Source organism: Pinus tabuliformis, chromosome 3_1, assembly GCF_031772625.1.
Source record: "Pinus tabuliformis cultivar Carrire ecotype Pingquan chromosome 3_1, CPIR1, whole genome shotgun sequence".
In the NCBI taxonomy this organism is placed as follows: domain Eukaryota; kingdom Viridiplantae; phylum Streptophyta; class Pinopsida; order Pinales; family Pinaceae; genus Pinus; species Pinus tabuliformis.
In genome coordinates, this window is record NC_142301.1 from 803,835,055 (window position 1) to 803,907,143 (window position 72,089).

Below are 72,089 nucleotides of genomic sequence, written 5' to 3' on the forward strand. Positions count from 1 at the left end.
GGTGGATAGGTTGATGTTTCTGAGTCTTGAGCACAGAACTGATATGGATCATGGTAGTCATCGCTTGTATATTTTTTATTCTGGAATTCTTATCCTCTCCAGTGTGCTTTAGATGTAATCTTGTCTTTATGGGTCATAAATTTTGAATTGATCATTGTGGCTATTACTATCGCTTTTTTGGTCACGACTTGAAGTTTTATGTAGAAAACATTCCTAGTTGTGGTCAATGTTTTTGGATGTAAAAACAATGTTTTTCTTATCTAATTAATAGAATTTTGTAGTAGTAGCTTCTAAAAAACATTAATTAAGAAAGTTATAAATATCAGGTCTACCTTAAAATAAGGTTTGTGATTATCATGTAACACATCTTTTTTAATTAACGTAAAATAATTTAACTACAAGAAAACTTATGAATTCCAAGGCTATCTTAAATTAAGATTTATGATTACTATGTAGCATACTTTATAAGTAGATGGTTTTGGAGTTTTTTACCTCTATAACAATTTAAATTAATATAAAGTCTTAGTTAATGAATCCCAAGGGGTCTCTACGCCACCCTCCACATACACAAAGCACATGGAGGGGTGTAAGATTGCATGCTAGCATTCAATGTAAGGTTGGAAGGTGTTGATAACAGGAAAACGCGAGAAGCTCCTGGCCTTCGCGTAAGTGAAATTGATAATTATTCCGTCTACGTTGTGTTTTGGCATTGTAGTGGAGTTGAGCAGTTTGGTAAGTCATTGAGGAACTCTTTGGTGGTCATTCGAAGGGCTCGGGTCCTCCTGCAATGGTTTCAGGTCACTGGTTTCAGATATGTCCTCCACCTTGTCATATATCTCTTCATCATGGCTCGTCTTTATTGTCTGCGGGTTTCATGGAAGAAGGGGCATATCGTGAATGGGATGGTATGGATGGTTATGTTATTGCTGATTTGTTTGAGGGTTGTATAGTTTTCTATATCCCTGTGTCGGTATTCTTTGGAGTTTGCTTGCTCGCATGGGCATGTTGATGGTAAAGCCCATGGGCCACCCTTGGTCTCTCTGGTTATGTCAATGAAGCATCCTTTTATGTTTTTCTTTGGTTTTATGTTGTTGTGTCCCTGAATTCTTAAGGTCTTGGCCCGGTAACAACGAGGTTTTCCATGATATCCTCCATTGGTTTGTGTTATGGTGGACTTATGTTCATGAGCCTTGGGACTATTCCTATTTCATGGACCTGGGTTGCACTAAGAGATACCGACATTTTTTATATGGGTCATGGTTCTTACACTTGTTCACCCTGACAAGTTCCCCAACTAGGTGTGAACCTTAAAAGCTCTTGGTTCTTGGGTTTTGGCTCACTCGGGGTTGGTTTTCTGTTCTCACTTTGGTTGGTTTTTGTCTGTTGTGTCGGTCCCCTGTCACAAGCACTATGGCTCACACTGCTTCTGAGAGATGAAAGACCACCAGGGGCTCCCGTGGTCATGGGAAGCAACCCAAAACGGACAATTCTCCCAATACTTCTACTGGAAAATCCTATTGGCACAAGTCCAGCTCCAAGATCATAGACTAAGCATCAATTGCATATCATGTAGGCTCAGCCCCAGTTCATCGAATCATAGCCCAGTGGGAAGAGGAATTAAATAGGAATACTAAATTTCAAGATATTGATACGGAGGAATGGCAAACCCGGTGCCTGTTCCTGGGTACTCTCAGGGTTGTACCTCTCAGTAAAAGAAGACAATCCACTTATATTGGTTGATGACGAGCCTTTTGGGCAAAGCCCTAGAGCACATTCCCTCAAGCTCGACCATGACAACTCAGACTTTCTCGGATTATAGCCAAGCTTTCAGCAAATAAAATTCCAACTTCAGAAGAAAAATGGTCATCTAAGTTGCATAGAACTACACATCCCTTACATTCCTCAATCTGAACTTCCCGGGTCAACTGCAAACTACCCGACCCGAGTTGACTCAGATGATGACAAGTAATCTTGTGTTTGCCTTGTTTTGACTTTTAGTATATGCAACAATTTTTGTCTTTTTAGTACTTTCAATATGTTTATAGATATCTAGATGTTAGGAAGTATAAAGACAATCAAACCTTTCTAGTATGGCTGGATAGACTTATTCTATTTTGTTTTTAGATAGCTTATCATGTTGTTAGGTGGTCAACAAACCTGGTTTCCCTCAAGGTAGGTTGAGGCCACCTAACCATTGAAAATTTTGATGTAAGTTGCTTGCTATTGAAAGATAATGAAAAAGAAAGGTCCTACCAAGGTTACAGAAAATAAAATGATTTTAATTAAAAAAAATATTTCCATCTTATTGCTTTTACTTTAATTTAGCTATCAATTATTTTTCGCATAAGAGACAGTTAATATTACACTTGTTAATATGTTACTACTAATACACTTTTTAATATAGTAATACTAATAATAATATAATTTTAAGATTACAGTGAAGTCAAATATCAAATTTATGTATAAGACTCTTTTGTTTGTAGGATAAAGAAACTCCCTAGTGATTTAATTGTTAAAGTCTACAGAGGTGTACATAGTATACCCCTCTAAATTTGAACCTATAATCTTCTAGGAGGAAAAACATGTTTTTCATCATTAAACTAACTATTAATATAAGCTAAACTTAACTTGATTGCAAATTCCAAAAATATTATAAAATCTAATAAACAAAAGAGAAGTCAATTATTTAATTTCACTCATATTCATCTTATTTCAATATATTCCTAAAATAAGTAATCAAGATAAAACTCGATATATATATAGATATAACATGATCTCACTAATATATTAATGTAACGAACATCATGCGATCCCATTACATTTTTTTATTAACATATTTTAATTTGACATTTATATACATAGATATTTTTAATGACTTATTATACTGGCACCCGAGAGTATAATGCAATGGGTATTGCTTTGAATCTTAATTAGTTAAGTCAAACATATTAAATTTGTTTTGATTTAACAAAGTTCAACTATTTAAATAATTTTAAATTTTTTACAAATTTTTTATTAGTATTTATCTCAGTTATTATTGACTGAGAGTTTGAAAATCTTATTACACAATCATAGTAAAATGTGTTATTGCAATCGTTACCCTTTATTAATGCAATGTACTCATTCTTTTCATGTCAATACTTTTTATAAACTAATAATTATATTAAAAGAAAAATGTATTGAATATTTTAATTTTAATCAATGGAAAAAACCTGTGAGCAAATTTTGAAACCGACGTTTCGGATTAGCTAGGTGAGTCCATCATCAGGGAAATGAGATCTGTATTTTGAGAAGAGAGAGTCAAGCAATTGTGAACCTATTAATAGAAGGATAGAGAGATAACTTTGGGCATGTGAGGTCGGCTAGATTTTCATATATTTATAGATAAATTAATTAAATTAATATTTTAATTTTGTTTTAAATTTTTATTTTACTTTAATTGATCAACTTAAACCTAAATTAAAAATAAAATTAATCTGACCTAAATTAAAAATAAAATTAAAAATTAATTTAACCTAAATTAACTTGAATTAAATTAATTTTAACCTAAATTGATTTAACCTAAATTAATTTAACCTAACATACTTTACTTTAACCTAAATTAAATTAATATGACCTAAATTAAATTAAATTACTTTAATTTTAACTTAAATAAAATTAATTTAACCTAAATTAATTTCATTTAGGTTAAATTAATTTAACCTAATAAAATTTTTATTTTAATCTAAGTTAAATTAGTTAACCTATATTAAAAATAAATTTCAAAATAATTTAACTTAAATTAAATTAAATTACTATGACCTAAATTAAATTGAATTAAATTAACCTAAGATAAAGCTAAATTAAAATTAAAATTAATTTAAACTAAATTTAAAATAAAATCAATTTAAATTAATTAATTGATTAATTAATTAAATTAATTTTAAATTTAGTTTAAATTTTGTTTTAATTAGTTAATTAATTATATATATATATATATATATATATATATATAATTTTTATTTTAATTAAATTGGATTTTTTTTTTTTTTTTTTTAATGAGTTCTAAATGCTATTTCAAGGAAGAATTTGAATAAATTAAAGTTACTTTACTTTATTTAGTAAGGGTTTCCAGGTACTACTAAGTTTCAGACCATCATCCCTATTCATATTATTAGAGGATTTTTCAATTTCAATTGCTTCCTTAATTCTTCTTTTTAATAAGTGGTCTTCTTTATGGATTAATTTAGCTTGTTCCATACATATATAGTGAGAGGAGGAACAAGCGTGCTCTGCTAGACCTGATTTATCAGACCTATTTCTAGTAATATCACTAATGTGTTCTTTTAATCTTACTCCAAAGGATCTTCCTGTTTTAATTTTAATTTTAATAAATAAAAAATTCAAATTTTATATAGATATATGTAAATCATTTTTTTGGATTAAAATTAAAATTAAAATTTTAATAAAATAACACATACATTTTTTTATAAACTAAATAATAAATCAATATAATTATTATTTTTCTCAAATATAAATTCAAATTTTAAAAATAAAATATACGTATTTTTGTAAACATATACATATATATGAGAATATTTTAGTTCAAATTTTAAGAAACAAAATATAGAATTCTTGATTTGGATAGACAACTTTAATTTGGACAACTAATGTAGTTCAAATGTAAATGCAAGTATAACATATAATAGTTTTTTTAAAGCTATGTTTGTATAGCCATTGAAATCGGGGCCTTGCTCTTTAATTGCATAGATGAGGACTTTACCAATTAGTAAAACTCAAATCGATGGAATTATAAACCTTAACACTAATTTTGATTCAATATTTTTACTATTATTTAACTATATTTAAATTTAAGGACAAGATTAGGTACTATGTAGCACTTGTTTTTAATAAGTTATATATGATTGATTATATATAAATGACTCTCTTTATGTTGAAGACTTTTATAAACGAGGTGTTTCATGTGGAACATCATAAATAAAAAAACATGGACAAAAGTGATGTCCTTGTACGACATGGTGACTTAATGGGAACTATGTTCTATTTGAGTGTTTAAATGGGGCATATACCATGGAAGCACAATTTAATATTTGTGAGTCAAACTAAAGGTTTTGGTATTACAGATTTTTTTTATTATAATTTTTTTCAAATAACTTCGACATTTTATTAAGTGTACCATGAGTCTATTCATTTTATGTTGTTAAATATTAGATTTTGGATTGTATTTATTCACTTAATTAGCTATAATTAAACAAACGAGGTGTTTCATGTGGAACATCATAAATAAAAAAACATGGACAAAAGTGATGTCCTTGTACGACATGGTGGCTTAGTAGGATTTATGTTCTATTTTAGTGCTTAAATGGGGCATATACCATGGAAGCACAATTTAATATTTGTGAGTCAAACTAAAGGTTTTGGTATTACTATTTTTTTTATTATAAAATTTTTCAAATAGCTTTGACATTTTGTTAAGTGTACCATGAGTCTATTTAGTGTATGTTGTTAAATATTAAATTTTGGATTGTATTTATTCACCTAATTAGTTATAATTAAATAAACGATGTGTTTCATGTGGAACATCATAAATAAAACAACATGGACAAAAGTGATGTCCTTGTATGGCATGGTGGCTTAATAGGATTTATGTTCTATTTGAGTGCTTAGATGGGGCATATACCATGGAAGCACAATTTAATATTTGTGACTCAAATTAAGGGTTTTGGTATTACTAATTTTATTTTATAAAATTTGGGAAATAACTTTGACATTTTGCTAAGTGTACCACGAGTCTCTAAGTGTACCATGAGTCTATTCCGTGTATGTTGTTAAATATTAGATTTTGGATTGTATTTATGCACCTAATTAGTTATAATTAAATTGAAGATAGTGTAAAATCAAGTCTAGAATGTGTTTTAAGGGTAGTTTAATTTTTCTATGTTTTAGTTTTTTTTTTTTTTTTGACAAAAACGGTTATGGAGTTTTATATTCATCTTGGCCTGGATGCCGAAAAACTATTTACAATGAGGATGTCTAAATCCTGGTGCATCTCACTGTTGAGAGTGAGAATGCTGCTGAAGCTTGAGGACTTCTTCCTTGATAGGGATTCTAAAAATTCAATTTCTGAAATTTTCCCCCACTTGGAAATACAAACAAATTTATTTAAGATCAAACAGTAAAACATGATGATAGTCAGCTTATGGGATGGGTTCCCATGATTCTTCTCTGTCTTTCATCTTGACCCCGATAGAGAGGAGGGCAGCTTTGTTGGCTTCAGTGTCCGCGTCTTTATTATGAGTTCTCAGCACATGGTAGTAGTTCAATTTTTGAAAGGCATTTTCCAAGCCCTTAATTCTGAGTATCAGCTTGGCTAGCTTAAGATCCAAAGCTGGGAAATTGGAGACCATTGCGTTTATAATGATCTGGGAGTCACCTATAACAGTGGCTTCCTTAATGTTTAGCTCCTTAAGGATCTTGAGGCCTTGCAAGAGTGCATACGCCTCAGCTTGAATGTGTTGGGTTGTGTTATATTCTTTCCATGTAGTTAATAGGGGGTTTGAAGGGCACCCGTAACCCCACTTTATGGGGTCCGGGGCAGCGCCCCGGAAAATTTTGGTTTTGGACCATATGTTAGGTTGGGCGGACCCACCTATGGTTTTGTGCATGATTTTCGCACATGTTTTTTGGACGCGATGGTTTTCGGTCCATGGTATTGGATGCTTCGGCATGTATAAATATGTATTATAACATTGAAAGGAATATAATGAAAAATCAAGCTGGTAGTCCCGGTTTTGGGATCCAGGGAAAAATCTCTGTGCATATGTGTTTTATGGGTTATGCTCTCGCATTGTTTATTTTCTTTGTTTAAGAATTCGTATGCAGGTAATTTTTGTACAGGGTTAAAACCTACATTTGGTATCAAAGCTGTTTTGACTTCAAGGGGACGCCTTTGTTGCTGAGGGGTTTCGCTCGGGCCTGTGGTAGACCCTGTTCAGTGGGAGATCTGCGAGATCGATTCTGGTGGTGAAAGAAGATGGCGAGTAGTGGAAAGATAGAGATTGAGAAGTTCAATGGTCAGAATTTTGAGTTGTGGAAACTCAAGATGGAGGATCTGTTGGTGGATAAAGATCAGTGGATCGCGGTAGATCCGGGTACTAAACCATCGGGAGTGACCGATGAAGAATGGAAGAAGTTGGATCGGAAGGCAAAGAGCACAATATGATTGTGTGTCTCGGATTCAGTATTGCTGAATGTATCAGGGGAAGCTACGGCAAAGGCTTTGTGGGTCAAGTTAGGGACTTTGTACCAATCTAAGTCTCTGGTAAATAAAATGTTCCTGCGGAAAAAGCTGTATAACCTAAGGATGAAAGATGGAGGCTCGGTGACAGAGCATCTGAATGCATTTAATACTATGGTAAGTCAGTTATTATTTGTTGATATTAAAATTTCAGATGAAGATAAGTGCATCAGTCTGTTGTGTTCTCTACCAGATTCGTGGGATAGTCTGGTTATTGCAATAGGTAGCAATGCAACTGCTTTGCAGTTTGATGAAATAGTCTCAGCCTTGCTGACAGAGGAGATGAGACGGAAAAATATGGACAACCAAAATGGTGATGCCTTGTCTGTACGAGGACGGTCCCAGAACAGAAACAAAAATAAGTCATCGAGTGGGAGATCTAAATCTAGAGGGAGATCTAAATCTCCAAGAAAACCTACAAAGGTGGTGTGCTGGAAATGCGGAAAGGAAGGGCACTTTAGAAGGGATTGTAAATCTAAAGCTCCTGATAAAGGAAAGGGATCTGATGATGCTCCTTCTGCAGAGGCGAAAACCACCTCAGATGAAGGTGGGGATATGTACTTGGCTTCTTCAAGTACACATGTAGATCATGAGGCATGGTTGATTGACTCAGGTGCATCCTTTCACTTCACTCCCCATAGAGAGTGGTTCTGCGAGTATGAGAAATACGATGGTGGTGATGTCTTCTTAGGAGATGATAGGAAGGCTAGAATCATTGGTCGGGGAAAATTAAAGTTGAAGTTGCAAGGTGGAAGGGTTAGAACACTTCCGGGTGTTCTACATATTCCTGCATTGGCCAGAAATCTGATTTTTGTAAGCAAGTTGGATGATGCAGGTGTAAAGACGGTGTTCGAGAAAGATACCTGCAAGATGGTTCGAGGAGCACTGATATTAATGCGGGGAGTTCGGATTGGAACTCTATACAAGCGGCAAGGTAGCACTGTTGTTGATGGGTGCAATAGTTCTATGGTTCCTGAAAATGGAGTAGAGAATCTAGTGGTCTCTGGAGAGAAGACCATGTTGTGGCATCAAAGGCTTGGACATATTGGAGAGAAGGGCCTTCGAATACTTCATGGTAAAGGTATGGTAGAAGGTATGAATAATGGCTCTCTAGATTTTGATTTCTATAAAAATTGTGTATATGGGAAGCAGAATCGGGTGAATTTCCCCTCTGGTGGTAAGAGGACGAAACAGATATTAGAGCTTGTGCACAGTGATGTGTTTGGACCTGTGAAGGTTCCATCACTGGGTAAGTCTGTGTACTATGTATCATTCATAGATGACTTCTCAAGGAATACATGGATATATTTTCTTAAGAAGAAATCTGAAGTCTTTGACAGGTTTAAAGAATTTAAGGCTCTGGTGGAAAATCAGACAGAGAAGAAGATAAAGGTGCTGAGGACAAATAATGGTGGAGAATTTTGCAGCAAGGAATTTGAAGAATTTTGTAAGAAGTGTGGTATAGCACGGCAGAAGACTACTCCATATACACCTCAGCAAAATGGAGTCGCAGAAAGAATGAACAAGACGTTGATGGAAAGGGCAAGAAGCATGCTCAGCGGTGCCGGGTTAGGACAGGAATTCTAGGCAGAGGCGGTGGATACTGCATGTTACCTGATCAACAGATCACCTTCATCAGTGTTGGAGGATAAGAATCCACAAGAAGTATGGACTGGTAAGAAACCCTCTCTTTCACATCTAAGGGTATTTGGATGTGATGCATATGTACATGTTCCAAAGGAGAAACGAACCAAGTTGGATAGTAAATCTGAAAAGTGCATCTTTATTGGGTATAAGGATGGTTTAAAGGGTTATAAGCTTTGGAACCCAGTCACACGGAAGGTTGTGTACAACCGAGATGTGTTGTTCAGAGAGGTAAAAGATGTTATTCAACATGAAGTCCAACCAAAGGAACCTGAGAAGATAGAGTTTGAGCCAAAGGAGGAAGAATCAGACTCTGCAGCAGAGGAGGAATCAGAAGATGAAGAGACACAAACTCCGGCTGTGAGAAGATCAGTTCGAGAAAGAAGGCAACCATAAAGGTATAGTCCATCTGCTTTCAGTTCAAATTTTGCTTTGTCTGTTACTGATAATGATCCCAGAACTGTGAAGGAAGCAGTGGATTCAGAGGATGGAAAACTCTGGAAAGAGGCCATGGTTGATGAAATGGCATCTTTGCACAAAAATGAGGCTTGGGATCTGGTGGAGTTGCCGGCTGGAAGGAAACCCATTGGCAGCAAATGGGTGTTCAAGAAGAAGACAAATGCAGAAGGAAAGGTGGAGAAATACAAAGCTCGGTTGGTAGCAAAAGGTTATTCCCAGGTGCCGGGAATTGATTTTGGTGATATTTTTTCTCCTGTTGCCAAGGTAACTTCTATTAGATTACTTTTATCTGTTGCTGCTGCTTTTGATTTTGAGGTAGAACAGATGGATGTGAAGACAACATTTCTTCACGGGGATTTGGAAGAGGAAATCTACATGAAGCAACCTGAAGGCTTTGCGGTGAAGGGTAAGAAAGAACTGGTATGCAAGTTAAAGAAGTCTCTGTATGGGTTAAAATAGTCACCAAGGATGTGGTATCAGAAATTTGATACATTTATACGGGGACTTGGCTTCACCAGAAGCAAATCAGATCATTGTGTGTATTTTAAATTAATTGGTGACCGTATTATTTATCTGGTGTTGTATGTGGATGATATGTTGCTGGTTGGAAATGACAAAGAAATTATCCAGGATTTGAAGACCCAATTGTCCTCCAAATTCGACATGAAAGATCTTGGTGCTGCAAACTATATTTTGGGCATGGAAATTAAAAGAGATCGGTCAAAGAGGAAGCTCTGGTTAAACCAGAGGAAGTATGTCGAGACAATACTCCAGAGGTTTAATATGCAGGATAGTAAACCGGTGAAGGTTCCTATTCCTGTAAGTGTGAGGTTATCTGCTGAACAATGTCCCAAGACACAAGAAGAGGAAGAGGACATGTCCCGTGTTCCATATGCAAGTGCAGTGGGTAGCCTGATGTATGCAATGGTCTGTACTAGACCAGACATTGCACATGCAGTGGGAGTATTGAGCAGGTTTGTCAAAACCTGGGAAGGAGCACTGGACAGCAGTGAAGTGGGTTTTCAGGTATTTGCGTGGCACTAGTGATTATAGTTTGTGCTACCAAGGAAGACCAGGATTGGACAGAGTGTTGGATATTCATGGCTTTGTTGATGCAGACTGGGCTGGAGATCTGGATCAGAGAAGATCTACAAGTGGGTATGTGTTTAACCTATTTGGAGGTGTAGTCAGTTGGATGAGTAAGAAACAATCTGTAGTGGCACTATCAACTACAGAGGCAGAATACATGGCAGCCACTCATGCAAGCAAGGAAGCAGTTTGGTTGCAGAGATTGCGTTCAAGTATGGGGTTAGTACAGGGAGCTATAAGAATAGACTGTGACAGCCAAAGTGCAATTTTCTTGGCAAAGAACCCTGCTTATCATTCAAAGACAAAGCACATTGATGTTCAATATCACTTTGTGAGGGATATGATAGAAGACAGAAAGGTGTTGTTGGTAAAGGTGGACACTTTGAAGAATACTATAGATGCATTGACAAAATCTATGAGCTCTGAGAAGTTCTCTTGGTGTAGAGAAGCAATGGGAATCTTAAGGCTGAAAAAATGACTAAGCTCTCCTATGGCCCCCTGTGGAAAGAAAACAACAAGTGGGAGATTGTTGGGTTGTGTTATATTCTTTCCATGTAGTTAATAGGGGGTTTGAAGGGCACCCGTAACCCCACTTTATGGGGTCCGGGGCAGCGCCCCGGAAAATTTTGGTTTTGGACCATATGTTAGGTTGGGCGGACCCACCTATGGTTTTGTGCATGATTTTCGCACATGTTTTTTGGACGCGATGGTTTTCGGTCCATGGTATTGGACGCGATGGTTTTCGGTCCATGGTATTGGATGCTTCGGCATGTATAAATATGTATTGTAACATTGAAAGAAATATAATGAAAAATCAAGCTGGTAGTCCCGGTTTTGGGATCCAGGGAAAAATCTTGTGCATATGTGTTTTATGGGTTATGCTCTCGCATTGTTTATTTTCTTTGTTTAAGAATTCGTATGCAGGTAATTTTTGTACAGGGTTAAAACCTACAGAATGTTGGTTGAGTGTCCAAGTCCCCAGGCATAGGAATGAATTTTTTCCCCAATTGAATTACAACAACACCTCCTGCACCAGCTCTGCCCATATTTCCCTTAGCTGCCCCATCGAAAAAGAGAGAGTGCCTTGAGTGCAGTTTGAGCCAATCTTGAAAGTCTGCTTCCGATTTCCTTATTTGCCAGTCTTTAAGAGGAGGGATGATTCTGACTGCTGGTTGAAATTGTAAGTCAAGGAATGAACCCCAAGCAATATCCTGTTGGCTGAGGTTAGAATCATCTTTTATATCAGTCAAGAATTCCTTTAAATGACATTTGATCTTGACTTCTAAGGCCTTGTGATTCTGATTAGAATTTCTGAAGATTCTTCTGTTTCGTTCTAGCCAAATCTGCCAGCAAATAACCTTTGGAAGGATAGCCCATGTTGTTCTGATTATCTAGTTTTTAGGAGGGGGACCAGGATATTTGATTGCCCAATTTGAAAAAAGATCAGCAGTGGAGTAAGGGAGCAGAAAGTTGGGATTCAAGGTGTGAATAAGGGAGAACCAGATCTGCTTGGAGAAGCTGCATTCCAGAGTTATATGAGTTGTTGTCTCAACATTTTACTTGCATAACGAGCAAATGGAGGGACGGTGAAATCCTTTTTTCTGCAAAATGTCAAAGGTTAGGATTCTGCCATGACAAAGGAGCCAAGCAAAAAAATCAACTTTGGGCCATGACTGGAAACGCCAAACCCCCTTCCAAGGTGTTGGATTGGGGGGGACGTGTGGTCTCTCAATCAGCTTGGCATATCCCGTGGAGACGGTATATCCTCTGGTATTTAGCCCCCAACCTTTTGCATCTCTTTTCCTCCTGTGCGTGGGCGCCAATCCATGAAGAAGGTTGAGTAGCGTGGACCATTCGTTAGTCAGATGGATCGGAACCTCAATTCTTTTCCACCCTAACCAATCATAATCACTCCAAAGAGAGATGTCCCACAACGAACACAACCCCTCTCTGTCCATCCAGCATCGCAGCGCTCTAATGGGGGCTCTATCTTCGATCAGATCCATCTGCATGATTTTATCAGTCCAGATATTGATATTTTTGCCATTTCTAGGGATCTAGTAGGTGTGATCTTTAATTAGAGGAGCAGCTTTAGCATACATCTTGAGAAAAGACGAGTTAGGCAAATGGATCATGTTGTCTAGGCATCTAGAACTAGGACCTCGGAAGTATTTTTTCTAGAGGGCCAATTGGGCCCAGCCAAGTTTGGGCGCGATGATTCTCCATATAATCTTAGCTGCCATAGCCACATTCTGTTGAAAAAAACTTTTGAAATTTAATCCGCCCTCCCACAGTGGCTTGGAGATGGTTTCCCAACTGATAAGGGGAATCTTGTTTTCGTTTTGTTTTCCTCCCTTCCAAAAGAACCTCTGAATGAACTCTTCCATTTTTTATAATATGGATGCTGGAGCGAGCAACCCAACAAATTGAAACAGAGCGAGGCTGGAAAGCACAGATTTGATTAGGACAGATTTGCCAGTAGAGTTGAGCTAGGAGTAACCCTAGGCTTGAATCCTTGTCTTAAATTTTTCTAGCTGAGGGAGCCAGTCTTTGCTTGCAAGTATTTTATGAACAACAGGAAGGCCCAGGTAATTGAAAGAAGTCCAAGAAGAGGAGGCTGCAAATCCCAAACATCTAGAAATAGCAGTGAGTAATCTAGATGAAGTATTCCAGCTGAAGATATGGCACTTATTCTTGTTTACAACACTGCCTAAGGCCTCACTGAATTCTTCCAGAACTGCTTTAAATTTAGTGGCAGAGGAAAGAGAGGCATCACCCAAGAGCAAGGTGTCATCTGCAAATAAGGTGTGATTTATGTTTTTGACCCCTCTTGCAATACACAGTCCATTAATATCTTGAGCTTGCGTCTTTTTGTCTAGCAGGAAGCTGAGAACAGAGGCTTGAATGACAAATAGCAGAGGGGAAAGGGGACACCCCTGCCTAAGCCCTCTCGAAGCTTTGAAAAATCTGTGGCTCTTCCATTTACAAGAGGAGCAATCCATGGCTCTGATATGCATGCTCGGATCCAGTTAATGAAATTTGTTCCAAAACCAAACATGCTCATGACTTTTAAAAGAAAACTATGATTTACTTAATTAAAAGCATTTGCTAAATCAATTTTTATCAACATACCTTGTTCTTTTCAAAGAAGGCTTGAATGAATTGCCTCTTGTACAAGGGTGAAGTTGTCCACAATTTGCCTTCCTTGGATGAATCCTCCTTGATTCTCCAGTATTATTTTGGGAAGGATGTGCTTCAGTATATTTGCAATTACTTTGGTGATTAGTTTGTACCCAGTATTGCATAGGGAAATCAGACGGAATCTGCTGAAGTTGCTGGCGCCTTTTTCCTTAGGTATGAGGACTAAGAAAGCAGAGTTTGTGCTGCCACCTATTTTCTGTGTATTTTGTGACTTTTGGACCATTTTGAGCAAGTCCTTTTCAACAATCGGCCAACATACTTGGAGAAATCTGGCAGAGAAGCCATCCGGCCCAGGGGCCTTATCTGGATGCATGTCAAAAAGGGCCTTTTTGACTTCATTTTTAGTGACTTTGGCCTCCAAGATCTCGTTCATGCATGGAGAAATTGTAGAGGGAATAGTGTCTAACAGATCTGGGGATTGATGCTGATCCTTTTCTTCACTATACAACTTTAGAAAATGAGAGTAGGTTGCTTTCTTGATGTCTGCAAACCCCTTGTAAGTGTCGTTGTCCTCCTTAATCTCAGAGATAGTGTTGAAGCATTTTCTAGCCTGGGCTTGTTTATGGAAAAAAGCAGTATTCCTGTCCCCTGCTTTGAGCCAGAGATTTCGAGATTTTAATCTCCAGTATTCTTCTTCAGCTAGGCAGGCCTTATGATAGCACTGTTGCAGATGGACTTCTTGATCCAACAGTTCCTCTATGACTGTAGCATTCTCCATATGCATTTGATGAGTGGCAAGAGAGACTTTAATAGTTTTCCTTTCTATATCAAGTTTGGACATAGTTTTAGCCCATTGTTTTAGTGCTCCTTTTATCCTTCTGAGCTTTTCTTCCCAGATATAGAAAGGGGATCCTTTGATAGGTTGACTCCAACATTCCTTGACTATTTGCATGAAGTCTGGCTCCTTGACCCAGAGGGGGCTGAATCTAAAGGGAATAGGGCCCAGATCAAGATGGGCTAGAAGATCTAGCTTTATGGGCTTATGGTCCGAGATACTGCTAGCAAGGATATGCATTCTGGGCTCTAGACCAAGTAGCAAATAGGAGCTTTGAATGAAAAATTTGTCTAATCTGGCAGCAATATGACCTGGGCCTATTCTTTTGTTAGTCCAAGAGTACTTACCTGAAGAAGGCTTGATATCCAGCAAATCCCAATCCTGCATAAGATCCTCCGCCCATTCCCTTGCCGGATCTCGGACTGCACTACCTCCCCTTTTTTCAGACGAGTGAAGGGTGAGATTGAGGTCCCCAACAATAATAATATTTTCCAGGTTCATTAAGTTTGCTTGATGTCTTATCAAATCCCAACAAACTTTTTTTCCCCTGCATTGACTGGAGAGTACACGTTGAAGAGACAAAGAGTTTCTTTAGTATCCAAATTCTGCATTTTCAGCAGCAACCAATGAGTATTGCTAGCCTCACTGATGACTGCAAATTTATTTGCATTCCATAGAGTGCCAATCCCTCCCGAGGCGCCCCTGGCAGAGACTTCTCTTGCTTCACTTTTAAACCAAAGTTTCTTGCTTGCTTGCAGGAAGACTATGTCTTCCAGCTTAGTCTCCTGGATGAGAAGTATATCTGGAGTTTCTGTTCTTATTAGGCTTCTCATGGCTTCTTCCTTGACTTTACTTCCCATACCTCTGCAATTCCAGGAGATGACCTTCATTATTTATGTTTTTGGTGGGCTCCCTTGGAGCCTTGGGGCTGGTTTTTCAATATCCTAGGCTTTGAGGTTAACCGTTTTTCTAGAGTTGGCTGGCTACTTTGTAGTTTATCATTGTACATCTCCTGCTCTCTTTTTTCCTTGTCAGTTTTACGGCCTCTTGTAGATCTTCTTATCGGGATTTGAGACTCTCTATTTCTCCTTCCTCCTCTGACTCGTCTGTGTACTGCTCTTCTTCATTATCTTCTAAATTCTTACCTTTGGGGTTTTCAACTCTTATGCCTTTAACGGAGGCTGAAGATGTACCTTTTCTTGGAGAGATTGGTTTTTGGTTCTTGATCCCCTGAATAGCTTCTGTCTCCTTTTAGATCTCTGCCTCCTGGGTTTCCTCTGGTTGCGAGTTGAGAGGATCGAACTTATTTTCTGAAGCTGGATTAGGCTGGATCTGTTGAGCAGTAGACTGATGAGATCCTTTGCCATTAGGGCCTCCCGGCTTCTATGACTTGGGAGGTTTGGGGCACTTGACTTGATTCCATCCATCCTCCTTCCCCTGCACAGCCTCATTGTTGGTTGGGCAGCCTCTGGCGAAGTGGCCATAAACATGGCATTTCCGACATTTAAAGGGTGAATGTTCATAATCCAGTTTCTGTAAGTGCGTCCAGCTTCCTACATTTATTTTGATGGCCTCAGGAAGCCCTACCTCCAGATCTACTTCTACACAGATCCTGGCACAATCATATTGGTCCTTATTGTTCGCTTGATCTATAAATTTCCCCAAGGCATTTCCGATGTGCATCAGTGAGTCCCAATTCCAACAATGGACTGGGATATTTGGGAGTCTAACCCACACCGGTACTTCTTTGGGCACATCTACTGCCGGGTCGAAATCCGGGGTCCATTTATTCAAATACAAACCCTGAGGACCCATGAAGTAGGGACCGTTTTGGAAGATCGAATCTTTGTCGTCTTTTGAAGTGAATTCGAAGAGGAAGTATCCTCTCCCCAGAAAGTAAGAAGTAACACTTTCTTTGATCAACGACGCCCAATTTCTGCTGACCCAGCTCTTAGTGGTTTTTGGAGACGGCCATAGCCCAGTGAACTGTCCAATGAGAGCCCGTTCGGCTAGAGACAAAGCAACTTGGATCGGGGTTTCAGGTGGGAGAGAGATCACAGGGATATCATCCAGATTTTTAACAAATTTCGAGACTTCAGGGTTCTTCTTCTTTGGGAGCCCTGCCAGAAGCGATTGAAGGCCTCAGAAGGCGAGAGGGGTGGAGGAGAAGGAGGGGACACCTATGGAGTGCCCAGTACCTCCATCGACGCAAGCCCTAGGGGATGGGCCTGTCAAGAAACACAACAGTCCTCCATTAACCAGCTCGCCCGCAAGATGAAAAGAGAGCCCCAGGCGGATCCCCGCAGGAAGCCGAGCAGCCGAGAGCGGGCACGCTCGCTGTCAATCGAAGACGCAGGATGCCGGCTCAAGGGTTTGCAGTGGGAGCCGAGTTGCAGAGCTTGAGCTATCAGCTATCGGTCAACTCTTCATATGTTTTAGTTTTTTTTGTTAGAATTTAACAATAATTTTTTTTTAATGAAAATGTATATTTTTAATTATTTAAAATGTATTTTGAATATAAAACTAAATTTAAAATCCTAAAAAAATCTTAAAATAGTTTTATTATATAGATAGTTTTTAGTATGCCTCCAATTTCCAACATTGTCTTTCTTTGCCCTCTTGTTCGATCAACAAATAGTTCTCGACTCATTGCTTCCCGATATAACCCCAATGTGCTTCTGATTCCAATCAGATATGCTCATGAACAAGAAACCTAGATTTTATATTTTGACCTTCCCTTCTCACACCCTTGGGAAATATGGTTACCCCCCTCTCTGTGGAGTTACTCACTCTCCAAGTTCATGGATCCCTTTCTCTGATTCTCAGTCCCTCAAGCGATCCATCCCTTGGTAAGGCTTCCTTGCAGTGGTGGGATCTAAAACCAAGGAAGCCCCACCTTATCTCAATTATAAGGATCATAGCATGCTTCATGGAATTCAATTTACATCATTGGTGTTAGTGTATCAAAATGGTCTCATTCTTGAAATATTTAACCTACATGCCACTGCACATTTGATATCTTAAAACTGCAACTATTTGTTTTGTAGCCAAGTCCATCCACCCAACTGGGCAATTTCATGCTTTCTTGCATCATATCACATATGCCTCCATAAGTTCCATCATTAAGGAAATGAAATAATTTTAAACCATACCTCACCAAAAGTTTGTTCATGAAGTGAACTTGGAATTCTCCTTTAATTCCTATCATGACAAGCCATGTTAGCTCATAACCCAAACCATCATAGACCATATGATTGAATTTAGATTCTCAAAAAAAAATCTCAAAAGTCATGAAATATTCATACTTATCTTAGTTTTATTCTTGTTGCTTACTTTACATACACTAAATCAATAGCCGATTGGGAAAGCACCCAGTGACTTCTCTTCACTTTAAACACATGCACACACCATATTGGTTGCCCATTGGTAAGCATCCAGTGCCTTCTCTTCACATTGACCACGTACACACACCGGATTGTTTGCATGTCAGCAAGAATCCAGTGCCTTCTCTTCACTTTGACCAAGTACACACATTGGATTGGTTTCCCATTGGCAAGCATCAAGTTCCTTCACTTCACTTTGACCACGTACACACACCACATTGGTATCCCATCGACAAGCATCCAGTGTCATATCTTCTCTTCTCTTTGATTTAAAATTTACTAAGTGACTCATTGGCCTCAAAATGAGCACCTAAGCCAAATCACAATCCAACGATTATGGGCACTACCAAACTAGTTAATCTTCTATCAACATGAATATAAGTGTGTTTCACACTTGTGTATGCCCATGCAGTCCCATACCTACCTATGTGTGGCACTACACAATACAAGGCCCCAGAAATTTCCATGCATGTCTAAACACTTTTGCACCTGCACAACACATAGACTCATATAGTGCCATACCTTCCTTTCTTGAACACATAAGCACAACACATAGGTCTAAATAGTCCCATACATGCCTGACTTGAACACATTGAACAATGCACACTTATATACATGGTACGACACAACAATCGTGTAGCACAATAAGGTTTCTCCCATTCCCCTATGCAACAGATGCACATGTACAACAATAACACATATACACATAACATATCACAGTAAACAATATCACAATAATCCAAAAGCCAGCTTGTCTCTCATGCTATATCACCATGTTTCCATTAATCCATAGGCCACCTTGTGTCTCATGGAATATCACCATGTTTCCATTAATCCAGAGACCACCTTGTCTCTAATGGCATATCACCATGTTGCCATTAATCCAGGGACCCCTTTGTCTCTCATGGCATATCACCATGTTTCCATTAATCCACAGACCATCTTTTGTCCATGCATGTGAACTGGGTCATATTGCCTCATTTGTTTTTCCCATGTTCTTAATATTGACATGGGAATGATGTAGGAGATATTTTCACATGATTATAATTTAACATAATTATCCTTTGTGCCCAATAAATTCCTCATCACAATGGGAATTTTTTTCATTCCATCCATATCCTTGAATAATTTTTTTTTCTTAGCAGTCACCCTTTCATTCGAGTCACCTCTGATAGTCCTGTCAAAAGAAATGGAATTTTCATAGGTATAAACATCTACATCAATCAACATGAGCATGTATTCCACGTACCACCATCCACCAACATAATCATGGATGTGTCACATAAGTATCCATCAACATAATCACATATGCAATATATAAGTATCCATCAACATAATGATGTATGTAGTAAATAAGTAAATGTGTAGGTATAGTTAGGGGTTAAGAGAACTCCCTTTTTTTCAATTTCCTGGTTGCACATGTCTTTGTCCATTATTCTCATGGACCAAACCAACCCATTAGGTTATTACATTGCTTAATCATGAGAATAGAAACCATTGATTGTGCCCAAATAGATACAGGGTTTACATGGCTCCCTGATTGAGGCCAAGCATGTGTTACACAGTCTCTTCACACTGTTATTTTTTTCATTCTTGCTTGTTTTTATGTTCATATCCATTGCCTAATAGTGTTCCATATCACCTGGAACATTAGTTGGCATGTTACCATTCATGCCTATCGAGCACTTTCTCTCCTTCAGGGTTCTGTGGCCTTCCCTCTACTCCAACCTCCTTAGTCCAAGATCCCCATGCATGCAATTTTGAAATTTAAAAAACAAAAATCAATGCAAGAGGAGGCAATGTTTTCAAAAGGACATGAAATTCACAACAACATTTGTTCACAAAACAACAAGTAAAGCAACACCATAAACAAGACGAAAACCAACATGATAACCAAGACCAAAACCAACATGATAACGAAGACCAAAAATAGCATGGTAAGCAAAACCAAAAGCCAACATCACCATGCACAAGTCTAAAAAAAAATGATATCAAATCAAGAAGTCAGTAAATTAAGCCATAGGACATAAGCATAAATAAACAGCCCCCAAAATAAACTCAATCTCCATGAGTCCAACATTCATGGCACTCTCAACCCTCATGTAATGCACATAGGTACGTATGTACATATGCAAATTCACATACCAAAATTAGTTCAAGACTTCTTCACAAGTCTCACAACGACCTTGAAATCTCATATTTCCCAAAATTTCATGTGGGACCCTTTTCAACGCACACACACACACACACACACACACACACACGTGTGTGTGTGTGTGTGTGTGTGTGTGTGTGAACGTGTGTGTGTGTGTGTGTCAAGGAGCTTGAGGGAATGCCCCCTTCTCCTTCTTGGCATCTTGCATCATTGATGCATGTCCCCATGACTCATAGGGGTTGTTTCCTTTCTTCTCATGCCTATCGGGACAGTCCCTTTTCGGATGTCCTTCCCCACAGCTCCAATAGGATATTATCTTCTCCTCCTTCTTAGCCTCACAAGTCATATTCCTACTTTTACCATCCTTTCTTTTGGAGGATTCAACCTAGTATGTCATTTCTCACAACTGTCTTTACAACTCAATATTCCACTCAACCAGTTCTTGTTGCTTCCTAGTGAGTTTTATAAGTTCTACCCAAATCTTTAACTCATATTCCAAGTCCTTGAGATTAATCTCCATATTTCTAAAGTTTCTCTTCTCTTGGAGGAATATCTCTTTTCGTTTTCGATGGGCTTGGTCGATATCTTGTTGCACAATTCCATGATACTTATTTCCTTCCTCTGCCATTAAGTCTTGCTATGTGTTTTCATATACACTTAGCTATTAGTTCATAAAGTAAATTAATGACACATATGTCAATTGACATCCTTTACCATATTAGGCCAAGTACGTAATCCTGCAATTGGGATACATCCTTAAGATCATCATCAATCCACATATCATAAACCAGGACACCAGTTTCACATACATAAGCTTGTTTTCAAAAATGAGCAAAACATGTATTAATATTATTCATGATCATTATTTTTCTAGATCAATAATTAGAATTCAATCTTTGACCATCCTAACAACATTATTTAAAATCATCTTGTCTACTGAGGCCACACTACTATTTTTAATCAACTTTTAAACACAAGAAGAATTCAACCTTCTTATTAAAGTCAACAATAGTCATGTCATCTACAACTTCAAAAGGATCAGTTAGAAAAATCTTAGATTATATTAATATTTATCATACTTATAATTATCATGTTCACACATATGCACTATAGGGCCTGCATGCAGTCAAGTTGGCACATTTCATAACATTGTCCCAGTGAGCATATGCTCTGCTCATGCAACCATTCCATAACTAACCATGATCCTTGTTGCTATAACAAATACCTGCAACCTAGTTATCATCCAATTGTCTTTCTAAAAGATGCACAACATCATACCTTTAATCTCTTGATGCACTATATCATATACAGGACATTGGATGTTCCCACCCAATTATCATATCTGTATATATATAAATATATATATGAAATCAATAGTAGCAACCATGTTATGCAACACAAACAATCATACAATCATGCGAGCATTCACGTGCACACGCACCTTGATTAGCTAGCATACACATAAATACAAAATTTCATAAATATACATAATGCAAGAAACTCAGGGAGTTTTCCTAAGGTTCCTTGCATCTTATTAATAGTCTGTACATATTCTACCAAGCATGAAAAGGCTCCTCATATGAACAACAGTGATGATACACTAAAACAATCATATGCTCAACCATGTTACATAACTAGAGCATAATATAATGCATCAATCATGCATGTCATAATAATTTACAACCGACTTTTAACACCTAAACATTTGTTTTACTAATTTTATAAAAATCATGTGAGGCCCTCTCCCTTGGGGAGTCTCTACTATTTCTTGATCATGATAGAGTCCAATGATGGCTCTGATTTCCTACTTGTCATAAGCCCATCCAAGAACAATTTTAAACTTGGATGCTTTGATACTACTCTATAACATACCCGACCCCTCAGGGTACCATTAGAGGAATGGGGTAATTGCTTTGTTGTCCAATCTATGAACATATATGAACTACTCCTCTTATCATCCTTCTAAAAATTTGTAGATGACTGAACTATGGTTACAAATCAACCACTAACATTCCATTAACTAATTGTTTATAGGTTGCTTTAGATCTCTGCCGAAAACTCTATGGGCAACCCACCAAAATCAACTCCTCTTCATGTCAATCCATTCTTTATATGGCACATTTCTTCTACTTAGGTTCCACCCTCCTTTGGATATTCTATCTCCATATATACTTCTACAAAATATCTTCCATATTTGAGGTCTATATTGTAGAGATAAACCTCGCTCTAAGGGTCACAACCCATCTTCTTCTACGCATATTTGTCACCATTTTAAGGGCATACCTTATGGACTAAACATGCTAGGAAACTTCCCTAACTAGGAAATTATACTTCTATTCTAATTGCTTTAGAGAAAATTGATGGGCCTCTAAATTAGACATAAATTAAGGCTCATGCATCTAAATTAAACAATAATTTAAGGCCTATGACCTCCTTCAGCACATTAAACCTTTCTTTCTAAATTAGATAATTTATTTTTAACTTTAATATATTCATTAGGAAGGTTTATGAATAATTGGATATTTGTGCCTAATATTATTTATTTTCGTGAAATATTATGAGAATATTGGGTAGATTATGAAGATTTGGAGGAGGAGATAATTTAGGGACTTTTTCCCTACTACAGGAGGATCAATAATAAATAATAAATCAACAAGATATTATGGAATTATGGCACAAAATGGCGAACTCCAATGATTGAGAAAATCTAGGAATGTGTTCCACTAATCAAGGGATTTTAGTGGGGAAAGCTTCATCCATTCATGGGGAATGATTCCTAATTATTTTGTATAAGTACCAAGTCGAATTTTCCTCTAGAGGGAGATTTTCATTAGTGTTATTGTGGAGAGAGCTTGTATTTTTGCAGCTCCATTGTATTTTCTTGCAGGGATGTAATTCTATAGATGAAAATAATGAGGATTGGTGTCATGTTCAGCTTCGAAATCTTGTTATCCTCCATAGGTATCTGAGTTTCCTTGGGCTTGCCCATCAAAGGAGCTTCAGAGCCCTTTTGTATCATTTTCTTTCCTTCTTTTCACTGCTTATTCACATGCATCTCTAGTTTTTATTTCTTTCTATTTCTGCATTTAGTATTAATGATTTCTTATTGAAAAATTGAGCTAAATGGTTGATGTAAGTTATTTTGCAGGATCACAAGGATTATTTCATCCTTGGAAAAGCTTTGGAAGTTCATAGTAATCACTGACTGATTGGATTATTCTTCTTATTCCCAAATCTAGAATTTGTTGGACCTCCTTTTTAGCAAAGAAGAGTAAATTTCTGCTACTTTTTAGAGCATGCTCACGATCTTCAATCGAGTTGGTTTCACTTGAATTAGATTAAAAAAAAAAAACATTATAGTTCATAACAAAAATTACCCCATTGCATTTGCACTTGATTTGGTTAGGAATTTTTTAGATTTACTAGCTCACTAGTTCTCGAATTTCTAGATTTTCGACTAGTAATATTTTTCTATTTTTTAGCATGGGTTAACTGAGGTGTTTTTGAGTGATTCCACTTGGAATGGGGACCTAAGACATCCTAGTTAATAAAAAAACATTTCCCATCCAATTTGGATTTGATTTACTTGGTCATTCGATGAATTATAGTAAATATATAACATCCTGTAAGAAATCCTGTTTTGAGCCCGAATTTAGAAAAATCATCATTGAAGTTGGGATTAGGCCTCTACTTGACCACCATTCTATCAAGACAATTTTAACCCTCTTGCTCCACACTTAGGTTAGCATTTTGCTAGTTTTCAAGGGTAGGATTTGATTTCCATTTCTTCTATCTTCAACTTCCATTAGATCTCATCAATGTTTTATATCATTCCACAAAGTTTTCCTCATGCATGAAGTAGACAACTAGCTCATGAAATTCTGTTTCCTTTAGATAATTGAAATTCTTCTCATTTGCATGATTTTTGGGTAAATGTCAATGTTTGATGCAGTGAAGGTGTTTCAGGAGTACAAAGATATTTCATAGTCAGCAACCTCATCCGAACTTCATCCACCCATTGTCCTCACTTTCTTTCACTAAACCCTCACCAATTTCTTCATTTCACAAGGAAACTTCTCCAAGGTTTTTGAGCAAATCCGACCATCTCCCAACTTTGGTTTTGAGTTCTGAAGTGGTCCTAGGCATTCCATTGCCCCATTCCATCCACCGACCACCTTCCCTAAGCTTTCCATCACCTTCAACATCCATCCTTTTTCTCTTGGTTATATCTTGTAGGTTTTCAGGGGATCTTGTAGTTTTCCTGTAGTGGCCTGTTTTGAGGCCGAATTGAGGAAAAATCCTCAAGGAAGCTAGCAAAAGGTCCCTACTTGTCTCCCAAGCCTTCTGACCATTCGCGATCATCTCCAAGCCACCTGACACATCAGCAAAAGAGATTAGCTTTCACACTCTCACATGAAAAAAAAAAGAAAAAAAAAAAACAGATTTATTTTATTCATTTTCATGCACAGTAGTAGAATGTTTGATGGTTTGAATATGCATGCTTAGGACAGTAGGATTGCATACGTGTTCACTTATAATTCTTTTGAAGCAAAGCCTCTTAGCATTTAGTTAGAAAATGGTGTATTTTAGCTTTTGATTTCAATCTCTTTCCTTGTACTTTCTTTCTTACAATAGGTTAAGGTTCCATTTCGAACATTTCATTTTCTGCAATTAGTTTAGGATTTGACTTCAGTACATGCACTCCATTACATCATCACAGAAAAGGAAGGACACATTGTATGTCGCACATATAGTGATGATACCTCTTAAGTTTGTACGAAACCCGGGTTGATAATTAAAGTCAGTAGCCTTGGGAGTTGTAGCATTCTTGTTGTAATACCAAGGCTCATCACAAATCCTATCCACCCATAGAAAAAACAATAACTCTTGCTTCCATAAGAGACTCGACCTAGATCATATGGATCCATAGATTCTGTGAATTTCTTTGAATGAATCTTGACATGAACTTCAGATCTCTACAACCCTCAAACTAGGGTTACCTTAGTCAATATTATGCCTGCGACGAATTATGTTCTGGCTCTAAATTCCAGTGCAGACCATCCTCCATTTGTGTTGGTCTTTATACAGACCTTGTGACCTACTAACCACCACAAGACATGGTCTCAACTGTCTCTCCTATTTTAGAATTCGATGCGGCCTTCACAAAGAGACACCACTGAAATCACATGCCCAAATTCTCATGATCAACCTCTCTTGAGTTCAATCTTCCAAAATAGAACCAACAATATGCCATCATACTTCCTAGATTGAACCCATTAAGGTATGTGGCATTCTTGTGAACCCTCACATGATGATCTTGCTCTTGGTGGATGATCATGGCCTCCCTTTAGCAACCCTTACTCGGCCCTCTAACTCAGCATACTTTAGGAATACATCTCTCCTAGACTCCTTGGTCAAATGAGCTCCTTCTCACTTTATGTTCTAGCCTTCATCCTAAGCTTCCTTAAATAGATTTTCCTAGGCCTATTAGGAACCCTCTAGAACTTACAGGTTTTATTCACTTATACCTTAGGAAATATTAATTTTCCTTTTAATTTTCTTTTAAATTTTAAACCCCATCATGGGTCCAAAACCCATTCGCTTGGGTTCTTTGCTCACAAAGCCTTTTGTGACCAAACTCACACAAACCCATCTCACTAGGCTTGTGGAGTACCTCCCAAGCTACAAAATTCAACAACATAGTCTAGTTGTAGTAACTGTAACTTGGTCAAGCTCTTGTAGTCAAGTGAGGACTTGGTTGGGTTCCCAAGTTGCAAATTAAGGGTAGTTGTGAGGGCATGATAGCTAGGGAGGGTCAAGGCATGCCAAGGAATGAAAATGTGTGCTAACACATGCCAGAAAATGTCAATGCATGCTGAGCAGTGTTATGGAGTGTCAAGGTAGCACAAGGGAGAACTAGGTCAAAATGCATGGAAAGGAACGAATAAGAGTGTGTGCTAGGGAGTGTCAGTGAATTAAAGTGTGCCAAGGATGAAGTATGTTAGGAGAAATTTAGAATAGGATTTGTAGTAGGCAAGTCTACGGTTTTGATAAGGGGCTTGACATAGCATTTTGAGACAAAGGAAGACTTGTGCTGGGAACAACACTGCTTTTCTTTTAGATATTATTTTTATATGAGATACACTTTGGTTGCATGCTCATGTTTTAAACTATTTTAGATAATTGCATATTGTACATTGTTGTGTATAATTTTTGAGGCACTCAGCTTGTGTCAGCTTATATCTTGTGTGTCTTGTGCATCATGTGGTTCTTGCAAACTCTCAGTTAATTCTCTATTGTTTATATCAATTGAACATACATGTCAAATATTGCCTGTGTAAGCTATGTTGCTTAGTTGTTTTATGACCATGGCTAGATGTGATCCTTGCCTTGGTAACTAGTTAAGTGGGACAGGTTGAGCTTGGACATGAGTGGCCTAAGATGATTCTTAGGAAGTTATTAGGTGAACAAGGCACAATCTACTTGTAGTAGGTGTAATTGGTGAATTTTTTGTGGTTGAAGCATGCTAGTGTCACATGAACTACAATAGCAAAGGACTTGATTGGGTTTCCAAGTCGTGGAAAAATGTAAGGCTAGTTGTGAGGGCATGAGTGCTAAGGCGTGTTAGTGAATGATAGGGAATTCTAACATGTACCAAATAGTGCGAAGACATGTCAAACATGCTAAGATGTTCCGAGTGCTAAGGCATGTCAAGATGTGCAATGGTGTGACAATGCGTGCCAAGGATTGTCAAGGAAAAGAAAAAGGGAGAAACAAGTTAAAGTACAAGGAAATAAACACATAAGAGGGTTAATAAGTCATCAATTTACCTTTTCCAAGAGGGGCATGCTAGGCACACCAATACTAGGTGCTAATAGGTGCAAAGTGTCAAGTCTTAGTGCATTTTAAGTACCAAATATTCCTATGTTGTGTCTCATCTACTTTCTAATAATTGATCTCAAATAAATTTAATATTAAAGCATGCCAAAGCATACAAAGGCATCTCAACGCATGTCAGACATGTTAAGACTTGCCAAGCGGCAACACATGGCAAGTTCCAATGTATGTTAGGGAGTGTTATGCATGCTATGAAGTGGAAGGTCATGTTAAAGAGTGCTAAGGTGTGCTCGAGAGTGCTAATGCATGATAAGGAGTGTTAAGGAGTAATAGATAAACACAAGGGAGAACTAGGTCAAAATGCATCGAAGTGAATGAATATGAGGGTGTTCCATTGAGTGTCAATATGTTCTAGCTATCATGCTAATGAGGGAGTGACAAAGTATGATAAGCACTGGTAAGGCATGCTAGGGAATATCAGGACATTTCAAGAAATGCCAGAGTGTGCTAGGGAGTTCCAGGGGGTGCTAACATGTTCCAAATAGTGCCAAGACAGGCCAGGTGCTAAGGCATGCTAGGATGTGCAGGGTGTCAGTGTATTCCAATATGTGTCAAGGAGTGTCAAGGAAACAAAAGCAAGAACCAAGCTAAAATGAAAGGAAATGAAAACATAAGAGGTTTAATAAGTCGAGATTTTATCTTTTTCAAAATGGGCATGCTAGGCACACTAATTATAGGTTCCAATACATGCCAAGTGCCAATGTGTGTCAAGTGTTAATATTGCAAGGGTTGTTTGAAGAATCAATGAATTGGAACAACTTGATAAGCTCTTATATTAATAATTATAATATTTATGAATTAAAATTTTCATATTGTTATTTTATTCAACACTAATTAGGAAAGCTATGAAAAAATGTATAAAAAATATTAAATGAAAAACACATGTACGTAATGTGAATGGGGATTAAGTCATTGGATGGGGGTGTTAGTGCTAGTGATCAATGGAGCTCATAGCCTCCTTGGTAAGCGAGTCCCTCTACAATGGTCTTAAGGTTGTTATGGAGAGGAAATATTTTGGAGAAATGCGTTGGAATGTGTACAATGGTATTAATGGTTATAAATGCCCGCAGATGGCTTCGAGGTTGTCGAAGTATGTCTTTTACGAGAAGGGTGGTGAGGTGCCCTCCCTTACCTTCATTCTCTTCAAGTGTGGTGGGTTTGACATCTGTGTTGATTGAGGGTATACATGGGGGTTTTTAGAAGTTGGAGTCCTCTTTTGGAAGGCACATAGAGGTATTATACAACCAATTATTCCAACTACATATAGTTATTTTGGTTTCTTGACATTGGCTTCCTATAATGTTGTATTATGGGTACTGTAGTTCGGTGCTTTGGGGTTGGGGATGATGCCTTGTCTAATTGTGTTTGAGTCTGGTAAATGATGGCCTTTTATGTCACAAGAGTGTTGTTCTGAATGTTTAATGGTTTGTCTTGTTGAGTTTTCAAAGGCTTCATTTTTATGACCTCTCCTTTTTGTGTCACTTTGAGTTGTCTCTCCTATTTTGTTGGAGTCATATGGTAAGAAAAAATCCTTGTGTTGAGATAGTGGTCTCCATTTTACTTCAGATATTTTCTCATGGATGTATTTATAATTTGGTTTGGTTCTGGTGGTTTTTTCCTATGTCCTTATGTTGTCCTTAATTACGCTATGTTCTCGATTTGGGTCCTTTGTTATGGTGTTTGGGGGGTGATATACTAGTTCTATGATCGAGAGAAAGTAGTTATATTATGCACTCGTCTTCTTATTTCGATGGGCGTGGTCTATGCAATTGTTTAGTTTTCTCTCTCGCTTCATTCATCATGCCTCCACATCATCGAATGATGGGTAGGAGGGGAGGTATGGGGACTGTTGGTCTTAAACACAATCGGTTGTTTGCATTTGACTTAAAGGGTTCTTTCTGTAATGCAGTTCCTTTGGAGGTGAGGAGAGAAATTATCCTATTGGAAGCGAAAGAAATTGAGGAACACTCATATCACTCTGACTCTGAGCTTCAGAAGATGGCCTTGGACCTGCGAAGGGTTCTAGTTCTAGAAATGTTTCCTAAAAATGCTTACATTTTCCGTATTCTCTTTCTTTACATAAATAATTGGATACTTTGCTCCATTTTATTTTAAGGATAAACATGTAGAGACCTATAATTTGTTTTCTAGCCTGAAGATATGTTGAGGAGTCAGAGGTTGTGTCTTGATAGTGTTGAATCTCATATGGCCTGGGTAGAAAACTTCATTCTATCATATTTTTCCTATGGGGATCTCACCAACCCTCCCTAAGACTTGGGGATCATTTTGACCATCTTATTGATAGCATATATGATTTTACTGTTATCTTTTCTAATCAAGATTAGGTATTGGCTAAGATGTTTTTTGTCACTCATCTATTGTAGTGTCGTTGTCAGGCATGTTCGACCTTCACTTTAGCAATTGGGGGGATAACATGTTTTCTCTGTTTATTTTTTGACTTGGTATTTTGATGCAATTTGGTTGTGGTGTTTGGTTTTGGCAGATGGACTTACCCATTTAAATGTCAAATCACATGTCTTAATCTTCTCGGTGGGTTTAGCTTGTGACTATTTTGGCATGGATGTAAGTGGGTTCCATTAGTGGAATGTTCTATTCTCCAGTGGCTTGTCCTTCTGGTGGCTTCCACCTCTCGATGCACATTTGGTGGATAGGTTGATGTTTATGAGTCTTGAGCACATACTTGATATGGATCATGGTAGTCATCGCCTGTAGATTTTTTATTCTGGAATTCTTATCCTCTCCAGTGTGCTTTAGATATAATCTTGTCTTTATGGGTCATAAATTTTGAATTAATCATTGTGGTTATTACTATCGCCTTTTTGGTCACGACATGAAGTTTTATGTAGAAAACATTCCTAGTTGTGGTCGATGATTTTGGATGTAAAAACAATGTTTTTCTTATCTAATTAATAGAATTTTGTAGTAGTAGCTTATAAAAAAAACATTAATTAAGAAAGTTATAAATCTCAAGTCTACCTTAAAATAAGGTTTATGATTATCATGTAACACATCTTTTACAATTAATGTAAAATAATTTAACTACAAGAAAACTTATGAATCCCAAGGCTACCTTAAATTAAGATTTATGATTACTATGTAGCATACTTTATAAGTAGATGGTTTTGGAGTTTTTTACCTCTATAACAATTTAAATTAATATAAAGTCTTAGTCAATGAATCAAAAACTTCATATTTTTATCTTATTCAACATTAACTAAAAGGAAACTTATGAATTCCATTGCAAGTCTTTGCCCCTTAGTAGGAAAATAATTTTTTATTTTAATTAATATATTTGATAAATAAAACACAATCCTTTAAAACTAAATATATTGACAAAATTTAATATTTCAATCAATATTTTTGAAATCATAAATAAAACTATTTCACTCTACTTCAATATAAATACAATAAAATTAAAATCAATAACTCAAATAACAAAAGTTGAAAACTTAAATAAAATATAAATTAATCACTATATTACTCCCTCCAAAAATGGAGAGGTTAAAACTTATCATGATTCAAATCCAACTTGAATTCTCTCTCATAGTCTCAATTATTGGAATTATGATATTTGAATAATGATTTTAATAAAAAAGCCCTCGGTCGGGATGTGAGCGGGCAATTGTCCATCAAATCAATTTGTAATGGGAGGTATGCGGATCCCAAGGGGTCTCTACGCCACCTTCCACATACACGAAGCACATGGAGGGGTTTCATATTACATGCTAGCATTCAATGCAAGTTTAGAAGGTGTTGATAACAGGAAAACCCGTCAAGCTCCTAGCCTTTGTGAAAATGAAATTGATAATTATTCCATCTGCATTGTGTTTTGGCATTGTAGTGGAGTTGAGTAGTTCGGTAAGTCATTGAGGAACTCTGTGGTGGTCATTCGAAGGGCTCGGGTCCTCCTGTAGTGGTTTCAGGTCATTGGTTTCAGGTATGTCCTCTACCTTGTCATATATCTCTTTATCATGGCTCGTCTTTATTGTTTGCGGGTTTCATGGAAGAAGGGATGTGCCATGAATGGGATGGTATGGAAGAAGTCTTCACAAGAGGGTTATGTTGTTGCTGATTTGTTTGAGGGTTGTATAGTTTTTTATATCCTTGTGTCGGTATTCTTTGGAGTTTGCTTGCTGGCATGGGCATGTTGATGGTAAATCCCATGGGCCACCCTTAGTCTCTCTGGTTATGTCAGTGGAGCATCCTCTTATGTTTTTCTTTGGTTTTATGTTGTTGTGTCCCTGAATTCTTAAGGTCTTGGCCCGGTAACAACGAGGTTTGCCATGATACCCTCCATTGGTTTGTGTTATGGTGGACTTATGTTCATGAGCCTTGGGACTATTCCTATTTCATGGATCTGGGTTGCACTAAGAGATACTGACAGTTTTTGTATGGGTCATGGTTCTTACACTTGTTCACCCTAACAAGTTCCAGCTAGGTGTGAACCTTAGAAGCTCTCGATTCCTGGTTTTTGGCTCACTCAGGGTTGGTTTTTTGTTCTCACTTTGGTTGGTTTTTGTCTGTTGTGTCAGTTCCCTATCACAAGCACTATGGCTCGCACTACTTCTGGGAGAAGAAAGACCACCAAGGGCTCCCGTGGTCATGGGAAGCAACCCAAAACAGACAGTTCTCCCAGTACTTCTACTGGAAAATTCTATGGGCACAAGTCCACGTCCAAGATCATAGACTAAGCATCAATTGCATATCATGTGGGCTCAGCCCCGGTTCATCAGCTCATAGCCCAGTTGGAAGAGGAATTAAATAGGAATACTGAGTTTCAAGATATTGACACGGAGGAATGGCAAACCCTGGTGCCTGATCCTGGGTACTCTTGGGGTCGTACCTCTCAGTAAAAGAAGACAATCCACTTATATTGGTTAATGACGAGCCTTTTTGGAAAAGCCCTAGAGCACATTCCCTCAAGCTCAACCACGACAACTCAGACTTTCTCGGATTATAGCCAAGATTTCAGCAAATAAAATTCCAATATCAAAAGAAAAATGGTCATCTAAGTTGCATAGAACAACACATCCCTTACATTCCTCAATCTGAACTTCCCGGGTCAACTGCAAACTACCCGACCCCAATTGACTCAGATGATGACAAGTAATCTTCTGTTTCGCCTTGTTTTGACTTTTATTACAGGCAACATTTTTTTTCTTTTTAGTACTTTCAGTATGTTTATAAATATCTAAATGTTAGGAAGTATAAAGACAATCAAACCTTTCTAGTATGGCTAGATAGACTTACTCTATTTTGTTTTTAGATAGCTTATCATGTTGTTAGGTGGTCAACAAACCTAGTTTCCTTCAGGGTAGGTTGAGGCCACCTAACCATCGAAAATTTTGGTGTAACCTGGTTGCTATTGAAAGATAATGAAAAAGAAACGTCCTACCAAGATTACAGAAAATAAAATGATTTTAATTAAAAAAAATATTTCCATCTTATTGTTTTTACTTTAATTTTGCTATCAATTATTTTTTGCATAAGAGACAGCTAATATTACACTTGTTAATATGTTACTACTAATACACTTGTTAATATAGTAATACTAATAATAATTTAATTTTAAGATTATAGTGAAGTCAAATATCAAATTTATGTATAAGACTCTTTTGTTGTAGGATAAAGAAACTCCATAGTGATTTAATTGTTAAAGTCTATAGAGTTGTACATAATATACCCTCTAAATTTGAACCTATAATCTTCTAGGAGGAAATACATGTTTTTCATCATTAAACTAACTATTAATATAAGCTAAACTTAACTTAATTGCAAATTCCAAAAATATTATAAATCTAATAAATAAAAGAAAATTCAATTATTTAATTTCACTCATATTCATCTTATTTCAATATATTCCTAAAATAAGCATTCAAGATAAAATTCGCTATATATATATACGTTATGATGTACGTTACATTAATATATTAGTGAGATCATGTATATATATATATATATAACATGATCTCACTAATATATTAATGTAACGTACATCATGCGATCCCATTACGTTTTTTTATTAACATATTTTAATTTGGCATCTATATACATAGATATTTTTAATGACTTATTATATTGCCACTCGACACTATAATGCAATGGGTATTGCTTTGACTCTTAATTAGTTAAGTCAAACATATTAAATTTGTTTTGATTTAAAAAAGTTCAACTATATAAATAATTTTTAATTTTTTACAAATTTTTTATTAGTATTTATCTCAGTTATTAGTCCCTGCCTGGGACTAATAGCGATCGATTCGGCGTTGACCGGGTATTAATCCTGTGTTTGACCAAGAATATTGATGTGCATCACGATTTTAACCAAAGTTTTCATATTAAAAAATAATATAAATGTTATTATCTAATTTTTGATTGGGCAACAAAGTTGAGGGTCTTATTGCCAGCTTCGCAGGTTTCAAGACATTCTGCATAAGTTAGTTTGTCCTAAGTTTTTGGTCGTTCACTGCCCATTCTTTTGCGCAACATTTTTTCTTCTTACCAAAATTTAACGAAAGTTTCCGCTGGCAATTTGGCTTTACAAAAAAATTAACCAAAGTTTAGCATTTGACCTCTTATTGGAGACCTCACATGTCTCGAGGCAATGTTAGAGATCCAAAAATTTTTTATCCAAAGTCTGAAAGGAAAACAAAAGTAAAGGGAGGACTTAACTTTTGTTAAAGTTTGATGTCTGTGTATTAATAAATAGAAACTTTAACCAAACTTTGATCTCATGTGTATTACACAAATTTCATGTTAAATCGTGCCCCACAGCAAAGAAAAACTCTTGCATGTTAGCCTTCTGCCATGTGCATGATAGCTCTTTGACACGCCATGGAGCCTAACACAACACTTGTCTCTAATCAACTTCACCACTGGTCTCTAACATACCTGCTTCACCACCCATTTGCTTCTAATCTACTGGTTTGATTTACAGTTTGATAGGAGTGTAGCGAAGCAAAGAACCTATCCATTCCACTGCTTTACGTTATGGTTTGACATACGTTATGGTTTGACAGTTCAATATGGTTCGCTACACTGATCTGTGTCTTTAGTTAACACGACGATGGCGCAGTCCGTTCTCCCATGTAGAGGTGTTACGGCCAGTTATGTAGGAGGAATAGCAGGGTTCAGCCAACGGCCCGCATTGCCCGTTGCGGGGGCCCTCAAGATTCGGCTGCCAAATGCCGCTGAGTTATCATGGGCACCGTTAGGAGAGCTTCTGGAATGCTAACGATAAGAGTCCGTGTGGAGGCGTGGGTACCCTGGGTATCGCCTGGTCCTTCGGCGGAATGATCTTTGTTCTCGTGTATTGCACCGCTGGAATTTCAGGTGGTAATCTTATTATAGTAATTAATGATTTTTTTCTTCCCTGAATTCGTTGATATTTGATTTGACAAAACCATATAATGTTGTTGCAGGTGGGCATCTAAACCCCGCGGTCACGTTCGGGCTGTTTGTTGCTCGGAAAGTGACTCTGAATCGAGCAGTCTTGTACATGGTGGCACAGTGTTTGGGCGCAATCTGCGGGGCAGGGATGGTGAAAGCGTTGCAGAAAACTTACTATTCTAGTGGCGGGGGAGGAGCGAATTCAGTGTCGAAGGGATACGGCAATGAAACAGCTCTCACCGCAGAGATAGTTGGCACTTTCGTCTTGGTGTATACCGTCTTCTATGCGACCGACATCAAGAGCAACGCCCGCGACTCTCACGTTCCTGTACGTTTTATTATAGATACTTCAGATCTGAAACATCGTATTTCTGTATCTCTATATAGAAATATCTCGTAGCATCAGATCGAAAAGCGGTCGACTAACTAACTAAATGTGTAGTTAGGGCTTGAAATTAATTTGATTTTAGATTCGAAAAATATTTTGAAATTTTATCGATAAAAGTAATTTTATGGTTTCACTTCGCTTTTATCTGTAACATTCCAAATATTAACATTTTCGAAATCTATAATCAAAAGAGTAAACAACCCCTTCCATTGATTGAATGCTACCATGAAAAGTTAAAATTTGAATAATAACAATAGGTTGTGTATGATTTTTTAGATTACATCTGCATCTGAGTAACTCGATTACGCATTTTGAATCATGCCAATTTGATTTATTTTAACTGGAGTTTGAAGAAAATATTGAGAAGAAAATCAGTTTTCTTTAACTTTAAGTTTAGTTTCACTCACAGTTGGGTACTATGAAAAGATATAAAAACCTTCCTTGCAGCAATTTGAATCATCATTTCGACATGTTTTGCTGGATGTGGACAAAATGTTGAGAAAATAAATCTGTTTGTAAAAGTTAACTTGTTTTATTCAAATAGGGCAAGTTGAAAAATATAAAAGCTTATTTTATTTAAAAGTAGGTAATCAAAAAGTGGTTATTCTTATTTTGATTGTAAATTTGGAGAATATTTCTAAATCTCATAGGAATCAGCAGGAATTTGTATGCTGAATAAGTTCAATACTTTTAAATATTGAATAGTATTGTAAATTCCTGAAAATATTCCAAAGATATAAAAACCTAAGGCAATCTAAAAGTGGGAATTTCATATTTCTGAAACTTGCATTCAAAATAAGATATAAAAACCTAACAAGCCTGTGTGATAACCAGCTTGGTATCTCAGTTTCTACTCTTTACACAATCACCAGTGTATTGACCACAGTATGAGCTAACAGGTTCCGTGCTCTGCCCTTCCTAAGATTCCGTCTTATAAATGAGAGAGATCGTAATGTTCTCCTTGGAAGTGAAATTTCCAGTCGGACTATTTCTTTTGGAAATGGGATGTGCACCTCGCCCTCGACGATTTCTGGTGAGGAATTCCATGTGAACGATTTCTGGTGAGGAATTTCCATGTGAACCTTGCCTGTACGTTATCATTGTCCATTTCTTGAACGTGTATGCAGTAAGCAATTTTATTATTATGTATAATACACTGATTATTTAATCTATTAATAGATGCTAATATACTGATTGGCGCAGGCTTTGGGTCCGCTTTCAATTGGTTTTGCTGTATTCATGGTACACTTGGAAACCATTCTTGTCACTGGAACGGGCATCAATCCTGCCAGAAGCTTTGGAGCAGCCGTGATTTATGGCCATAAGAAATCCTGGGACGACCATGTAAGAAGAGGATAATGACCATGTAAGAAGAGGATAATAGTCTCCTTTCTGTTGTTTTATATTTATCAGTATTGCAGATTTTATGGAATTAAATTTTGATTCTTACATTGTAGTGGATCTTCTGGGTTGGTCCTCTTATTGGAGCTATGGTAGCTGCTGCATTTCACAAATACGTTATCCGAGCATCCCTGAAATGGCACAGCAAGGAACCCAACAATGTTTAATACAGAAACTGGACTTTGTTCATGCGGATGCATTTGTGTTGTAAAAATTGTGTTTGCTTTTAGATGTTGTATGTTTTGAGGGGCCAATATTTCACGTACGCCGGATGTTAATCTTAGAATAGGCATCAATAGATGCTAAAATAAATTTGATACGATGGCAAATTTGTCCGCCAAACATTTCTAATGTCAGGATTGTGTCTTATAAACAATGTTATTCTTGTCATTATTTGGCATTTTCATAGCTATCGTATTTTCTTTGCCCAGAAATGTCAGGATTATGTCTTATAAACAGTGCTATTCTTGTCATTATTTGGCATTTTCATGGCTATCGTATTTTCTTTGCCCAAAAATTCCAAAGTGAAGGTTACGTCTATCAATTATTATTTTGCCAGATGAGATGTATTATAAAGGTATCAAATGTGATCCATTCTCTGAGTGTGGATGTCGGCGTTCCTTTAATTTCATTTGTATTATACAGGTATCAAATGTGATCTGTTCTCTGAGTGTGAATGTAACTTTAACCAAACTTTGATGTCATGTGTATTACACAAATTTCATGTTAAATCGTGCCCCACAGCAGAGAAAAACTCTTGCATGTTAGCCTTTTGCCATGTGCATGATAGCTCTTTGACACGCCATGGAGCCTGGCACAACACTTGTCTCTAATCAACTTCACCACTGGTCTCTAACATACCTGCTTCACCACCCATTTGCTTCTAATCTACTGCTTTGATTTACAGTTTGATAGGAGTGTAGCGAAGAAAAGAACCTATCCATTCCACTGCTTTACATTATGGTTTGACAGTTCAATATGGTTCGCTACACTGATCTGTGTCTTTAGTTAACACGACGATGGCGCAGTCGGTTCTCCCATGTAGAGGTGTTACGGCCAGTTATGTAGGAGGAATAGCAGGGTTCAGCCAGCGGCCCGCATTGCCCGTTGCGGTGGGCCTCAAGATTCGGCTGCCAAATGCTGCTGAGTTATCATGGGCACCGTTAGGAGAACTACGGAGCGGCAATGCTAGGGGCTCAAGACTCGCACTGCAAAGATGGTGGCGTTGTTCCAACGCAAAGAAAAGGCAGTCGCCTTGCCCAAGAAGGGGAGGGCAGGTCGGGTGGCGGTGTGCAAGGAGAAGCCTAAGGTGGAGGACGACATCTTCGGGACCTCCAGAGGGATCGGTTTCACCAAGGCCAACGAGCTATTATGGTTTGACAGTTCAATAGGAGTGAAAGAAAGTAAAGAACGTAACGACTTTGTACTAAAGAATGAAAGAAAGCAGTGCACCAAAGTAAAGAGCGGAACAACCTTGTACCAAAGAACCAAAGAATGGAAGAAATAACCCTACACCAAAGAGCGACTGCTCCGAAGAAGAAATGACGTTGTCGCAGAGAAGAAATAAGACCCTATCAAACTGTTTCACAAAAGAAAAAATGGTAAGTTAGCATAGTTCATACATTCTGAAACAGAAATTGATAAGTAAATTAGGCATATATTTTCCTTGTAGTCTGTACATATAATGCATTTATATTTTCCTTGTAGTCTTTACATATAATGCATTTGTACAATAATTGAATTATTCAAAGACAGTGGAGAAGAATCTGGTAAGTCGGGCATAATTCATGTATTTTCCTTCTCGTTGGTAGATATAATTCATTGATTCAAAGAAATTAGAAGCATACAAAAATTAAAAATAATTGTATGCACGAGACAGAAGCATACATACTTGGAAGCACGAGACAGAAGCGAGCGGAGCAGAGGACCTCTGGATTGGTCAATTTCATCCAGAGGTGGTTCGCGACCTGAGCAGAGGTCCAATTCCATTTTCCCAGCAGAGGTGGTTCGAGAGCAGAGCAGAGTTCCAATTCCGTTTCCCCTGAAGGCCACCCTCCTCCTCCCTCTCGGGACCAACGCGGACTCAATCTCGGATGTGTGGAGCCCTTCCAACACAACACAAAACAATGGTTTGACAATCCTGACAAAGTAGAGATACGAATTGCTTTTATTGCTTCTCTATCCATCAACTGTTTTTATAAATTGTTTTTCTTTCTTTTTCTAACTTCTCAACTATTTTTATAAATTGCTTTTCCTTCTTTTTCTAACTTTTCTTGATTTTCTCCTATTAGGTATCATTAAAAATTTCTTTTCTTGATTTCTAACCATTACAAATTGTTTTTCTTTCTTTTTCTACCTGTTTTTGCTTTTCTCTCCATCAGCTATCCTTAAAAAATGATTTTCATTTGAGCTTCATCCTGTTTCGGCCGTGGATGATGTTTTTGCCGCGACGTGTTTCGCCTTCAGTTTCAACTCATTTGATAGTTGCCTCATAAACATTCGCTGTAGGTTTTCTGCGAATACCGTTACATTCCAAACCATTAGGAAATCATCGATTTGATTATATGCATTTTTTAAAATGCACATGGTTCATTAATTTTAAATTATGGCGTACTGCATTACATATTTTTGTATATAATACAATTGTTTCACAACCTGAGGTTTACGTTTAAATGGTGTTTATTAAGCAAAACCAAATTTGAAATTGTCATTGTAGTCCAGGTTAGGTTAGGGTAGGGTTGTGTCATTACAATCTATTTATTAGGTATTGTTTTTTAACCTTATGTCTGGTAGGTATATTTTCATTTTATTTAAAATATTATGGGAGTTATATTTTTATTTTATTTTAATTAACGGTTTTTAACAATAAAAAAAGACAGAGTAATAACCTACACATAATAAATCGATATTTAAGTTCATCATAATCAATCAATTTGCTTCTCGGCAATAGATATGTTGTAATTTCATGTTTGACTTGTCCTTACTAGTGCATAAAACTTTTTGATTCTGTCAAATTACATTAAAAAAAAAAATTAAAAAAAATAAAATTAATAACTAAATTTAATAATTCAAACAAAATTGAAATAAAATAGTTAATTTACAAAATTAATAACTAAAGTTAATAATTCAAACAAAATTGAAATAAAATAGTTAATTTACTCTTTTAGGTTTTCACAATTTTCAGCTGGCTTTCCCTTAATATTTGTAACTATCGTTTTCCCCATAGTATTAGTATATTTAGATAATTATGAATAAATACATGCAAAATTTAGATAATTATGAATAAATACATGCAAACTAAGACAACAAGCACATACAAGCAAGATACAAGCAAGATAATGCAAGCAAAAGATAATGAAAAAACATAGAAAAGCGAAAAATTGAGACAGACAAATACATACCAATGAAAAGTTGAGGCAAGTCAATTGGATTTATAGGTATGAGGGAGTTAGTTGTTAGGGAGTGAGACACAAAGATCATTTGAGGTCTTTATCACAATATTCCTTCTCTGTAACAAAGTACTTATTTCCTTCACTCCTCTCCTTGTAAAGAGGTATTCCCTCTTTCCCTTACTGTAATGAATTGCTGCAACCTTCATGAGTGTAGTTGTTGCTTTCCTACCCATAGTGAAGCCATTGTGCTATTTTACATACTAAGAACTCTTAGTATGTTTATATCTTACTGCAAATTCTAATGGTTGCTGACTCGTGGTGACATGTGAAAAAGTTTTCCCATGTTCTTACAAATACATTTATTATATTTTTTTAGCAGCTTGTGCCATGGAAAGACAACAATGTCTGAGGCTCTCTCTATGCATTGCTAGATAATGCAAAAACTACAATGATCAAGAAATTTTTTAATGCCTTTGACAAGAGCAACCATTCATTCTGCAATGTCACTTTAGTATTCAGAAATGAAAACTCTAATAAAAAGAAATTTTACCTTATTCCAAATACAAATCGTAGGCAAAAAAAAGGAAGAAACTTTACCTTCAAATCCAAGTATGGTAATGAAAATCCAACGAAAATCCTCTCACTAGTTAGGTGAGCAAGTGGGTGTTTTGTAGCCATGAGCAAGTGGGTGTCGTCCCCTACAAAAGGGGAGAATTGAAATTATGAAGAAAACCCTTAATCAAATAAAAGCCAAAAAATCCACAAGAGAATTCAAAAGAACCAAAAATCTCAGTCTACATTATAGCTATATCTATATCAAACGTGGGATTGGAGTTATCTCCTTTCAATACAACAATGCCTGAAAAGCTTTTCCAGAGTACCTGTGTTGTATAGAGGAAACCGCCTTTCAATACAACAATGCCTTAGAAGATTTTACCAGCGAAGCAAACATGAATGAAAATTATGGGAGAAAAACTGAGCGTATAGGGCCGCAAATTTATAAACAAATAAGTTCATCATATTTACCAAATTTCGTTAGGTGCCACTTGAAACAAAAAAGTTGCTCGTGCACTTTCTAGAGGGAGTATCGTAGCATGCTATGGACTCCACGTTGCATGATATGAACTCCAAGTAGAGTGGACACACATGCGGGACGTGTTACTCAAAATGTTCTCTAACTTTTTTTACTATAATACTAGTTTACCCTATTTATTTCAATTATTATTTATATGGGTATACATTTATTATTTTATTTAAATAAATTAAATTAATATATTATTATTATTTTATTTAAATAAATAAATTTAGATGTAGATTTATATAAAATTAATAGATATAAACAAGTAATTGAGAGTAATGCATGTCATGCATGCAGGGGTCTATCCCATTATCCTTCAAGGTTTCTGCAACATATTCTCACAATGTCAATTTTGTATTTGTATCTTTGCCATATCTCTGAGTGATAGTGATTAAACAATGTAAGCTCTCTATCAGTGTCCATGATTATTTGGTTTCCACGCATATTCTCATAATGTCAATTTTGTATTTGTATCTTTGCCATATCTCTGAGTAATTAAACAATGTAAGCCCTCTCTGAGTTTCCATGATTATTTGGTTTCCGCGAATATTCTCATAACGTCAATTTTGTATTTGTATCTTTGCCATATCTCTGAGTAATTAAACAATGTAAGCCCTCTATGAGTTTCCATGATTATGTGATCTTTGATGGAAGGCAACCCCTCTTATCCTCCGTGATGCTAGTAGAGTTAGTAATTGGAAGCAAATACTAGTATTTGAATCTCTTCTCTTTTAACCGGATTATATAGGCATTCATCCAAAGGCAAAGTTAAATATGGTTTCTGCAAGGTTGGCACGTCCTCTAAGTTCCCTGCAGACCTCGGCAGGGACTACCGCCACGGCAGTGGCTCCTTGTTATTGACTGAGAGTTTGAACATCTTATTACAATACATAGTAAAATGTGATAATGCAATCATTACCCTTTATTAATGCAATGTACTCATTCTTTTCATGTCAATACTTTTTATAAACTAATAATTATATGAAAAGAAAAATGAATTGAATATTTTATTTTAAATTTTAATAAATAAAATTTTCAAATTTTATATAGATATATATAAATCATTTTTTGGATTAAAATTTAAGTTTTAATTTTAATAAAATAACACATAAATTTTTCTATAAACTAAATAATAAATCAATATAATTGTTATTTTTTCAAATATAAATTCATATATATATATATATATATATATATATATATATGAATATTTTAGTGCAAAGTTTAAGAAATAAAATATAGAATTTTTGATTTGGATAAACAACTTTAATTTGGACGACTAATGTAGTTCAAATGTAAATGCAAGTATAACATATAATAGTTTTTTTAAAGCTATGTTTGTATAGCCATTGAAATCGGGGCCTTGCTGTTTAATTGCATAGATGAGGACTTTACTAATTAGTAAAACTCAAATTGATAGAAACCTTAACACTAATTTTGATTCAATATTTTTACTGTTATTTAACTATATTTAAATTTAAGGACAAGATTAGCTACTATGTAGCGCTTGTTTTAATAGGTTATATATTATTAATAATAAATAAATGACTATATTTATGTTGAAGACTTTTATAAACGAGGTGTTTCATTTGAAACATCATAAATAAATAAAAACATGGACAAAAGTGATGTCCTTGTACGACATGGTGGCTTAATAGGATTTATGTTCTATTTGAGTGCTTAAATGGGGCATATACCATGGAAGCATAATTTAAAATTTGTGAGTCAAACTAAAGGTTTTGGTATTACTAATTTTTTTATTATAAATTTTTTCAAATAACTTTGCCATTTTGTTAAGTGTACCATGAATCTATTCAATGTATGTTGTTAAATATTAGATTTTGGATTGTATTTATTCACCTAATTAGTTATAATTAAATAAACGAGGTGTCTCATGCGGAACATCATAAATAAAAAAAACATGGACAAAAGTGGTGTCCTTGTACGACATGGTGGCTTAATAGGATTTATGTTCTATTTGAGCGCTTAAATGGGGCATATATCATGGAAGCACAATTTAATATTTGGGATTGAAATTAAGGCTTAACTTTGACATTTTGCTAAGTGTACCATGAGTCTATTTCGTGTATGTTGTTAAATATTAGATTTTGGATTGTATTTATTCACCTAATTAGTTATAATTAAATTGAAGATAGCGTAAAAATCAAATCTAGAATATGTTTTAAGGGTAGTTTAATTTTTCTATATTTTAGTTTTTTTTGGTTAGAATTTAACAATAATTTTTTTTAATGAAAATGTAGATTTTTAATTATTTAAAATGTATTTTGAATATAAAACTAAATTTAAAATCCTAAAAAAAAAAATCTTAAAATAGTTATATTATATAGATTCTATATTTCAAATTTATAATTTAACAAATTTCAAAAAAAAATTAACTAGAAAATATGCTTAAAAAAAGATAAAACCAAAACATAATTTTTTTATTAAATCACAACATTTGATGAATATTTTGATGTGATCATCTTCATTTTATGTCTTTGTTGAATTCTGTGATCTAAATCAATCTTATTCCAAAGAGAAATTACCCAAAACCTTGTTGGACCAAAGATCACACTTGTGGGGTGGAGAATATGTGTGAGAGAAAATTTAACATTTCATAACTTTTATTTAACAAACAATTATCTTGCAATAAATCATAACCATGTGCAACATATCAAACAAAAAGATAAAATGCATTATAAATTTACCATCATATCAATGACATATCGAGAAACTATCACATCATTCACAAAGAGTCACAAGCTTTTATGTGGAAACCAATACGAGAAAAAACTACAAATTATTCTTCTTATTATGCTTCAATTAATTATATACATTTATATGCCTAGACTTGCTAGAGGAACCAACTCACAAGATATGCAAGCAGCTACTTGCGGTAGGCTACAATCTGATTGAGGCACCAACCTTGGTGATGAGAAAGCTCTAACTTTCTCTAGTCTCCACCCTGATTGAAATACCAACCTTGATGATGAGCAAGCTTCAACTTGCTATAGGATTCAACTTGATTGGGGTTCCAACGTTAGTGGAGGCACCCACCTCCTTCTTCAACACTTTGTGGACCTATTTTCAAAATATTTTAAACTGGATCCACCTATTCTTCAAAATAAATCTTCAAAATGGATATGCAGTTGTTTTCATATCACCATCCATGCCCTATCATACCCTGTTATAATAATCACTTCAACTTTTTCATTAATCTCATCACATATCACTCACTTCTGAACCTGCTTACACCACGTGCTCAAAATCAGTTCAACTTGCTCAAAGCCCTCAAAACATACCATCGAGATTTGAATCATCAATAATATATTAATAAGGATTTTCATGCCTCCAGAAATCTCGGCCTCTAATCCTTGTTCACCATGCTTCCTTTGGAATCCAATTTGGCTAAAAAATGAGCCCAAAAACCCCCCAAAACCATACAAAACAGTATATTAAATTAAGGGCTCTACAAATTACCCTTTTTAGGTGTGCTTCTACAAAATGCCTAAATTTTGGCGAATGGATCTATATAAAGGTATCTTCCCGACCTCTTAAATGTTCTACAAAATTCAAATCATAAATAATAATAAAAACACATTCAACCTAGCAACCACTAGGACTCGGACCTCGGTCTCGCCCAACATACCATAAGTATGTTGTCAAATGAGCTATGCAATGGGGTTTGTCGTGTTATGCTTTCAATCATCCTTTGTTGTGGATATGCTAACTTCGAATGAGAGGGTGTGGGGGTTTGACCTCGTGATTGACTAATAATACAAGCATCCTAATTACATAATGTATCAATGCGGAGTTAATTCAATCATCATGCCACCATTGTGGCCAAAGTGGTTAGTTTCTAGACTTACTTTATTACATCGTCTAATGTGTTAACCCATTCGATGTTCCTGCCAACATGAAAATCATTGGCCCAATGATGAGACTTACTAAATTTAAACTGGAAGGCGTGGGGGTTCAATCCCAAGTTCCTTCAATGCAACTCAACTATCACAATGCCAATGTGCCAACGTGCAACTATTATAGCCAATCAACTCTCAAGCTTCTATGTATGTGCCAACCTCGGTCTAATGAATAAATGTGGGGTTTGACCTTGAGTTATGTCACTAATTCAATACAATGTCAATGTGCCAGCATGCCACTATTGTATCTAATAACTTTAAGGCTTCTGTTGACATGCCAACCTTAGCCCAATAGAAACAATGACCTCAAGCGTATATTATATCAGCCTTCTGTCAGACTGATCTCGACCCAATGAATATAGTGACCTTGAATAGGTATTATTTCAAACCCTGACATCACAATCATGTGTGTGTGTGTGTGTGTAGAAAGTGGACCTATGGCTTAGGAAGTTGACCATAGCACCAAAGTCTAATACAAATTCAAATTTGGTCGACCATGTTATTTTTTACGCTTGGTCCTTTAGTCCACATGACCAAGCCATTAGACTCATTTCCTAGGGTTCCATGGCCATTCACATCATGACATCTACATGACATCATCATTCCATGTGGAAGCTTGTGAAAGGTGCCATGTGTCATCCATATTCAATTTCTTGGCGAATTAAATTACCACAAATTTGCTTTCCACGTGGTAGCTTCAGGTCATGCCACTTAACTATGATGATATCATAAGAGGTCCACATCATCTAGCTAAGTATCGCCATGTTTCATTCTTGCTTAATTTGTAAGGGGGTCCATTTCATCAACTAATAAGGTGTTTCCATGTGTCATTCCTGAATTGGCTGCTACTCTAGTTCAATAGTGTGCATCTTTGCCTATCTATGCCGTGCAATATAAGAGAGGTGCACACTTTTTAATAGAGTTAAAGGGCGTGCAAGTCCTATTGAGATATGCCATTTTCCTAACTAATGAACCATGGATGCATACATAAGTTGCTTACCTTTTAACATATTAATATTTTGGGGTTTTTTCCCCTATAGTTGTGGGGCTCCAATAATATTGATTTTCAAACGACCATAACTTCTCAACCAGGAGGAGTTTATCAAAGTGTGATATACTATCAAAAATTTCTCTATGAGGTCTACGTAACAATTCTATTTATAGGATCATTAGAGCATAATGAACTTGTCAAAAAAACAATAAATTTCAACCTCCTTTTAAGGTCATTTGATGAGGGTACATAAGATACCCAACTTTGATACTACTTCCTTTGCCTCTTGAGTGATACCATTATTGTCTTGGACATTCCCTTTGACATCAATCACACTCGTTTTCATCAAAGAAAACATTATGCAACAATATCCCCCTTTGTCATTAATGACAACACCACTACACATTAATGCTCATTAATGCCAAACTCAAATTCCCTCTATTATGCCAATGTTGAGGACTCCCCCTGTCTGACTATGAAGATGCTCTCCCTTCTTTCTTTGCTCCTTTCTATTAGCACTCTGTAATTTCCTTTAGGCTAAAAAAAGGATTACAAAGGTAACCTCATACCACTTTTAGGCTAGGATCTAACCCCACTAGCCTTGGAGAGGGCTCTCTCACTAGGGTTTTACTTAGTCAACCTAATGACTGAATAATTTTTTTTTATCTTAGGCTAGTTATGAGGATCAGAAGAACATATTTTATTTATTTTTCTGAAGGCAGGTAAGGAAAGAAATACTCACTCAACATAGAACCAATCACAACTAATGATTTCAAGTGAATAGGGATAGTGAAGGTGATTTAGGCAAGGCGGGATGGGTATTTTTGTTGATAGTATTGTTTTCATTGTATGGAGGGTGAGTGTAGAATCATGAGGATGAAAATCAGAGCATCAAGTCACAGTTGAATTCAAATTGCCATTAAGAGGAAAAAGACACATAAATTGGTCAACTTATATAAAACAGATCACAACAATGAATTATGCAATATTTACTCTTAAGCTAAAACATGAAGACATATGTTTAAACCTTGGAACCATAAGATAAAATTGATAGCACAAAGGAAAACATACCAACAAAGGTCTGACACAAGAATCCCTGTCAAACACCTTCTACCTTCTTTTATTCATTTGAGAAATTGATACAAAATACAAAATAGTAGCCTTGCTTACTCACACTGACCAACCATAACCTTTTTCTTAGTTTTTTACATATTATATGGTTAAACCACAAGTGGAAGAGTGTTTTGATTATAGAAAGAAATATTTGTTAGCGAGGTAGCCTCACTCCTTTGTTGGAGAATGGAAATTCAAGGAGACATTCATGTATAAAGACATATTTGAAATTTTATGTATAGAGTTTTCTAGTGAGTTTGAGTGAATGATTGCATATGCTTGATGAAGCCCCCCATCACCATTGAGGAGAAAAGAAAACAAGTAAGTGAATTTTAAATCCAATAACTTTGGAGAGTTGTGATCACTTAGTTAATCAAGCAAATTACTTTTCAGGGGAGAAGACAATGGAAGGATACATTGTGTCTAGTTTGTAGTAGAAATGGACTAATTGTACTCAAAAGATAAGGACCGTTTCAGAAGGGGTTTTGAGAGAGATTGGTGAACACAAACGCTAAAAGGATTAAGAAAATGTTGGTGAAGGAAAATTTGTTTCCTACTAACCCACTAAGCATGGTGGTGTAAAGCCTTGCATTAAGGAATGGGTTACAATGAGGTTAGCAAAGATGAGAGCTCAAAATACCAAATGACCGTGAAGGACACAAAATTTAAAGATAAAGTTGAACAAGCTTTAAGGAAGTAGAGATAACTAACCAGTGGTGGTTGAGCTATATGTGAGAAAATGAAGAAGGCTATGAGGAGTTGCAAAAGGAGATTAGAGACGAAGGGAGTAGTGAAGTGGGGATGAGAAAGTTGGAGAATTTGAATGGGAAAGGTAAGTTGATCAGTGAATGCTTACGAAACAAATGGTTGATGATAAAATATAGCTCAATAAGGAGTAGTAGTCAAGGAACTTCAGTCTGATGAACACACTAGGGTGGGGTTACAAGAGATATGTGATTACAAAGTGAGAGGTTGGATGCAATGTAGAATAATATTTTGGATGAGAAAGAATCAAATGAACTAATGGGAAACCATATCCTAAGGCCAACATATGTGTCCCAAATATTTAGGGAGGATGAGAACCTAGTAGTGGACATGGCACTAGACAATAGAAAATTTTGCCTCATACCAACCCAACCACTTCTGCTTCTTAAATACAATTACATAACATTACACTATCTTGTTAATATTGGTTCAAGTCCACCTAGTAGTAAGCTTACTTATGGAGGAACAATAAGAATTAGAGGAAGTAGTCTTAATCCTTCAACATTAATGCAACACATCACCTTATAACTCAAGAAAATGCAAACCCTGCTAAGCATATGGTCCTCCTTGTAACTGTTTCTAATGAATAAAATGGGCTTCTAAGCCTAAGATTTCCAAGTTTCATCCCAAGTTCTCATGGCTTCTTCTACGACCTGTAACATGGCATGATTCCTATATATTATTTATTTAAGTGTTGTTTCCCACGCATTTTAACATTTAATGCAGAAAAAAGTTTAGCTCAGTGTTACAGCTTAGTCCTTATTATCATGTGGTTTGTTACACAGTTGTGCATCAAATATTTCGTGATCAACACCAACAAGCTATTCACACAACGTTTTATTTCCATTTCAAAAGCTCATGCTTACTTATTTTATTTTCCAATGTAATTCTTTTCAGATTAGCAACACAAATATATATATATATATATCCATCATTTTCATATCCCCACAGAGGTGTAAGCACATGTTCAAGCATTAACAATGCAAACACAACCCCAAAATCCATAAATATTACAATAAGAAAAGCATCATGATTCATCAATAAATAGAAACACATAAGAAGATACTTATCTTTGAATTTGCAGTGAAAATAAGTCTAGGACAAGGACTCTTCGCCAACCATAGACAGCTACAACCACACTTACTTGCAGCTGCCACCCCCGAGCCAGATTCCAAAGTCTGAGGGGGGTGCTTGCTTAAGGGACTTGAATACTAACTTCCAACTAAAACAGGGACTCCATAGAATCTCCTTCCTCAATCCCACCAATTGACTTCCACTTATTTTGTCAACACAGGGAGTCAGGAGGTGCTCTACCTCACCCCAAGTGCTCACACAATGATTCACCCCCTTCTAGGGAGTCCAGAGTCCGTTGTAACAATAATGCAGTAACCACAAGTCTTCAATTAGGCCTTCCTTTGATGTTGCTTCGAGATGGCTTCTCCCAAGTTATTATAGAGTTGTAGAGTCTACTATCTCAACCCACAACCTCTAAGGGACCCAGGATGTTATAGGGCTCCAGAGATTCCATCCCAACCCACATCCTCTAGGGACTCAATATGTTATAAGGATCCAGAGACCTTGTCTCAACCCACAACCTCCAAGGACCCAAAGAGCTAATCCCCTTCTCTTGTCTTCTTTTCTCTTCTCTTCTCTTATGTGCTGCCTACTAATTACATTTGTTGGACTCTTGAATCCCTTGCCTTCTATGTCTGCCTCTAGGTTTCCCTTGTTTTACAGGGGTCTTCCTCCCTTGTGCTTGTTTCCTTGGCCTCTTTCCTAGCCAACATTTACTATTGTGTCCTCATTTCACCACAATATGCACTCCCTTTCATAAATCTCTTGTCATATTTTCTTGTTGTTTTTTTTCAAGCAACATTGGCCTGATTAATTTCTCTTGTAGCCCATTTAATTTCAAAACCAATCCCTTGAATTCATGAACCAACCATCCTTTAATGGTTGTCTTGAAATTCATGTTTATTTCTCTGCACAAGAAACCTCAACATCCCAAGCAAGCAACCTCCTCCCTAGCTCTGGAATCTGTGTCCCTTTGACTTAGTCCCCCTTTTTAGATTTCACATATTTCAGAAATGCTTACAATATGCTACATGTGACGACCATGGGTGGGGTTATCAAGTCCCATTCCCCTTGAGGGAACACAACCCTTGGTGTTCATCTTTCCATATAAACAGAGGAAGCATATTAAATAGAGAAACAACAATGTGATGTCTTTGGAGATTTATATTTACAAATATTTACAACGTTAGATATATTTACATGTCACACATTCACAGTTGTGTTCCGAACGACTAATAATTATAAAAGAAAGTTTTAATCAGATTAGCCATATTTTGTGGGTCTTTGCAATTTCCCAGTGCCTTTGCTACACTAAATTCGGGTTGGATTCTTTCTTTTGTTCTGGAGGGTAGTATGCCTCCAATTTCCAACATTGTCTTTATTTGCCCTCTTGTTCGATCAGCAAATAGTTCCCGACTCATTGCTTCCTGATATAACCCCAATGTGCTTTTGATTCCAATCATATATGCTCAGGAACAAAAGAACCTAAATTTTATATTTTGACCTTCCTTTCTCACTCCCTTGGGAAATATGGTTACCCCCCTCTTTGTGGAGTCACTCACTTTCCAAGTTCATGGATCCCTTTCTCTGCTTCTCAGTCCCTCAGGCGATCCATCCCTTGGTAAGGATTCCTCGCAGTGGAAGGATCTTAAACCAAGGCAACCCCACCTTATCTCAATTATAAGGATCATAGCATGCTTCATGGAATTAAATTTACATCATTGGTGTTAGTGTATCACAATGGTCTCATTCTTGAAATATTTAACCTACATGCCGCTACACATTTGATATCTTTCAACTGCAACTATTTGTCTTGTAGCCAAGTCCATCCACCCAACTGGGAATTTCATGCTTTCTTGCATCATATCACATATGCCTCCATAATTTCCATCATTAAGGAAATGAAATAATTTTAAAGCATACCTCACCAACAGTACGTTTATGAAGTGAACTTGGAATTCTCCTTTAATTCCTATCATGACAAGCCATGTTAGCTCATAACCCAAACCATCATAGATCATATGATTGAATTTAGATTCTCAAAAAAAAATCTCAAAATTCATGAAATATTGATACTTATCTTGGTTTTCTTATTGTCGCTTGCTTTACATACACTGAATCAATAGCCAATAGGGAAAGCACCCAGTGACTTCTCTTCACTTTAAGCACATGCACACACCAGATTGGTTGCCCATTGGTAAGCATCCAATGCCTTCTCTTAACGTTGACCACGTACCCACATCGGATTGTTTGCATGTCGGCAAGCATCCAGTGCCTTCTCTTCACTTTGACCACGTACACACATTGGATTGGTTTCCCATTGACAAGCATCAAGTTCCTTCACTTCACTTTGACCACGTACACACACCGCATTGGTATCCCATCGGCAAGCATCAAGTGTTATACCTTCTCTTCTCTTTGATTTAAAATTTACTAAGTGACTCATTGGCCTCAAAATGAGCACCTAAGCCAAATCACAATCCAATGATTATGGGCACTACCAAACCAGGTAGTCTTCTATCAACTTGAATATAAGTGTGTTTCACACTTGTGTATGCCCATGCAGTCCCATACCTACATATGTGTGGCACTGCAGAATACAAGGCCCCAAAAATTTCCATGCATGTCTAAACACTTTTGCACCTGCACAACACATAGTCTCATATAGTCCCATACCTGCCTTTCCTGAACACATAAACGCAATACACAGGTCCAAATAGTCCCATACATGCCTGACTTGAACACATTGAACAATAGAAAATTATATACATGGTACGTCACAAAACTCGTGTAGCACAATAAGGTTTTTCCCATTCCCCTATGAAACACATACACATGTACAAAAAAAACACATATCACAGTGAACAATATCACAATAATCCAAAGGCCAGCTTGTCTCTCATGCTATATCACCATGTTTCCATTAATCCATAGGCCACCTTGTCCCTCATGGAATATCACCATGCTTCCATTAATCCAGATACCACCTTGTCTCTAATGGCATATCACCATGTTACCATTAATCCAGGGATCCCTTTGTCACTCATGGTGTATCGCCATGTTTCCATTAATCTGGAGACCAGATTTTGTCCATGCATGTGAACTGGGTCATATTGCCTCATTTGTTTTTCCCGTGTTCTTAATATTGACATGGGCATGATGTAGGAGATATGTTCACATGATTATAATTTAGCATAATTCTCCTTTGTTCCCAATAAATTCCTCATCACAATGGGAATTTTTTTCGTTCCATCCATATCCTTAAATAATTTGTTTTTTCTTAGTAGTCACCCTTTTATTCGAGTCACCTTTGACAGTGTTGTCAAAATAAATGGAATGTTCATAGGTATAAACATCTACATCAATCAACATGAGAATGTATGCCACGTACCACCATCCACCAACATAATCATGGATGCATCACATAAGTATCCATAAACATAATCACATATGCAATATATAAGTATCCATCAACATAATCATGTATGTAGTAAATAAGTAAACGTGTAGGTATAGTTAGGGGTTAAGAGAACTCTCTTTTTTCCAATTTCCTGGTTGCACATGTCTTTGTCCATTATTCTTATGGACCCAACCAACCCATTAGGTTGTTACATTACTTAATCATGGCCATAGAAACCATTGATTGTGCCCAAATAGATACATGGTTTAGATGGCTCCCTGATTGAGGCCAAGCATGTGTTCCACAGTCTCTTCACACTATTATTGTTTTCATTCTTGCTTGTTTTTATGTTCATAGCCATTGCCTGATAGTGTTCCATATCACCTGGAACATTACTTGGCATGTTACCATTCATGCTTATCAAGTAATTTCTCTCCTTCAGGGTTCTGTGGCCTTCCCTCTACTCCAAACTCCTTAGTCCAAGATACCCATGCATGCAATTTTGAAATTTAAAAAAAAAAAAAATCAATGCAAGAGGAGGCAATTTTTTCAAAAGGACATGAATTCACAACAACATTTGTTCACAAAACAACAAGTAAAGCAACACCATAAACAAGACGAAAACCAACATGATAACCATGACCAAAACCAGCATGATAACCAAGACCAAGACTAGCATCTTAAGCAAAACCCACCATGCACAAGTCTAAAACAAAATGATATCAAACCAAGAAGTCAGTAAATTAAGCCATAGGACATAAGCATAAATAAACAGTCCCAAACATCAACTCAATCTCCCTGAGTCCAACATTCATAGCACTCTCAACCCTCATGTAATGCACATAGGTACATATGTACATATGCAAATTCACATACCAAAATTAGTTCAAGACTTCTTCACAAGTCTCACAACGACCTTGAAATCTCATATTCCCCAAAATTTCACAGGGGACCCTTTTCAACACACACACACACACATGTGTGTGTGTGTGTCAAGGAGCTTGAGGGAATGCCCCCACCTCCTTCTTGGCATCTTGCATCATTGATGCATGTCCCATGACTCATAGGGATTGTTTCCTTTCTTCTCATGCCTATGGGGACAGTCCCTTTTTGGATGTCCCTCCCCACAGTTCCAATAGGATATTATCTTCTCCTCCTTCTCAGCCTCACAAGGCCTCTTCCTACTTTTACCATCCTTTCTTTTGGAGGATTCAACCTAGTATGTCCTTTCTCACAACTATCTTTACAACTCAATATTCCACTCAGCCAGTTCTTCTTGCTTCCTGGTGAGTTTTATAAGTTCTACCCAAATCTTTAACTCATATTCCAAGTCCTTGAGATTAGTCTCCATATTTCTAAAGTTTCTCTTCTCTTGGAGGAATATCTCTTCTCGTTTTCGATGGGCTTGGTCGATATCTTGTTGCACAATTCCATGATACTTGTTTCTTTCCTCTGCCATTGAATCTTGCTATTTGTTTCCATATACACTTAGCTATTAGTTCATAAAGTAAATTAACGACACATATGTCAATTGTCATCCTTTACCATATTAGGCCAAGTACGTAATCCTGCAATTGGGATACATCCTTAAGATCATCATCAATCCACATATCATAAACCAGGACACCAGTTTCACATACATAAGCTTGTTCTCAAAAATTAGCAAAACATGTATTAATATTATTTAGGATCATTATTTTTCTAGATCAATAATTAGAATTCAATCTTTGACCATACTAACAACATTATTTAAAATCATCTTGTCTACTGAGGCCACACTGTTGTTTTTAATCAAATTTTAAACACATTAAGAATTTGACCTTCTTATTAAGGTCAACAATAGTCATGTCATCTGCAACTTCAAAGGATGAGTTAGAAAAATCTCATATTATATTAATATTTATCATACTTATAATTATCATGTTCACACATATGCATTATAGGGCCTACATGCAGTCAAGTTAGCACATTTCTAGCATTGTCCCAGTGAGCATACGCTCTGCTCACGCAACCATTCCATAACTAACCATGATCCTTGTTGCTATAACAAATACCTGCAACCTAGTTATCATTCACTTGGCTTTCTAAAAGATGCACAACATCATACCTTTAATCTCTTGAGGCACTATATCATATACAGGACATTGGATGTTCCCATCCAATTATCATATCTGTATATATATAAATATAGATGAAATCAATAGTAGAAACCATGTTATGCAACACAAACAATCATATAATCATGCGAGCATTCACATGCACACGCATCTTGATTAGCTAGCATACACATAAATACAAAATTTCATAAATATACATAATGCAAGCAACATAGGGAGTTTTCCTAAGGTTCCTTGCATCTTATTAATAGTCTGTACATATTCTACCAAGCATGAAAAGGCTCCTCATATGAACAATAGTGATGATACACTAAAACAATCATATGCTCAATCATGTTACATAACTAGAGCATAATATAAATGCATCAATCATGCATGTCATAATAATTTACAACCGACTTTTAACAGCTAAACATTTGTTTTACTAATTTTATAAAAATCATATGAGGCCCTCTCCCTTGGGGAGTCTCTACTATTTCTTGATCATGATAGAGTCCAATGATGGCTCTGACTTCCTGCTTGTCATAAGCCCATCCAAGCACAATTTTGCACTTGGATGCTCTGATACCCCTCTATAACATACCCGACCCCTCAGGTTACCATTAGAGGAATGGGGTAATTTCTTTGTTGTCCAATCCATGAACAAATATGAACTATTCCTCTTATCATCCTTCAAAAAATTTGTATATGACTGAACTAGGGTCACAAATCAACCACTAACATTCCATTAACTAATTGTTCATAGGTTGCTTTAGAACTCTACCAAAAGCTCTATGGGCAACCCACCAAAATCAACTCCTCTTCATGTCAATCCATTCTTTATATGGCACATTTCTTCTGCCCATTCTTTTGCTCAGGTTCCACCCTCCTTTGGATATTCTATCTCCACACATACTTCTGCAAACCATCTTCCATATCTGCAGTCTATATTGCAGAGATAAACCTTGCTCTAAGGGTCACAACCCATCTTCTTCTATGCATATTTGTCACCATTTTAAGGGCATACCTTATGGACTAAACATGCTAGGAAACTTCCCTAACTATGGAATTATACTTCTATTCTAATTTCTTTAGAGAAAATTGATGGGCCTCTAAATTAGACATAAATTAAGGCCCGTGCCTCTAAATTAAACAATAATTTAAGGCCTAATATCACTACAACAAAACAGGCAATTTACACCAGATTTAGCACCAAATTTTAGTGTATTTTTATCCCCATTGGGATGAGCAGCCTGGTGCTAAATCTGGCTCTATTGTACAATTTTTAAAGTGTCCTTTTTTGTGCCAAATTTTGCATCTTTTTTTTACGCCAAATTTTGTATCATATTTTGCACTAAGATTTTCATTTGGTTTTACAACAGGTTTTGCTTCTAGTTTTGTGCCATTTTTTGCATCTATTTTTGCATCATTTTTTTCTTCCTGTTTTGTGCCATTCTTTTCTTCTATTTTTGTGTCGATATTTGCATCAAGTTTTACACCATCTTTTGCATCTGATTTAGTGCCTTTTTTTGCATTGATTTTGTGCCAGTTTTTGCATCTAGTCTTATGCCATTTTTTGCTTCTAACTTTGTACTTATTTTCACATCTATTTTTGCACCAATTTTTCTGCCTTTTTTAACACCATTTTTTGCATCTAATTTTGCACCATATGTGAATCTGATTTAGTGCCAAATTTTTCATCCATTTCTTCATCCACTTTTTCGTTTCATTTGTCTCCATTTTTTGCATCCTATTTTGCACCTAATTTTGCATCATTTGTTGCATCCAATTTAGCATCATTTTTAACAACATTTCTTGCATCCAATTTTGCATCATTTTGAGCATCTAAATTTTCACCCTGTGTTGGACCATGCATTGCATCCACCTTTGAATCCCATTTTGTGTCTAAAGTTACGTTCAATTTTGAGCCATTTTTTTCGTCTACTTTTGCATTTGTTTTTGCACCAAGTTTTGAATCATTTGTTGCACCTCATTTTGCATCCAATGTTGCATCCAAATTTGAGCCATTTTTATGCCCATTTTCACACCATTTTTTCTACTTTTGTGTCCAAATTTTCACCATTTTTTATGTCCAATTTTGCATCCTTTTTGGTGTCTAATTTTGCATCCTTTTTGGCATCCAAATTTGCATCCTTTTTTCTGCCACATTTTGTGTCCACATTTGCATCTCATTTTGCACCTAGATTTTAGTTTGAATTTTCATCTAGTTATGCATAATTTTTGGCATCCTTAGTTTCACCCTTTTTTAGTCCCATTTTGCTTCTTGTTTTGTGTCTTTTCTTACATCCTTTTTGCACCCAATTTTGCATCCTAATTTTACACCATTCTTTTCATCCTCATTTTGGTGTCCATTTTTGCATCCTTGTTTGCGCCCAATTTGGTATCTTTTTGTATGCCCTATTTTGTTCCCTTCTTTGTGTCTAGTTTTGCACCCCTTTTTAATTCTACTTTAAAACCCTTTTTGTCTCATTGTTTGCATCTTGTTTTGATGGCTAGTTTAACATCCAATTTTACTCCCAATTTTGCATCGATGGTTACATCCACTTTTGGCTTCTTGTTTAGAGTTTTACTTTTACTTCCATTTTACTAATTTTATTACATAGTGAAATATATTATAGTTTCTAAATATCATTTTGCTGTAGGATTTAATGCATAGTTAGATGAACATAAAAACCTCTCAGTTTATCCCAGAAACCTAAGATAGACTGATTAAGAGAATGGTTGTTCTAAGGCTCAAGATTCTTAGTAGCTCAAGATGTAGAGTATAGATTAAGAAAAGAAGAATGAATTCATGTGAGTCCTCGCATGCAGGTCTTGTTGGAGTTTTTAGTGTAGCTGGGAAGTGCTCCTAGATAGCTCCAAATCTTGGTCCTACACACAAGAGAGAGAACAAAGAAAACTTCACAACATAATATCTTGATAATTGAAACTATCATAAACATTTAAATATTACTGAATAAAAAAATATAAACCAAAATCTCATACATTCATTAGTTAAATAGGATAAGTAAATAATGAATAGTAGCATATGGAAAGAAGAACAAATAACTTATATTAATAAAGGAATTGGAGGAAAGTTACAACCATCAGATGCAGTTGCAACAACACCTCCCCCAAATCCTAGATCCAAAACTCTCCCTCTCAAGATAGATCTCAGCGGCGTGACAATACATGAATTCCCATCATTTCCTCAATGGCCAAGCCTCCAATATATAGGAAAGTGAAGACTATGAAGATTTCCCAAATTCCTCATTAGTTCAATTTTGGCAAAAGCTTTTGGGTGAATAATGTTTCATCATATAAAGATGGCATTTTCCTCTTTTTAGATGCTTTTGTGCTTAGGAAAAAGCTTCCCCGTGCTTTATGGCTCTTTCCCACTTTTGTATGCTTTTACTTTTTAGGAAAAATCTAAACATGAGGATAAAGAGATCACATTCCACCATATGAGTTTCCGAAAGTGAACAAGAGTGTCAAATTCTAGTTAACTCAAGCTTTTTTCCTCGAGGAATTTTCATTTTAAAATGTTAACATTGAATTTCCATGTCATAATGTGTAAGCCAATCAAAATCCTTTAAAATTTAAAAGACATACATGTGTGACTAGGTAGTGGATTTGTTTTTAATAATATAACCTACCTAATTTAATTGTGAATGGTACCAAGTGACCCAAAACTATATTAAATATTAAAAATAAAATTAATATCTTAATCTATAAAAGTTAGAATATCGAGAATATTTTTAATGAAGATTAAATCATGGCTTGTTAAATAAATAAATTTAAATATAAAATCCTAAATCCTAAATTTAATTTAAATTTTGAATTTACCTTCTTAATTTATTTTATTAAATCTTGTATTGATAAATTAATTTAAATATAAAATATAAATATATGGTTATTTTGATAAAAGTGCATTTATTTGGGTAACTTAAATTTATATTTTAAATTTTCCTTTTAAATTTAAATTTTCCTAAATCTTGTGTTAATAAATTAATTTCAATATAAAATACATGTAGACGATTATTTTTTATAAAAGTGACGTTTTTCTGGGTAATTTAAATTTTGAATTTTCTTTTTGAATTTAAATTTTCCCTTTTAATTTAAATTTATTTTTATTAAATCTTGTGCTAATATATTAATTTAAATATAACATACATATACAATTATTTTGATAAATGTGATATTTATTTGGGTAACTTTGGTAAAAGAATAATAAAAATGATATATTAAAAAATTGTCTACATGGCATTATTTTATTAGCTTCTTAATTTTTTCTTAGGTGGTTATTTTTTGAGTTGAATTTTCCTCTAATGTGAGAATTTTGGTAACACAAGTTAGATGAAAGGGACAACTTGTTATAGACTAGGATACCGTGGTTCTCATGGTACATAACTTGTATTATAGGCTTATATAGTTTAGGAGAAAGGGGTATTTCAACCAACATCATAGTATTCTCCTCCAAGATGATCAGGAGGTATTTTCATGTATAACACATTTAAGAATATATCACAATTCAAATTCATAACTTAGTATTTGTAAACAAATTTAAAAGTAATTGACAATGTTCATAAAAAATATAGCAGTATTCTCATATATAACAATTCTCCATCAAAAAATCATTGACAATTTTCAATATACATATATTACTATTAAATCAACATTTATTGCATATATCATTATTCCAAGGTAAATTCACAACATTACTTCCAAAAATAGTAATATCATCATACATAATCACTCCCCATAAAAAGGCATTGACAGGTTTCAACACATATATAAAGTAACAAGATAATACTAATAATATCCTCATCATCTTTAATCGAATCAACTAAGATTCAAATGTGTGATTATCATATCAAAATATTTCATGAACACCATTATTCTAAAGTAAATTCACAACACCCATCAAAAGATAGTAATATCATCATACATAATAATTCTCCATCAAAATAATGTTGATAATTTTCAATATATACATAAAATAACAAGATAAAAATGATAATATCATCATCATATTTAATCAAATCAACTAAAATTAAATGTAAGATTACCAAATGAAAATGTTTCATAGATATCATTATGCTAATGTAAATTCACAACATCCATAAAAAAATAGGAATCTCATCATACACAATAATTCTTCATAAAAAAAATTGTAAACAATTTTCAACATATTCATAAGGTAAAAAGATAGTACCGGTAATATCATCATCATTATTCAAATAAACTAAAATTCAAATGTATGATTACCATATTAAGACATCCAACTAAATATAAAAAATAATGCATGACTAGCTAGCACCACGAAAATCATAGTCAAGCTCATCCTCATGATCATTTCCATGATCATCATCCTGACCATCCTGATAATATCATCCACATAATCATCACCAATGCCATTGCCATCATCATCATCATCATCTTTGATATATGATGTAATCTAAACATAGTCTATATCATCATCTTCGTGGTCATTACCTATAACTTTCTGGAAAAAAAATCAATATTACATGTTAGTACTAATTCTATAGCAAAATGCATATTTTTATTACAATGCTAATAATAAAATGAGTTAGGACATAATAAAATTTAATAGTACTAAAAATAAAATGAAAATATGGCTTAAGATATATTGGAGATCCAACTAAGATTACACTTGTAATTCACATTAAGTAGTAGAAGCATTTTTTAATCCATATGAAGTAGGTACCCATTTGTTCTTCATATTATATTGTGAATGTTTCTTATGATTTCCATGCAGAATTGGTAAATTAATATTTACTGGAAGCTTTATTTCAAATTAAAATTGTAATTCAGATTAGAAATAGAAGAAATTTTAACAAAAAAAGAATGTCACATGAAAAAGTAAATTGTTTTTAATGAAAAATAAGTCGCATACAATATGAATGTCACATGAAATATTGAGTTGTTTTTAATGCATGTACTTTTCTCTATAATAAGATGGATCCTAATGTTTGTTCAAGAACAAATGCTCACAAATAATTACTTCATTTTATCCATTATCACACTTAATCCATTATACCTAGTGACGACAATGATTCCATTCAAATTGCTTTGAACTCCCTAAATATAATGTAAAAGAGAAAACTCCATGACCACGACCATGACCGCAACCCCCTCCCTTGCCTCGTCCACCATCAGATACAATGAACTTGGAGTTATGACCACGATAACAACCCCTCCCTTGCCTTTTTTCCACCATTAGAGGCATTGAACTTGGAATTAAGAGTACTCATTTTTCTTTGCTCTAATTAATTTCCAAGGAATCAAAACTTGATCAATATATCAAGGACTCCATCAAGGAATAGATATATCATAAGAGAAGCTCAATAGGCTTTGCGAAAAGAGTGTGAAATAACACTTATCTCTGTTTTATGAAATAACTTGAGTGAGTGGAATGAATGGTGGGAAACACTTACCAAGGAAAGGAATATTTTTGGTTCTTCCTTATTTCTATTATTATTTTTGCTTCTTAGAATAGAGGGAAATGTTTAAAAAAAATATAAAAAATATTTTAAATTTAAAAATATATATATTTGCTTTAATTTTAGTTTTTTTTTAATATATATTCAGTTTAGTATTTTTTTATTTTCTAAAAAAATATATTTAGTTTCTGGTTTTTTTTTATAACAAAAATTATATTTTCTTTTTATAAAAATGGATTTTAAACATCCATTCATGCAAAATTTGTGATTTTATGATATAATTTTAAATTGTATATATAAAAGTAACTTAATGCCATGTGTTGTGTCACTGAGATGGGTATTATACATCTCTTCCTTGCTAAGTTATAGAATGTTCTTGGGTTTTCTTAATGCAATAAAATTAATTCTTCTGTTCATTATATCTTGAGATGTTCAACTTGCACCTAATAAAACAATAAAGTTAAACTAGGTTTGCCTTTGTCCTTTGTAGATTTCTTTCCCCATTAATCCTTGTCTTAATAGATTAATTGTCTTACGGTGGCCTTGAGTGGTCACTCCCATTAGTTGCATGCTTTTTAGTTTTATGTTAGTGACATTTCTTAGGATTGATAACATGTTATTTAATTTATGAAAATGTGTTATTTTCCTTATTATTGTTAAATATTAATATTAAATATATTGGTTTTGAACATGGTTTAGCAAAAAGTTCCCAAAAGTTTTATAGATTGTAATTTATAATGTAATGCTTCAATGCTCGATGAAATTATTTTGGATATTTTTTTTAAAGATTCATTGATTGATGAAATTTTTATGGATATTTTTTTAGTATATTAACTTGTATGTGATAAAGTCAAAAGTCACCTCTTTTTGAGATTTTCATTGGTTAATTTCCCTTGAGGCTATCAAGTTCACCATTCAGTCCCAAGTTAAGGAAATATAGGAGTCATGAAGTGGCATTGTCCAATAACTTAAATCTTGGAACATGTTGTTTTTTAGTCACATTATACTTCCTTTCTGTGTAAATTCTCCACGAAAATAGTCTCATGGAAAATGAGGGACCTCAATAGTAAAGGAAAAAAAATACTCCTAAGAGAAAAATGGTCCGCAAAGCACCCATCAATAATGTTGATATAAGAAATAAAAATATTAACTGAGGTTCTACCTCATATAATTAGAAAATGGGGGAGGAATTTCCAAGTAGTAGTGGTTGATGATTAGATATACTTGGGTGGAATGGCTATTATCTGGAATGATCAGGACATCAAGGTTACCAATATGTTTACCTCTTTTCAGATTATGACAATATAAATTTAGTTAATTGACATTGAGGACTACTGCCATGTATCCAATGTCTGTGACTCCAATATCGCAAATGGAAAACCTTTATTTCTCAATTCTATTTCCAGCAAAAGTAATTTATACTCCCCATCTTCGTGGATTATTGGGAGTGACTTCAATATTATCAAGTGTCTCAAGGAATAGAAAGGATGAATCACAATGTTTACCAAGAGATTTTGTAAGATATACCATCAAGGCCCTAAAGTAGTATCCATTAAAGTTCTCAAGCAATGAGTCTCCAACCCACACATGTGGATCAATGACATGTAATACATGTGTGTGGTGACTAACTTAATACACTGTTGTAATAACTCCACAAACTTAACACTCCATCACATGATTGACCATAGTGTGACACAAGTAAACCAAGAGTAGACATGAAACCCTTAGGCAAGAAAAATTCCCTATATCCTCAATTAGGTTCTTAGATGATGAAGTGAAAATGAAAGGGGAAAAGAGGACTTCATGATTTAACCATCAAAAACATGTGATCAAGTGTGACTAGGAGTGTATATATGCATATGTTTTCCAAAGAGGGTGTGAATACATGAGTTACCATTCATTGGGCCTTATTTTTCTTTCTTTTGATTTTTCTTATATATAGGACTTAGGGAATAAGGTTTTCATAAGTTTTGAACAACTCATAGATATAATATTTACATAAATTTTCACTTTAACCTTAGGGTTTAGACTTAGATAGTATCTTTAATGATTTTGGCTTTCACTTTTTGATTTTCTTTCATCACAAATGACAAAAGGGGAAATATTTTGCAAAAATCTATGAATGCTTAATCATAAAGGCGTCATGCGATGAAAACAAATTAATGATGTTATTCGCTATGAAAATGATGGGTATTCTTGAGAAACGCTTATGCTTGTGGATGTCTCTTCCCTAGTTGAGAGGGAGTGAGCATTGACACCATATTATCCATTTTTCATGTACTACGGTCAAGAATAACAATCGTGAGACTACTAAAGACACCAGTAGGGAGAATGGTGGATGAGATAAACATATGGGACCAATATTCTTTGAGAATTTGTGCTTTGACTAGGACTAACCGCCATAAGTCAAGTACATTAATCCAAGATGAGAATAGTGATGCGGATCGACATTTCCTGGTGTCAAATATTATGACAGTGGATTAGGAGACGATCATGTGAGGACATGCTTGATGAACATCCTAGTGTGGTAAGTGCCTAAAGCGGCAGTGGTGTCCAAATTTATGCCTCCCAACATTGTGCTATGATCTAATGGAGAGATATAACTTGTTAGTCAAGGCCTTTCTATTTTGAAAATGTTGGCTATGATGATGTAAATCATTGTTGATTCTTATCAATCTAGATACCTTCTTATATGAATATTTCAACTTGAGAGTATATTTTTGTCTCATTATGAGTATCTCCCTAGTTTAGAGGGACTGTCATCATCTTCATTATCATCATCATCATCACCACCATCAATCTCATCATTGCATTATTGTCATAATCACCATTCATGTCATCATCACCATCATGATTATGGACATTGTCATCAATTGTTCATAATTATAGGTGTCATAAGAAATATCATCAACCCAAAAAATATTACGAGTGCTCAAAAAGGGTTGTTAGGACACATGATATATGCAAGATAAATGACAACTTTATTTTTTATAGATGATCGATGATCATCATCATCACTACCATTATCATCGTCATTATAATTTTCATCATCCCCATCATCATAATTAATGTAATTTCTATCATCATTGTTGTCAACTTCGTCATGAACATCATAATCATCATTCATGCCATTATTGTTGTTGATGATGACCAAGATGAAAATAATGATAATGATGATCAAATGATGATGATTCTAAAGATAATGATTATGATTATGGCCATTGTTAGCGCCTAAATCTGCCTTAGGCTGAAAGAAGGCAAAATTCAGGGTAACCACAAACCACGCTCAGTCTGGTAGCTAGCCCTACCAGAACAGGAGAGGGCTCTCTGGGTCACGCTCAGTGAGGAATAAACAATATGGTCTGAGATGACTTACAATGAATATTGATTTTAGGCTAGTAAATAGATATGGAAAAAGGCGATTTTTGAATGACTGAATTTTCCGGGTTGCATGGGACCAAAGTACCGCATGAGCTGGGAAATTAAATCGAAGACACAAAATAGTTCGCGAGGTAAGATAGGCAGGAAGCTTAGCAATCAGATTTAAATAATATGGAGTAGTAAGTTTGTTGAGGGAGATGAAAAGGGCATATGTGATGAATCCTTTTCAGACAGAAGAAGATACACAGCACATGAACGCTTTTCCAAGGCAGAGCAATAAAACGGATTCTACCTTTCTTACTAAAAACATTCAATTGGAAAGGATCATGAATGAACTGTAAACATAAAAAGATACATGTGAAACAGAGAAGAAACAAATTGCTAAACTCACACCACAAGGATCTCATGAATCAGAGCTGCATCATTCTATTAATCTCCAAGCCAAAACTATACAATGAAAATGTTGGGTTTTTTCTCCACGCTATTCCCAGAAATTCCAACCCTTTGCAAATGGTTTTTCATACAATAAATAGACTCAGAAGTGGGAAAGAAAATATATGAAGATAGGGAGTTGTTTAAATCATCATTAATGAACTGAAGCTGAAGAGCCAACCGTTTGCCAGCGTTGCATTTTCCACCCAAACGACCGATGGAGAGGTCTGGGGACTCAAAACTTGCCCAAATTTCTTGGCCATGCACTATCAGTCATGATTTTTCATGCCAAATCCAATGATGTAAACTTTTTTCAATTTTTAGCTCCATATAAAAAGTGCGCGCCACATGCGCAACGCATAGGGAAGTGGCGTGGCGCATTGGGCTTGAGGCGCGACGCATAGAGCCTGTGCATAGCACTTTTTGCAAGAGACTTATGGAGGCCTTCCCGGTGTCCAAATTGGGAGCAGGATAGCGCGTTGGAAAGTTCATTGAGTATACTTTCCAACCCAACCAGAAATTTTCAATTTGGAGTTCATTTTCTCTGTCAAAAATCAAATCTACGAAGACTGGTCAAAATGTGCCAAATGAGGTTGCCTCAAGGCAGAGTGATGTTGTAGTCAACTTTTGAAGGTGTTCCTCAACTCCAAATTGAGCTCATGATAGCTCATTGGAAATATATTTGTGTCTAGCTATCATTTTACTCATCAAGAAAGTTATTTGGCTAACCAAGCTAGGAGAAAGCTTTATTTTCCCAAGGTCACTTTAGAGATGCATCAATTCTCCCGAGGCAATTGTATTTTTGACATTTCTCTAAAACCATGACACTTGTGTAAAAAGTGAAGAAGGTTTTTCTTCCTTGGCCTATTGTGGACAAAAATCTCTCTCATTTTTCCAAAATTCATTTTTTCTTGCTCATAAACTTCATTTGAGCGAATTATTGAGCCTTCCTCTAGCCTGCAAGTATTATTGAAGCACTTTGAGAACAACAATTTGCAAACCTTAGACCTAATGACCAAGTTGACTCTTTGCTTATCAAGCGATAAAAAAAATACTGTAAATGATTTCAAGACTGTCTTAATGAACTTTAATAAATAGAGCTGAGCCAACAGGACATGACATAAGGGATAAATCACTGACCAGGTCCTTCTGTCAAAATATGGCATGCTCCTAAATGGAATGCAAGTGATCGAGCAGAATGGGACACATAAAAATGAAATGCAAAAAGAGTTTTGATCTCTGAGGAGGACTGACAAGACCGACTCTAACATTGGCTCCAATGGGGGATGGTAGCTCCCTGGAGGTGCCAAGAACTGCAGATCTTTGGGAGAGTAGACAGTGCCTTTCATCCACTGGGCTATGGAATCGATGACTTGACAAATCCACATGACTCAATTTATTGACTGAAACTTGACTCAAACCGACTTAATTATGGAACCAACATGACTGAAAAAACTAACTCAATGCAAAAGGAAATGACTCATGACTGACTTAACTAAAACAAAAACTTACAAAACTTGTTCAATGGCAGCGGTCCATCAAGATTTGAGGGTTTCAAATCATGATGACATCCACCTGCATACTAATGCAATATGTACAATCATGTGTAATGTGTCTTCCAATGTAACCAATCAAGTAGATGCCTCCTTGATTGATTCTCCTGATCAGATATTCTGGTCAACAATAGATACTTATAACTGGGCATCCAAAAAGCTAATTGACCATGATCTCCTTCATCACTGAATACTGCAATAATGACCTTCACTGCTGACTGCAAAAGATTTGCCAGTGGATCCTGAAAAACATGAAGTCCTTCCTCCTGCTGAAAGAGCAAGGTGTCTTCCTCCTTTGATCCTGATCTTTCTTCACACTGTACTTCAATAAGAGTATGTTCTTGGTCCTCAAAAAATTTTGAACAAGTGGATGAGCAGATTTCCTCTTCAAAGAACATTTCAAAACATGAAACATAGGAAGAAGCATCTGAAATGGAATCCTGAATGGTCTGATCTTCGGTAGTCTGACTATATTGTAGGTCATCTTCATATGATATGATAGCCAGATTCTCATTACATTCATCAATCATGAGAAAAGAAACTTCAGATGTTTCGTGAAACCCAACACAATCATTTATGTCATCTACCATAAATTCATCCAAAGAAACTATTTCACTTAGTTGAACAAAGATCTCATCTTGCTGTTCATGAACTGACTGGATTATTTCTTTATGAAGGCTTTGTTCTGATGACATGAGAACATTTGGATTCATGACTCTGTTTTCTTCACTCCAGGTGATTTTAACAGCAGCATTCTCTTTCATGGGATTTAGTACAAGGTATTCTTGGTCATCACAATATGAATCTACATCTGAAATGGTTGTCTTAACATTATCACATTCTGAATTTGAAACTTGACTTCTCTGCATGCTGTCTTCTTCTATGGACAGATCTGAAACGACACTTTTTCTTTCATCATTTTCAGCCATATGGAACTCTTCAACCTGCTGATCTATAAAGCTACTTACAGGACTGTCATCCTTTTCAGAAGAGGAAGAAGTTCTACTGTCACCTTCTTGACCATGTGCACACTGCAGATTTGCGTTAACTTGAGCTGTAACCTGACCATTCAAGAGTTAATCTATCTCATCTTCAGACAGAGGAGATAATACATTTTGATTTCTCTTGCTCAAACAGTGATTGTCTTCATTAATTTCAAGTGAAGGAGTATACATATTTTCCTCACACAGCTGATCCATTTCATGTAATTCCTGTTGACTGTCAAGATGAAAAATTCCTTCATCTTCCACCATACTAAGATCTTGATCCTGCTGCAAATTTTCATGATCGTCTTTATGCTATTGAAATGAATTTTCATACAATGCTTCCATGATTTCTCCATCCACCAAGTCATCACGCCCATAAAAATGCTCAAGATCTTCAATAAAACTATGAACATGTCTACAACAGTCCTAAACTAAAGCGAAGGATGGATATGATTATTTATACCTTTCAAAGGATATTGCATGAAAATCCTTTAAACAATAAATAGAAGCAGGTGGCAAACTTTCATACCAAGATCGAGCTTCGTCTTCCATAGTATCCATAAAAATTTTCATCAAATAGTCTTCAGGAAAATTGATCTTTAACTTATGCACATGAATGTGAAATTTCACCAGATGAAGAGCAGCGTCATTACCTTCCACATTTCTGAACATAGGCAAATTCTGAAGCCAATCCACCTTGGGCATTTTATTTGGAAAACCTGGGATGTGATCTCGGCTCATGGGAGCATATCTTCTTGCAACCCGCTCCATTTTGAAAATCTCAAAGCTACTGATCCCTCTGCAGTGGAGTCACCATGAAGCACCAATTGTTGGATTCTTCAGTGAATGGAGTCGCCAGGTGAATGATGTCAGCCTGCTTACGTCTGATCATTGTCCACCATCAACAATCAGCTCCAAACTTGAGATATGTACTGGGGCAAGACAATCTACAAGCAAACCATTTTCGTCCCCAGTATGGTCGCCACTATGTTAGCACCTAAATCTGCCTTAGGCTGAAAGAAGGCAAAATTCAAGGTAACCACAAACCACGCTCAGTCTGGTAGCTAGCCCTACCAGAACAGGAGAGGGCTCTCTCCGGGTCACGCTTAGTGAGGAATAAACAATATGGTCTGAGATGAATTACAATGAATATTGATTTTAGGCTAGTAAATAGATATGGAAAAAGGCGATTTTTGAATGACTGAATTTTCCGGGCTGCGTGGGACCAAAGGACCGCATGAGCTGGGAAATTAAATCAAAGACACAGAATAGTTCGTGAGGCAAGATAGGCAGGAAGCTTAGCAATCAGATTTAAATAATATGGAGTGGGAAGTTTGTTGAGGGAGCTGAAAAGGGCATATGTGATGAATCCTTTTCAGACAGAAGAAGATACACAGCACATGAACACTTTTCCAAGGTAGAGCAATAAAATGGATTCTACCTTTCTCACTAAAAACATTCAACTGGAAAGGATCATGAATGAACTATAAAAATAACAAGATACATGTGAAACAGAGAAGAAACAAATTGCTAAACTCACACCACAAGATCTCATGAATCAGAGCTGCATCATTCTATTAATCTCCAAGCCAAAACTGTACAATGAAAATGTTGGGTTTGTTCTCCACGCTATTCCAAGAAATTCCAACCCTTTGCAAATGATTTTTCATACAATAAATAGACTCAGAAGTGGGAAATAAAATCGATGAAGATAGGGAGTTGTTTAAATCATCATTAATGAACTGAAGCTGAAGAGCCAACCGTTTGCCAGCGTTGCATTTTTCACCCAAACGACCGATGGATAGGTCTGGGGACTCAAAACTTGCCCAAATTTCTTGGCCATGCACCATCAGTCATGATTTTTAATGCCAAATCCAATGATGTAAGCTTTTTACAATTTGGAGCTCCCTAGAAAAAGCACGCGCCACGTGCGCGGCGCATAGAGCCTGTGCGTAGCGCTTTTTGCAGGAGACTTTTGGAGGCCTTCCCAGTGTCCAAATTGGGCATAGGATAGCTTGTTGGAAAGGTCTTTGGTCTACTTTCCAACCCAATCATAAATTTTCAGTTTGGAGTTCATTTTCGCTATCAAAAATCAAATCTACCAAGACTGGTAAAAATGTGCCAAATGAGGCTGCCTCAAGGAAGAGTGTTGTTGTACTCAACTTTTGAAGGTGTTCCTCAACTCCAAATTGAGCTCATGATGGCTCATTGTAAAGCTCTTTCTGTCTAGTTGTCATTTTACTCATCAAGCAATTCATTTGGCTAACCAAGCTGGAAGAAAACTTGATTTTCCCAAGGTCACTTTAGAGGTGCATCAATTCTCCCAAGGCAATTGTATTTTTGAAATTTCTCAAAATCCATGACACCTATGTAAAAAGTGAAGGATGTTTTTCTTCTTTGGCCTATTTGGGACAAAAACCTCTCTCAGTTTTCGAAAATTCATCTTTTCGTGCTCAGAAACATCATTTGAGTGAATTATTGAGCCTTCCTCTAGCCTGCAAGTATTATTGAAGCACTTTGAGAACAACAATTTGCAAACCTTAGACCTAATGACCAAGTTGACTCTTTGCTTATCAAGCAATAAAAACAAGACTGTAAATGATTTCAAGACTGTCTTAATGAACTTTAATAAACAACGCTGAGCCAGCAGGACATGGCATAAGGGATAAATGAGTGACCGGGTCCTTCCGTCAGAATATGGCATGCTCCTAAATGGAATGCAGGTGATCGAGCAGAATGGGACACCTAAAAATGAAATGCAAAAAGAGTTTTGATCTCTGAGGAGGACTGACAAGACCGACTCTAATAGCCATGACAACATTTAAAAATTTGGAAGATTGTCCAAGGTCATTAGCATCACCATCATCATTGTCATTATAACCCCCATCATCTTTATCATCATTTTGATTATCATAATATTAATCAAAATTCATGTCATCGTCATCATCTTCATGATCATCATCGTCATAATTATTGACATTGTCATCAGTTGTTCATAATTGTTAATGTCATAAAAATATCATCAATGCAAAAAATATATGAGTGTTGGAAAATGGATGCAAAAGTCAAAAAAAAATGGGGGCAACAATGGACATAAAATTGGATGAAGAGTGGACACAACATAAGGAGATGTAAAACAAGACAGAAAAATTGACACAAAAGTGGATGAAAAAGTAGATGCAATAGTTGATGCAAAATTGGACACAAAATAGGATGCAAACATGGATGAACAAGTGGAAGAAAACATGGGTGTAATAGTAGGCATAAAACTTAGCATGAATTGTTGTGAAATAAATGTGGATACAAAAATGAACAAAAAAAAAAGACACAAACGTGGAGGAAAAAAGGAGGAAAAATTGGATTAAAAAATGGATGTAAACATGGAACAAACATGGGTGCAATAGTGGAGACAAAATTAAATTCAAAATTGGACGCATCAGAAGTGGATGTAAAAGTAGATGCAAAATGGAATGCAAAAAAACATAAAAATTATTTGGTGCAAACTTGGACATAAAAGAGGACGCAAATGTGGATGCAAAATTGGAATAAAATGTCGGTTTCAATGATAGGCACAAGATATGGCACAACAAAAGTGGATGAGAAAGTGGATGTAATAAAAAACACAAAAAAAGATGCAAACTTGGATGTAAGACAAGATGCAATAAGGGATATGAAAGTGGATGAAAACATGGGTGCAACAACAGAAACAAAATTGGATGAAAAATATGGATACAATGGAAGTAGATGCAAAAGAAGATGCAAAATGAAATGCAAAACCCAACACAAAAGTGGATGCAAAAATAGATGCAATATTTTAATGCAAAAGTTGATGTGAAGATGGATGCAAAATTGGAAGCAAACATGGGTACAACAGTAAGTACAAAACATGATACAAGTAGTGTCACAATAAAAGTGGATGTAATGATAGATGCAAAAAAGAAGCAAATCAAGATGAAAAATAAGATACAAAAAGGGATGCAAAAGTGGACGTAAACATGGGTGCAACAATGGATGAAAAATATGATGCAAAAGTTGATGCAACAAAATTCGATGCAAAAGTAGATGCAATATGAGACACAAAACCTTATGCAAATCTTGATGCAAAGGGGATGCAAAAAATGATGTAAAAATGGATGCAAAAAATGATTTAAAAAATGATGCAAAAGAGGATGCAAGAGATGATGAAAAAGTTGATGCAAGTGTAGGCGCAAAAAGTGGATGCAATAAATGATACAAAAGTTGGCGAAACAAAATTAGGTGCCAAACTTGATGCAAAACATGGTGCAAAGGATGGCATAAAACTTGGCATAAAACCTGGCGTAAAACCTAGTGTAAAACCTGATGCAAAACCTATTACAATACTTGGTGCTAAACTTGGTGTAAGACTTGGTGAAAAACTCGGTGCAAACTTTGCATCAATTTTTGCACCATATTTGATAAATGGACACAAATAGCACCAAAAATGGGCTCTAGATGCAAAAAAGGAAGAAAAAAGGGACGCTAATCACAGGGTTTTGTTGTAGTGTATTATTTTTTTTTGTGAAATATTATGAGAATATTGGGTAGATTATGAAGATTTGGAGGAGGAGATAATTTAGGGACTTGTTCCCTAATACAGGAGGATCAATAATAAATAATAAATCAACAAGATATTATGGAATTATGGTACAAATTGTGGAACTCCAATGATTAAGAAAATCTAGGAATGTGTTCCACTAATCAAGGGATTTTGGTGGGGAAAGCTTCATCCATTCATGGGGAATGATTCCTAATCATTTTTTGTAAGTACCAAGTTGAATTTGCCTCTAGAGGGAGATTTTCATTAGTGTTATTGTGGAGAGAGCTTGTATTTTTGCAGCTCCATTGTATTTTCTTGCAGGGATGTAATTCTATAGATGAAAATAATGAGGATTGGTGTCATGTTTAGCTTCTAAATCTTGTTCTCCTCCATAGGTATCTGAGTTTCCTTGGGCTTGGCCATCACAGGAGCCTCAGAGCCCTTTTGTATCATTTTCTTTCCTTCTTTTCACTGCTTATTCACATTCATCTCTAGTTTTTATTTCTTTCTATTTTTGCATTTAGTATTAATGGATTCTTATTGTAGGATTGAGTTAAATGGTTGATGTAAGTTATTTTGTAGGATCACAAGCATTATTTAATCCTTGGAAAAGCTTTGGAAGTTCATAGTAATCATTGAGGTGATTGGATTAGTCTTCTTATTCCCAAATCTAGATTTTTGGACCTCCTTTTTAGCAAAGAACAGTAAATTTCTGCTACTTTTTACAGCATGCTAACGATCTTCAATCGAGTTGTATCCACTTGAATTAGATCAAAAAAACATTCCA

General features: G+C 35.8%; 2 protein-coding genes and 1 pseudogene across 3 annotated transcripts; 2 read left to right on the forward strand and 1 right to left on the reverse strand.

The window, feature by feature from the left end:
* Positions 1-15,848: 15,848 nt before the first annotated feature.
* On the reverse strand, positions 15,849-33,828 carry LOC149189890 (uncharacterized). The gene is made up of 3 exons (XM_089410372.1): positions 33,813-33,828; positions 16,725-16,802; positions 15,849-16,585 (listed from the first exon to the last, which is right to left on the reverse strand). The coding sequence occupies exons 1-3, from the start codon at positions 33,826-33,828 to the stop codon at positions 15,849-15,851; spliced, it is 831 nt and encodes a 276-aa protein (XP_089266498.1).
* A 232-nt stretch (positions 33,829-34,060) lies between these two features.
* Positions 34,061-36,348, forward strand: LOC149189891 (aquaporin PIP2-2-like). 2 transcript variants are annotated; one of them, XM_089413313.1, is made up of 4 exons: positions 34,061-34,253; positions 34,343-34,638; positions 35,902-36,042; positions 36,156-36,348. In XM_089413313.1, exons 1-4 carry the CDS (start codon positions 34,214-34,216, stop codon positions 36,264-36,266), a joined length of 588 nt encoding a protein of 195 aa, XP_089269439.1. In that variant the 5' UTR covers positions 34,061-34,213; the 3' UTR covers positions 36,267-36,348. The 2 variants fall into 2 exon arrangements, with proteins under 2 accessions (XP_089269439.1, XP_089269440.1); XM_089413314.1 differs by having other exon boundaries at positions 35,902-36,064; positions 36,156-36,292.
* A 770-nt stretch (positions 36,349-37,118) lies between these two features.
* On the forward strand, positions 37,119-37,606 carry LOC149189892 (photosystem II 22 kDa protein, chloroplastic-like; annotated as a pseudogene).
* The last annotated feature ends 34,483 nt before the right edge of the window (positions 37,607-72,089 follow it).

What these genes read in the sequence shown, in the direction of transcription:
- LOC149189891 (XM_089413313.1), top strand. Translation starts at nt 34,214, where the DNA reads ATGATCTTTGTTCTCGTGTATTGCACCGCTGGAATTTCAG. An exon ending in CCCGCGACTCTCACGTTCCT is followed by an intron (nt 34,639 to 35,901) that starts GTACGTTTTATT and finishes TGATTGGCGCAG; the next exon opens with GCTTTGGGTCCGCTTTCAAT. An exon ending in AGAAATCCTGGGACGACCAT is followed by an intron (nt 36,043 to 36,155) that starts GTAAGAAGAGGA and finishes CTTACATTGTAG; the next exon opens with TGGATCTTCTGGGTTGGTCC.
- LOC149189890 (XM_089410372.1), bottom strand. An exon ending in TTCATCTTGCGGGCGAGCTG is followed by an intron (nt 16,586 to 16,724) that starts GTTAATGGAGGA and finishes CGCTTCTGGCAG; the next exon opens with GGCTCCCAAAGAAGAAGAAC.